The sequence below is a fragment of the Euphorbia lathyris genome, chromosome 8, assembly GCF_963576675.1.
Source record: "Euphorbia lathyris chromosome 8, ddEupLath1.1, whole genome shotgun sequence".
Taxonomy (NCBI): Eukaryota; Viridiplantae; Streptophyta; class Magnoliopsida; order Malpighiales; family Euphorbiaceae; genus Euphorbia; species Euphorbia lathyris.
Window position 1 is genome coordinate 9,362,861 of NC_088917.1, and position 69,468 is coordinate 9,432,328.

The window sequence follows — 69,468 nt, forward strand, 5'->3', positions numbered from 1 at the left end:
GGCGTTGGCATCGCCGTTGTGGTGACTGATTTCTTTACAATTGACGCAAAGGAAGGTGCAGGAGTTGAGGGATCCTTACTGACTGTAGTTTTTAGTTTGCTGCAAGACCTACGATCAAATAAATGGGCAATTGCGAAGGCATCTGATTCGGTTGCAACGGTGGAAGCAGAAGCCATGGTGAATCTGAAGAGATCGGCGAAACAAGAACGACAGTGCTAGGTCGCGGACGGAGGTCGCCGGCAGTCGGCGGTCGGCGGCGCGCGGTCGGCAGCGCAAGTACCTGGTGCTGGCGGTGGAGATTAGGTCATGGCCCCTCTTTACTGAACTTGAGAGAAAAACCCTAACTCGTGCTTTTTTCATATAATTATTATTAAATTGATACATAATATAATAATTATTTATAAAAATAACTTTTCAACAATTGAAATTTCAATAGTTATTGAGTTATTGTATATTATTGTATTATAATTAAAATTAGTTTGGAATTTTATAAAAAAAAAATTAACACTTTACCAACCCAGAGGCCGGCTGCCCTCAACTTGATTTTATAGAAAAACAAGTGAGCAGCTAAATACCGCACTCAAATTACTATCACCGCCTTCATTTGGACTTTTTTGCCCTTTTCATAATTTTGATCAAAAACTAAAAATTCTCTCTCCAAAATCATAAACCCGAAAAACAATAATTGAAATTATGAAAATAATTGATGTGTAACAACCTGAACCACGAAAATGGACGATTACGAGTCAGAAACATTAAAATTTATGTTTTTTTATCAAAGAACTCATGAAAATAATACATATTTTTCATGACGATTTTGTATTTTTTGTCACAAAAAATTGGGGAATTTTGCATTTTTCGTCATAAAAAATTAAACGATTTAGTATTTTTCGTCACTAAAAATTTTACGATTTTGCACATTCAAAATTTGGCCTAAACGGATGCGGCATCCGTTCGGCCCATGGTGGGGGCGGACGTGGCACTCCGCCCCACCAATGGTGAGAACGGATGGCGCATCCGCCCGGCCCATGGTGGGGGCGGATGCGCCATCCGTTCTTGCCATGGGTCGGTCGGAGTGCCGCGTCCGCCCCCACCATGGGCCGAACGGATGCCGCATCCGTTTAGGCCAAATTTTAAATTTTTCTCTCAAATTTTTTTTCTCAAATTTTGAATCAAAAATTATGCAAAGGGTAAAATTGTAAAAAGATGGCGGCAGTAAGGAATTTAAGGGCGGTAAATAGCAATACCCAAAAACAATTGAGTATTCCATCACCGATGGCTGAACTAATTATATTGAAAGACTTAAGCACTACCGACCTTTTTGGTCTTCTGATGTGAGACAAAAAAAAAAAACCTATAAAAGAAAATTATATTTCTTAAAAGAAAAATTCTAACTAATTAATGCCTAAAATAAAAGAATATGCACCAATAATTCAAGGGATGCAACTTAAAATCTATAAAAGTAATTAATATCTATAAAAGTAAGTCTATCAATGTGAAGTATATCAAAATCAATTACAAGTTTATGGAATCTATCTAACTCATTCAAAATCTATTAAAATTTGTAAGTGTTCACTTTATAAAGATAATTATCCATATAGGTATTATAGGAAGACAGTTCGGATAAGTTGTATCCTACTCGTTCCGCACTTCTTTGATTCCAGGCAAATATGACGGGATATAGTCTGAGTTGAATGTAGAGATCTTCCCATTAGTCCATATGTCAAAGAAAAAGTGGTAGCTCTGTTGGTTGAATCCGATGTCTTCCGGCGCTACGAAAGTTCGTCTAGGATAGTGGCACGTGTATAGATATTATTTCTCATGTTATCAGATGTCCTCCATTTAGACTCTAGAAGCTCTTTTAGGACTTCGTTCGCCTTGGAAATGTATACAACGCCTTTAACTATTCATTCCTAATGGGATAAATGAAAATGATATTGCTTTTTGGTGTGTGATCCGTGATCTCCCAATGGTAGATCGTTACATAAGATGACGTCGTAACTTTGGGTAGGCGTGCATTCATCTCCCCGGTAGACGTTATTTTGACCGTATTCTTGATCCGCTTTAAGTCTAACACATGTAAGCACAACATTTCAGGCTAAGTAAGATAGGAGGAACATCTGCCGATATCATATACAAAAAAAACTTCACGGAGTTGTTTTGGTTATTAATTTATTAGGTCCAAGTAAAAACTCTTAGCTCAATTTTACCCATTTCTCTGCAAGTACCAATGAAAATTACTGCTGGAATTCCTTAAGATAAGAATAAATTGATCTTATCCATAGCTTGTGAGCTAGAATTCGTTGCCTGCAAATAGGGGTGAGCATGGTCCGGTTCGGTTCAAAAACCGAACCAAACCGAATAGGACCGAACCAAATAAGGGTAATTTTTATGAACCAAACCGAACCGAATATTAATTTGGTTCGGTTCAGACCGAACCAAACTAATTCGGATTGGTTCGGTTTGGTTCATGTCAAAACCGAATAAGAATCTTGTAAATTCTATTTGTCACTTTATAATAGAAGTCTCAAATGTTGCTGATTATTATTTATTTAATTTTGCGATTAATATTAATAAAAGTCCAACAGGTATATAATTGAATTGAAAAGTTTAATTAATAATGTTGGTGTTTGATATATATCAGCTTTCAATATATTGTGATTATTATTTGTTTAATTTTCTTTTATTTGTATAAGGTACTCCCAATTTGATTTTATGAGTAAACTCATTAAATAAACATCATTCCAAGAAAGCTCCCTGTAAACTTCAGAAAAGAGAGAATGAAATGTCTAAATAAGGTGGACATAATAGTGAATAAATACTAAATAAGGTGCATAATAATAGTGAATAAATATTGCATTTAAAAGCACTGCTCAAATTACCAATAAGTAGGATTAATTGTTGTGTTTTTTAATATGATATTAACCAGCTATTTTATCAATACAAAATTAGAAGTAGAAGCAGAGGAAAAAAAAAGGCTGTGTAACGTAGCTATGTAAGAAAACTTAAGGAAAAAAATAGAATATAAGTTTGGTTCGGTTTTGTTCGGTTTTAAACCGAACCAAACCAAACCAAACCGAAAACCGAAAGACTTGAAAAAGAAAAACCGAACCAAACCGAATTATTATTTGGTTCGGTTTGGTTTGGGTTTTCTGGTTCGGTTTTTTCGGTTTTCGGTTTTTGGTTCGGTTTTGCTCACCCCTACCTGCAAATAATGGTCACGATGGAAGAGGGTGATTGAGAATGATACAAGTTTATTGGGGATTGGGGAAAATATAGTAGTGGATAGGACGGAGTGGAAAGAGAGAATTTATGTCACTGACACAGTTTGATTTCACGATTTCGTATGACGGTTCATGTTAGCCGACCCCAAATCATTTCGGACTGGGCTTTGTTGTTGTTGTATGAAGAGAAGGGTACGGATGAATGAACTGAATTTCATTCTGAAAATGTAAAGAAAGTTACTAGAGTATACATAATCTGTTTCCCATTCATATAGAGTTACTAGGTCCAAATCACTCAGATTTAAACCAAATGGATAATATCTAATTTAACATTGAGATATCTCCACTTAAAAAAGACTAAGATTGAGAACAAACAAAAGCCAAAACGGATGTCAAAATGCAGAAAAAACAGTGAGATATCTCTGCTAAAAAAAGAAAACTAAGATTGAGAACAAACAAAAGCCCAAGCTGGAAAAAAAACTATTCAAATACACACACTCTTTGCTACAAGATTATTTTCACAAGAATTCATTTTTTCCATTAATTTCTCCTTGAAAACTTCTTCTTGAAAAGCCATTCATACTTCCTAGTGTCCAGAGCACATCCAAAAGCTACCCCTATCACTAATCCACTGCCAAACCCTATCAACACAATCTCCCAACTAAATTCAAATGGAGATTTTGCATCTTCATCTTCTAAAGGCGGTAATGGTGAAGTCCTAGTATCACCACATCTTTTTGACAATGGATGCCCACAAAGCCCTGAATTGGCTAAAAATGAATCGTTTTGGAATGTCCCGAATTGGTTTCCTCGAGGTATAGGTCCTGTGAGGTTATTGTAAGAGATATTGAAGACTGAAAGTTGTAATGGGATATCCCCTGAGAGTTCATTTAGAGAAAGATCCAAAGCTTCAAGGTCTTTCAAATTTCCCAAAGACGATGGTATATGACCTGTGAGAATGTTGTTGGAGAGGTTGAGCGATTGAAGTGCCCTTAAAGTCCCAATCATTTTTGGAATTTCACCTTCAAACTTATTACTCGAGAGATCAACAACAACAACAACAAAGCCTTAGTCCCGAAATGATTCGGGGTCGGCTAACATGAACCATCATATAAAACCGTGAAAATCAAGTCGTGTCAGCGACACAGATTCGCTCCCTCCACTCCGTCCTATCCACTACCATATTTTCCTCAATTCCCAATAAACTCATATCACTCTCGATCACCCTCCTCCAAGTTTGCTTAGGTCTTCCCCTACCCCTCACCACTACATCCCTTTGCCACTCTTCGGTTCTCCTAACCGGCGCATCAAGCGCTCTACGTCTCACATGGCCAAACCACCTTAGTCGGTTTTCTCTCATTTTATTCTCAATAGATGTGACCCCTACTTTTGTCCTAATTATTTCATTACGCACCCGGTCCTTTCTCGTGTGACCACACATCCATCTCAACATACGCATCTCCGCCACCGACATCTTATGGATGTGGCAGTGTTTCACTGCCCAACACTCCGTACCATATAACAATGCTGGTCTAATTGCCGTCCGGTAGAATTTTCCCTTCAATCTATTAGGCATGCCGGGATCACAAAGGAAACCCGTAGCACTCTTCCACTTCGACCAACCAGCTTTAATCCTATGAGCAACATCTCCATCTACTGCTCCATCCGTTTGGATAATAGATCCTAAATACCGGAAGCAATCCGAGGCCTGAACAACTCTCCCATCTAGGATGATTGTCCCTGCCTCCCTACTCCTACGGCCGCTAAACTTACACTCCAAATATTCTGTCTTACTTCGACTCAACTTAAAGCCTCTAGATTCTAGAGTTTGCCTCCATAGTTCCAACTTCATCTCCACTCCTTTCGTCTCCTCAACCAACACAATATCATCTGCAAACAGCATGCACCATGGTATACCATCTTGAAGTGAACTTGTTAGTTCATCCATAACGATGGCAAAAAGAAATGGGCTTAGTGCGGAACCTTGATGCACTCCAATCGTAATAGGAAACTCTTCAGTCTTCCCAACACTAGTACGTACACTCGTGCATACTCCCTCATACATGTCCTTTATGATGTCAATATATTTCCGCGAAATGCCTTTCCTTATCAAGGCCCACCAAAGTACTTCCCTTGGTACCTTATCATATGCTTTCTCCAAGTCAATGAAAACCATATGCAAGTCTTTCTTCTTATTTCGATAGTGCTCCATTAATTGTCTCATTAGATGGATGGCTTCCATGGTTGATCTTCCCGGCATAAAGCCAAACTGGTTTTCCGAGATCTTCACCGTCCTCCTTAGCCTTTGTTCAATCACTCGCTCCCAAAGTTTCATAGTGTGACTCATTAATTTGATTCCCCGATAGTTGGCACAATCTTGGACATCGCCTTTGTTCTTATACAAAGGGATTAAGGTACTTTTCCTCCATTCTGATGGCATCTTATTGTTTCTCCAAATTTTGTTGAAGACCGTCGTCAACCATTCGATTCCTCTTTCTCCCAAACATCTCCAAATCTCAATAGGGATGCCATCAGGTCCTACTGCTTTCTTCAACTTCATCTTACTTAATGCCATTTTGACTTCACCCTTTTGAATTCTCCGCAGGCATTCATGATTTATCATATCGTGATGGATACTTATATCTCCAACATCTTGTTGGCGATCTCCATTAAATAAGTCATCAAAATAGGACCTCCATCGTTCCTTGATATCCTTATCTCCAACTAGGACTTTCTGGTCCACATCCTTCACACATTTAACTTTTCCGAGATCTCGCGTTTTCCTATCTCTCATCCGAGCAATTCTATATATGTCTCTTTCCCCTTCTTTCGTATCCAATCTTGTATACAGATCCCGATTCACCTTTGCTCTAGCATCTCGTATGACCTTCTTTACTTCCCTTTTAGCCTCTTTGTATTTTTCGTAGTTCTCGTCACTCCTACATTTCCCCAATAGTTTATAGGATTCTCTCTTACTCGAGAGATCAACAACCATAAAGAATTCCAGAATTCGATTGTAGGCTCTCTCCCTGCCTTTATTCACAATTCTAATGAAGTACGGATATCGAGTAGTCCATATGTAGTTAGTCGTGTTAAATATTGTGCTTGCTTCCATGTATGCTAAGTGGTCATAATCAACACTTTTCATGGCAAACCAATTACGAAAGTATTCCAGTGGCAACTTTCCTGTAAAATTGTTATCAGAAAGGTCGATAATCTGCAATCGGTTAAATTCAAATTTGCTTAGAGGTTGTCCTATTACACCATGCAACTTATTAGATCTCAAAGACAAAATCCTCAGACGTGGAAGAATACCCAACCAAGAAGGGAACACATCATTCATCTCATTTTCCTCAAAATTGAGGATTTCTAGCTTTGAACAATTGGCTAATGATCTAGGCACCTTCCCTTCAATTTTATTTTGACTGAAATCCATCAGCTTTAATGCACAACCACTTGTAAAATTGTCAGGAATTTTTCCTGAGAGAGTATTGTTTCTCAGGTTTAGAACTAATGAAGAACTTCCTAAGTTACCAAAACAGGAAGGCAAGTTACCACTTAAGTTGTTGTCCGACAAGTCTAAAGCCGAAAGAGAGGTTAAATTGCAGAACAATGGTGAGACATGTCCGCTAAATTTGTTTTGTGAAACATCATAATTAGCAATGGAAGGTGGTGGTATCGGAAGGGGTCCTTCTAATTCATTGCAGGTAAGATTCAACCCAATCAAATTAGTCCGTGCGAGAGTATCACCGTCTGAGCGGGGACGCTCAAAGCCTTTCAGAAAATTATCGGCCAAATTCATTAAACTAAGTCTTTCCAAAGTGAAGATCCAGTTGGGTACATATCCCTTAATGTTGTTACTAGGGAGCATTAAAACTTCAAGTTGATGTTGCCCACGCAAGAAGGCTGGGAACTCTATGAGATTGCATCCACCCAATGATAGGATTTGAAATTTAGGGAGAGTAACATTGACATATGTGTTGCTGACAAGGGACAAATGATTCATTGATAATTGGATAATAGAAAGATATTTGGATCGAAGGAATGAATCATATCTCAAAGACCCACTAAGATTGTTGAAATGCAGATCGACAATTTGAATATTTGGAAGTTGGAAAATCGAGTCTGGAACTGGACCTTGCAATTCATTTTTTGAAAGTAAAAGCTTTGTTAATTGGGTAGAATTAGCTAGCCAAGATGGAATTTGACCAGTTAGTTGATTAGAAGTAAGCCATAACTGAGCAAGTTGGGTCATGTTCCGAGACGAAGAAGGGATAGGTCCATACGAGTTGGTTTCCTCCAATTTCAAAACTTGAAGATTGGTTAGTTTACCAAGCCAGTGTAAAGTTCCAGAGCTAAAATTATTGTAAGAAAGTGACAAATATGTGAGTTGAAGCAAATTGCCCAAGGAGGAAGGGATGTTCCCAGAGAAGTAGTTCTCAGAAAGGTCCAAGACGTTGAGTTTAGTAAGGTTACCAATTGAAACAGGTAGCTTACCTGAGAAATAAGTGCTTAACATTTTAATTTAAGCAATTAAGTGGTTTATCAAACAAGGCCGATACTACATTAATATATTTTAACTTGTCACAGATACATATATATATAGATTGAACGAGAGGAGACCCATACCTACAAGACTCATACCATGCTTACATTATTACACTCCCCTCAAGCTGGAGCATGGATTTTAATCATGCCCAGTTACTATAAATACAAATAACAGTCTTAAACACAATACAACTCAAAAACAGTACAAATTAGTTAGTCAAATATACTATTATGATTAACAGATTTTTCTTATAAGTTTGACTATTAAATAGCTTTGACTAACAACTTTTTTATAGTTTTTAATGGGAGGGAATAAACTGTTAATGAGAACAAAATTTGCCGACCTTATAATATGTTTTTGTAGAACGAGCACTGATGATCACTCAAGTTTGGAGCCAGTTTCAAAAATACCACTGAACTTCATTCTGTTTGAATAGTCATTGATCTTTCCTTAATATTTTAATAAAGTGATTCCGGCCAATTCAGATAGAAACAATCAATAGAATAATGACATGATAACTACGTTAGAAATGACCAACTTTTACAATGATGTGACAGCCACATGATAGCAAAAAAAATTATATTTTTTATTTACTTGATTCAACAGCTTGAAACTGCCTCGAGGAAGCCAAAAAAATGTTTTTTTTGCTGTCACGTAGTACACACTGTTGCCACATGGCTGTCAACGTTGTCACGTCACTATTTCAGTGACTTTTTATGTCTAAATTGGTTGGAATGACTTTATTAAAGTTAAAAAAAAAAGTTCAATGACGTTATTGAAACAAAATACAGTTTAGTGACCTTTTTGAAACTAACCCCGAATTTCAGTGACCATCCGCCTTAACATGTTATTTTAAGGACCTTATAATATGTTTTTGTAATGTACTGACTAGTATAATAAGTAAAATGTTAAGAACTAATACTCAGTAAGCATAAAGTATGTTTTCTGAGCAAGAAGTATCAATACAAGAATGTTCAAACTGATCAAACCCATATTTACAATACTCGGATATAAGGATCACCATAGACATGAAGTTCAGATATGAAAGCTAAGTCATTGAAGATAAACAAAAGTAAACTATATACACTATTTAATTATTCAGAAGCAAGAACTCATTTTTCCTGTCAATTTCTCTAGCTTTTAAGCCAACTTGAAAACTTCTTGACAAGCCGTTCATACTTCTTAGTGTCCCTAGTGCAACCAAAAGATACTCCTATCGCTAATCCGCTGCCAAATCCTATCAGCACAATCTCCCAATTAATTTCAAAACGAGATTCTGTATCATCTTCTGAAGATGGTAATGGTAAGGTCTTTGAATTCCCACATTTTCTTGACAAGGGTTGCCCACAAAGCCCTGGATTGGCTGAAAACGAGTCGTTCTCAAATGTGTTGAATTGGTTTCCTTGTGGTACTAGTCCTGTGAGGCTATTGTGAGAGACATTGAAGACTACAAGGAAAGTAAGGAGTGCAAGTTGTGTTGGGATATCTCCCGAGAGCTCATTTAGAGAAAGATCCAAAGCTTCAAGGTGTTTGAAATTCCCCAAGGACGATGGTATATGACCTGTGAGAAGGTTGTTAGATAGGTTGAGCGATTGAAGTTCTCTTAGAGTCCCAATGATTTCTGGAATTTCACCTTCAAACCTATTGCTAGAGAGATCAATAACCATAAAGAATACCAGGATTTGTTCATATGCTCTCTCTGTGCCTTTGTTCACTATTCTAATAGAGTACTTGTAATTAACATTATATATGAAGCCTGGAGGTATCACAAAACTTGTGACTGCTTGCATATAAGCTAGGTGGTCATTATCAACACCTTTCATGGCAACCCAATTTGAAAAGTATTCCCGTGGTAACTTGCCTGTGAAATAGTTGTGTGAAAGGTCAATGATCTGCAACTGGCCGAACTCGGATTTGCTTATAGGTTTTCCCATTGCACCATGAAACTTATTAGATCTCAAAGACAAAACTCTGAGATTAGGAAGAATACCCAACCAAGAAGGGAAGACATCATTCATCTGATTTTTCTCAAGATTAAGGATTTCTAGCTTCGAACAATTGGCCAATGATCTAGGCACCTTTCCTTCAATTTTATTTTGACTCAAATCCATCAACTTCAGTGCACAGCCACTTGCAAAATTGTCAGGAATTTTTCCCGAGAGACTGTTGTTTCTTAGGTTTAGAACTAATGAAGAACTTCCCAAGTTACCCAAACAGGGAGGCAAGTTGCCACTTAAGTTGTTGTCTGACAAATCTAAAGCCGAAAGAGATGTTAGATTGCAAAACAACGGTGCGACATGTCCGCTGAATTTGTTTTGTGAAACATCATAAATGGCAATGGAAAGTGGTGGTATCGGAAGGGATCCTTCCAATTTATTGGAGGTGAGATTCAACCCAATCAAAATGGACCGTGGGAGAGTAACACGGGCGGATTGCTCAAAGCCTTTCAGAAAATTATAGGACAATTCCAAAACAATAAGTCTTTTCAAAGTGAATATCCAGTCGGGTACATATCCATTAATGTTGTTATGAGAGAGATCTAAAGCTACAAGTTCATGTTGCACACGCAAGAAAGCTGGCAATTCTGTGAGATTGCATTCACCCAGTGCTAGGATTTGAAATTTAGGGAGACTGACATTGACATATGTGTTGGGGACAAGGGACAAATGATTCTTTGATATTTGGAGATTCAAAAGATATTTCGATTGAAGAAAGGAATCAAATCTCAAAGACCCACTAAGATTGTTGGCATACAAGCCAATAGCTTCAATATTTGGAATCTGGAAAATTGAGTCTGGGATCGGACCCTGCAACTCATTAAATGAAAGCAAAAGCTTTGTTAATTTGGTAGAATTACCCAGCCAAGATGGGATTTCACCACTTAGTTGATTGGAGTCAAGCCATAACTCATTGAGCTGGGTCATGTTTCGAAACGAAGAAGAGACGGGACCATACGAGTTGGTGTCCTCCAATTCCAAAATTTGAAGATTGGTTAGTTTATCAAGCCAGTGCAAGGTGCTTGATCTGAAATTATTAAAAGAAAGTGCCAGGAATATAAGTTGAAGCAGATTGCCCAAGGAGGAAGGGATGTTCCCTGAGAAGTAGTTCTCAGAAAGGTCCAAGGCCTTAAGCTTAGTAAGATTACCAATCGAAGATGGTATTAGCCCCACAAAACCACATCCCCTGGCAATAAAATACGTCAATGACCTCAGGTTCTCAATTGAAATAGGTAGCTGACCTGAGAAATTCGTGGCATGAAGCACCAACCTCTCAAGTGGGCTACCCAACTGGAATTCTGGTAGATATCCGGTGAGATCCGGGTTATACCTCAAGCTAAGAACACGAAGCTTACGTAAATGGAAGATACCTGAAGGAAATTCGCCTTGCAGCGAACAGTTTTCGAGAAGGAGAGATGACAAATAAGTTAAGTTTAACAAGCTTTCAGGTACAGGAGAAGAAATGTTGACATTGCGTAGGTCAAGTTCAGCTAGATGGGTAAATGTTTCAACTACATCTTTCAAACTAGGCTTCTGGAGCATCAATGGATTTTGAGAGAGATCAAGGGAAACCAGCTTGGAAAGCTTCAAAATTTCTGATGGAATTTGGCCAGAAAACTTTGCAAAACTGAGATTTAAATGTTTCAACTCTGTCAACCTTCTAATCTCACCCGGGATTGTTGAAAGATCATAGTTGTTATTTGAAAGGTTAAGACCTGTAAGATGGAGAAGCCGGAAGAGGGGACTGGAAGAGTTGATAGAACCGTAGAGGCAACTGCTCGAAAGATCAAGCCTGATCACATGACCTGTTTGATCATCACAGTCGACACCATCCCATGAGCAGCAATCATCTGTAACTTTCCAAGAGTCAAGATTGGTATAATGAGTAGAAGGATCACAGGAAAACTTGTCAAAGACAAAACTTTGCTTGAACTGTAACAAGGAAGAACGGTCATCATGACGACAAAGTGGCTGCTGCAAGCCAAACGAGTGATAAGATAGAACAGATAATGAGAGAAAAAGAAGTGAATTGAGACACAGATTAGAACAAAAAGTGGCTTCCATAATCAATTGAAGTGTTTGTTAATGTTGCAGTTGTGAAACTTCCAGTTTATAGCAAAAAATACTTGACTCCAAGTCAAATGGCCTGGTGAGAATAGGCTGTAGTGCTGGATCTTCCATTGAAAAAAAAAAGTGATAACTAAAAAAATGGGAGAGCAGATATATATTATCTGAAAGACCTCAGAAGTATAAATTATCATGTGGGTACTTATTTAATTAATAAGAAATCATACTTATTTAATACGTTTAGAAAACCATGCGGCTAGTTTTATATTTGTTAATTGAGAGTAATCAGAAGCATCCTAGGCCAAAGAGTAGGACCCATGTTTAGACAATGTCTGATGAAGTTGTTAAGAAAAAATATTAAATTATTAATTTAAAAGAATCACGAGCAGCAAATGGCTATTAAATAACATGCATTTGATAATGTATTAATTAGTTGGTAATAAAAAAAGAAAACATATGGTAGAAGATATAAATCGCAGAAACATATAGCAGAAAATATATGGCAGAAACATCTATTCAAGGTATATGAATTACGTAATGAGAACGGAGAACTACAAAAAAAAAGGGAGTTGGCCAAATAATAAAACCAATCATAAGGTGCAAATTTAGCCCTATGAATTATGCAATCTTAAGCTTAACGTTTACCAAGCGGTGAAATTTCAGTTTATTATTTTCGTCCCTTTAGTGTTAATTGATTTGTAACAAAGAATAAACTATAATTTGCATACTCTAATCTAATTGATTTTCCATTAACTTCTCCAACTTCTTGCAGACACTATCCTCTAGTATACAAGATTTGTAATCTATTTATAGAAGCTAGAACTTAGTTTTCCAATAGTTTCTCCAGCTTCTAAGCCATCTTGCAAACTTCTTCTTCACAAGCTGTTCATAGTGTCTATACCACAACTAAAAGCTACTTCTATTATCACTAATTCACTGCCAAACCCAATCAACACATTCTCCCAATTAAATTCAAATGGATAGCTTCATCTCCCAAAACATAAACCACATATCTCGATGATTCTATAAAATATGTCAATATGTAAAACAAGGCCTGACCATACTTCCACAGTTTCATCCAATAAGGAGAATACAAGATATTGTTACCTGTTAGGGGAGTAAAGCAGCAGCTCTGGGGGGAATTTTTCAGGCAAAGAGCAAATCACGACGAACAGCTGTTAGGAGAGTCAAGCAACAGCTGGAATTAGTTGAGCAAATCAAGTCGGAGGTTGATGGCAACTGCGACGAGAGGAGTTTCTAAGAACTTTGAACAGATGCGAAGAAGGGAACAAATATAAGAGAGATTCAAAAATCCCTAATTTATAAATACTCAATTCATACAATTAGTTGAAAACTGACCTGAAATTCAACGAAATTGGTAATTGGTAAAGGAGATGAGGGAGGAAGCAGGGACTTCAATTAATGAGTCACCGGAACTGCAATGTATGTCTCCCGGAGCAACAATGCGAGTCGGAAGTCACAGAGATCGAGAATTTTGTCAGCAACATCGCGAGCATGGAGGGAAATCTCTCGTACCAGTTTCCTTTTCTATCATTTTTTAAATTATTTTGGCTTAAATTAATATTTTGACCTTTCACTTACAAAATTTTATCATTTCAACCCTTAACTATCCTAATTAATAAAATTTCACTCAATTTGGATATAAACTTACCAAAATCGTTAAGCCATTGACACATGACAATATTTTATTACTTAGACTTCTAAAAAATCCAATATAGAAAAATATTTCTAGTGCCACAGGATATGATTGATTGGCTAGACGATTCCACCCCCTAACTCTTATTTAGCCCCGCTGGCGCAGCAGCTAAAGCAGGTTGAACACCCTTGATTTCCAGCTTCTCGCATTGAAGGCGAGGAAGTTCTCTGATGGCACCCTAGCAAGAAAGCGAGTTGCTTAGAACTTCTATGCAAATTCTCATGCCATGGTCTTCGAGAGTTCCTGTGCAACCGCAAGACAATCCCCAACTGATGTTGTACACCTTGGGGGCTTTGCATGAGTACGCCGACATCTTCGGTGAACCCCAACGTCTCGTCTGGCCATCTGTCTGTGTGTGAAAGCGAGTCGAAAAGTTCCATTCTGAACCCCGTCCTTTCATGCATTATGTTAGATATCAAGGAAAATCAATTCTGGCTGCTTTCTTGTTGGCTTAGTTGTTTTTTGAAAGGCCCTTTCCATAATTTGGAAATGATACTAAAGATTTGTTACATATTAAATAGGGATTCCATGATTTGGAAATGATACTAAAGATTTGTTACCTATTAAATAGGGATAAGGTACTAAAATAGGTCGAAGGTTTTTGGAGAAGTACCAATTTAGGCTCAACATTCAAAATAGCACCAATATAGGTTTAACGTTTACAACATAATATCAATTTAGGCTTAACGTTTACAATATAGCATCAATTTAGACTTCACGTACAAAATAGTACCAATATAGGCTTAACGTTTACAAAATAATACGAATTTAAACTTAACGTTTACAAAAACATATCCAATTTAAGCTAAACATCACAATTAAATTAATCATATTATATATTGTTTTCCTATTAACTTTATATGTTATCTTTTCATTTAGTTCTATATTCTTATTTATTATAATACAGTGTTCGAAATATTGTGGATATTCAATTACTTTTAATTTGAATATATTACATGAGCAATGAAATTTAGTAGTCATAGAATGGTTGATGAAAAACAAATATAAGGTTTTAATAGATAAGAATACTAATTAATTGTATTATAATAAATAAGAAAATAGAACTAAATAAAAATATAACATATAAAGTTAATAGAAAAAAAAAAAATATAATATGGTTAATTTAATTGTGACGTTTAATTTAAATTGGATATATTTTATAAACGTTAAACTTAAATTCGTATTATTTTATAAACGTTAAGTCTATATTGGTGCTATTTTATACGTGATACCTAAATTGATGCTATATTGAAACGTTAAGCCTAAATTGATATTATGTTGTAAACGTTAAGCCTATATTGGTGCTATTTTAAACGTTCAGCCTAAATTGGTACTTCACCAAAAACCTTAGGCCTATATTTATTCGCTTAATAAATTATTATTTTTAAATTTATTTAGTTATATAGGTTTTTTCTATAAAATTTTGTATTACATTTTTTATTTTTATAATTAATTTAAAACATGCTCATATTAAATATTATCAATAGTCCATCATAATTTTACCAAACATTAATTAGTAATCGCCTAGTAACAACGAAAAACTAACAATAATCTATTAACAAACCATCAATACTCAACACGTCTCATGAATATTAATACAAAATCACTTTTTCAACATCAGTAACAAAATTATCCACAAATATGTATTTCGGAACTATGATTTTCTTCATTTTAGATACCGAGTTCATAGCGCGTGACAATTTCACGCAATTTCAGCCGGGCTTCCAAAATCCAAAAGTTTCAGAGATTAAATCTCACTAAATCAAAGTTCAAGGGCCGAAATTCAAAATTTGGCTAAGTCCAACTCTAGAAATATAGTTTTGCCTCTTCAAAATCTTCTCATAACCCCTTTTGATTACTGTTCATAATCTATAGCTTCAAAAAAAAACAAACAAACAAAAAAAAAGCTAGGCTAATAAAAGTTGGGTCAATTACATGAATATTATAATTAACTACAAAATTACAACTAAGTCATGTCATCAAACTTTTTTTAATATGTCATTATTCTTTATATACTATGATTTTACACCATAATTTAAAAATTCTAGACTCCAATTCATAAATAATAAACACTAGAAAATATATTTTAGACTTCTAATTTATAAATTCTAATCTTTAAAATATATTAAAAGTACTAGTAAAGTTTGACATAATTCAAAATCATGACTTGATATAGTTGTAAATAGTTTCTAAAAGAAGAATTTTTATATAATTTTGCCATAAAAGTTCCTGAATTTCATATTGGATTAAACTCTTATCCTGATGTATCCAAAATTTGCCAATCGACTCATGTGATATTATTTGATAATATTTCTTATAGGTGACATTTAACTCATTTTGAATGGAAAACTAATTGATTTATTAAATTTTTTTTTTTTTGTTAAATAACACAATTTTATCTATAATTCCTTATTTATCTATACATTAAATTTATAAGAAAAAAAATTAAATCAATTATCACGTGTATATATTATGTGTCAAAAATTATGTAATGTGGCAAAAAAAAAAATTAACAATCGGTTAATTTTCCATCCAAAATGAATTATATCACCTATATGAGAATACTTTAAGGGAAAAATGTTACTAAATGATACTATAACGGGTAAATAGCAAAATTTTGGATATCACATGCGACAAATATGAGTTTAATCCTTTTAAATTTGATTAAAATAAAGTCATTTTTCACTAATTTTGTGTGAAAGGAAAAAAGGTTCACTAATACTACAGTATTTTAGCCTGGATCTATCGATGAATAAATTTGATCATTCAGAGTCCATGTGAACACCACTGCACCAACTACGCACGTGACATACGTGGTAACGACATGGCACACAAGCCAAAAAAAGGTAAAATTACATCAATGATCACTGAAATCTAGTCCGTTTCAAAAAGGTCGTTGAATTTGAATTTCATTTTGTTTCAATAAAGTCACCAAATTTTACTTTTTATTTCAATAAAATTATTCCAACCAATTCAGACAGAAAAAAGTCACTAAAGTGGCGTGACAACCACATTGAAAAAAAAATACTTTTGATAGTCATACGACAACCACATGTATGTCACAAGAGATAGCAAATATATATATATATTTTGGATGCCACGTGATAATTTCAAGCAGTTGAATTAAATAAATAAAAAATATAATTTTTACATTTTTTTTCCGTATCATGTGGCTACCATGACATACATAAAAATCAATCATTTTCCATGTGATTGTCATGTCACTGCTCCATTAATTTTTTCTGTCTCAATTTGGTTGGATCGTATTGAAATAAAAAACAAAGTTTAGTGATTTTATTGAAACAAAATGAAGTTCAATGGCCTTTTAACCGAACACCTAAATCTCTCCATTTTAAAATGAAAAGGCAAACACGAGGAAAATGTGCAACCAAGCACCCCCAAGTATCTTAGTGCTATCATGACATTCTAATGAGTTTTATACACAAATTGATCCCACTGACTTTATTGAATGTGAAGTTCAATTATTTTCTTATAAGGGTAAATAATTTATTAATCCCTATATTTTTACCAAACACATTATTTAGCCTCATATTTTAATAATACATTATTTAATTCTTAACTTTTATTTTATTCAACAGTTTAGACTTTTATAAAGAGATTAAACTGTTTAATAATTCAAATATTTAAGTGACCAAACTGTTGAGTAGAACAAAAGTTAAAACCAAATAATGTATTATTAAAATACGAGAACTAAACAGTGTATTAGGTAAAAATGTAGGGACTAATAAATTATTTACCCTAAAAAAAGCTTAATATATCATTTTCCCCCTGAACTTGTCCAAAAAGGTTGATTGGCCCCTGTACTTTAAAAGTGTTTCGATAGCCCCTCAATTTGCATAAAATGTCCAGCTAACCCCCCGAATTTGCATAAAATGTAATCAATTAATCACTCAATTGCAAAAGAGTAAGTTAAATACGGTAGATGTATTTCACGTGTCTTAAAAAAATAAAATGACCAAGAGAATACAAGTTCTATAGTTGAACAAGTAAGAACTTCCTTTTTAATCTATTATGTGAATTATGTTATAACATTCTAAGGCGTGTGCAACATATCTGTAGCATGCAACTTTTTTTTTTTTTTTTTTTTTGCAATCGAATGATTAATTGATTATATTTTACGAAAGTTCAGGGGACTATGTAAGTGGAGAGAGCTATCAGAACACTTTGAAAGTTGAAGAGCTAATCAAGATTTTTGGGCAAATTCATCGGGCAAATGAAGTATTAAGCCTAAAAAAATCAACTAATAGACCCCGAGAACTTAGTGACGGTGGATGCAATTTCCCTACAAAATCCTCAAAATTCACATATGAACAAGTTGTTAGCAGGATTAGAAAATTTACCATGATAAATCATCTCAGGATCGATCCCTCCCTTGACAAGTTCTAAGATGAACACATCTCCTTCTTCTAAGCCATTCTCTTTGACAAAATCAATGCATCCATATGTCATATAAAGTTTATTGTTTTTATCCAGCCTTAGTTTCACTATCCATGAATCTCCAATTTGATTTCTAATGCTCACTGCTGAACATTTGCTGGTAGTAAGCCCACTGCTCCTTGCAAATCTTGTTGGAACTTTCTGCAAAATTTTAACTCAACAAGTCAACTACAAATGCAATCTTTATATCCACTATGATAGAGAATCATACTTGTCAAATTGAGATTCAACTCAGTGAATCAAAATCCTCATTTTGTCTCGTGAATAGTAAGATTCAGTTCAAATTCATAAGATCAACCAAGAACTCAAAATATTATCAAATATTAGTCTAGAAATGCAATTTTAATGCCAAAAAAGAAATCATATGAACCAAATACTTAAAATTCAAATCCAATGTATTTGCAATCATAATAAAACTAATTCACAAATCGGATTATGTTTAATAACTTAGTGGAGATGGAGATGGAGATGGAGATGGAGTCAAGTTGATAATGATGGAATGGAGCTAGTTTGAGTTGATAACTTGATAAATAACAATCTGACTAGAGGAGAGTAAGTTTAGTAGTTAGTCTTGTTTAAGTTTTTGATGAACGGTGATAAAGATCCAGCTCAAAATAGAGTTGAATCGAATCGTATCGTATGATTCGAAAGATTTTGTTATAATTTAGATTCGCCCTATAGATTAGGCTCGAAATAAAGTTGAATCAAATCGAATCGTAAGATTCAAATCGCAAACCGTAAGATTCTAATAACAGTGTAGAAATATGGTAATGGAAATAAAAGATAATTTGGGAATTAGGAGATTGGTAAGTTGCTGAAGTTTAGGATATTTAAAAAAAAAATGAATTTCATATTGTTTCAATATATTAACTTTCCTTTTATTGCAACAAAATCATTTCCGCCATTTTAAACAGAAAAAAATCAATGGAATAGTGAAATGACAGTCATGTTGGAAATGACCTGAGTCTTACGTATGACATCATGACATGTGAGTGTCATATTATACGTAAAAGTAAGTTTTTTGTAACGTGGTTGTCACGTCACTACGTTCTTCAACAAAATTTGGAGAAACAATAAGATGCCATCAGAATGGAGGAAAAGTACCTTAATCCCTTTGTATAAGAACAAAGGCGATGTCCAAGATTGTGCCAACTATCGGGGAATCAAATTAATGAGTCACACTATGAAACTTTGGGAGCGAGTGATTGAACAAAGGCTAAGGAGGACGGTGAAGATCTCGGAAAACCAGTTTGGCTTTATGCCGGGAAGATCAACTATGGAAGCCATCCATCTAATGAGACAATTAATGGAGCACTATCGAAATAAGAAGAAAGACTTGCATATGGTTTTCATTGACTTGGAGAAAGCATATGATAAGGTACCAAGGGAAGTACTTTGGTGGGCCTTGATAAGGAAAGGCATTTCGCGGAAATATATTGACATCATAAAGGACATGTATGAGGGAGTATGCACGAGTGTACGTACTAGTGTTGGGAAGACTGAAGAGTTTCCTATTACGATTGGAGTGCATCAAGGTTCCGCACTAAGCCCATTTCTTTTTGCCATCGTTATGGATGAACTAACAAGTTCACTTCAAGATGGTATACCATGGTGCATGCTGTTTGCAGATGATATTGTGTTGGTTGAGGAGACGAAAGGAGTGGAGATGAAGTTGGAACTATGGAGGCAAACTCTAGAATCTAGAGGCTTTAAGTTGAGTCGAAGTAAGACAGAATATTTGGAGTGTAAGTTTAGCGGCCGTAGGAGTAGGGAGGCAGGGACAATCATCCTAGATGGGAGAGTTGTTCAGGCCTCGGATTGCTTCCGGTATTTAGGATCTATTATCCAAACGGATGGAGAAGTAGATGGAGATGTTGCTCATAGGATTAAAGCTGGTTGGTCGAAGTGGAAGAGTGCTACGGGTTTCCTTTGTGATCCCGGCATGCCTAATAGATTGAAGGGAAAATTCTACCGGACGGCAATTAGACCAGTATTGTTATATGGTACGGAGTGTTGGGCAGTGAAACACTGCCACATCCATAAGATGTCGGTGGCGGAGATGCGTATGTTGAGATGGATGTGTGGTCACACGAGAAAGGACCGGGTGCGTAATGAAATAATTAGGACAAAAGTAGGGGTCACATCTATTGAGAATAAAATGAGAGAAAACCGACTAAGGTGGTTTGGCCATGTGAGACGTAGAGCGCTTGATGCGCCGGTTAGGAGAACCGAAGAGTGGCAAAGGGATGTAGTGGTGAGGGGTAGGGGCAGACCTAAGCAAACTTGGAGGAGGGTGATCGAGAGTGATATGAGTTTATTGGGAATTGAGAAAAATATGGTAGTGGATAGGACGGAGTGGAGGGAGCGAATCTGTGTCGCTGACACGACTTGATTTTCACGGTTTTATATGATGGTTCATGTTAGCCGACCCCGAATCATTTCGGGACTAAGGCTTTGTTGTTGTTGTTGTTGTTGGTTGTCACGTCACTATTCCGGTGACTTTTTATGTCTGAATTGGTTGGAATATCTTTATTGAAATAAAAGTAAAGTTCAATGATTTTATTAAAACAAAATGAAGTTCAGTGACTTTTTTGAAACTGACCTTAAACTCCATTGACCATTGGTGCAATTTACACATTAGGAAACACTGTGGTTTGGGTTTGAGTTACTTACTTGGAAAAGAAGGTTTTCGTTGGTATATATCAGAGATTAATATAAGATCTTTTATTGGACCTTACCTATCAATCTTAACCTTTTAGTTCAATTAGTATAAGACATTTGGTCCTCGGACCCAACAAAACATTCACCGGGCTCATCCAGAGGCCAGACCATCCAAAGCCCATAAACAAGGCCAAAAACCACGGTAAGTCCCGATCATGAATCCAAGTCGAACACCATTGAAATGTCCGACTCGGATAGGCTAAATAAGGCCCAGGAATATTATGGACTTTCCCCTTGTCACAAGGTTTATATAAAGACTCCAGATAAAACCTTGAGGGGATCCAGACTCTCTCAACATTATAATTATCCCTTAGTGACTTGTTCGTCGAAGTTTACACAGCGACTGTAAAACGTCTGACTCCGGTGGACCTACAACTGTACAGTCTCCATAACTAAATGGAATATCTAGGCAGATAAAAGTGATTGGATAAAAATTCCCTCTGACTTTAACATTATTATAAAAAAAAATCTCTTTTTTTTTCTTGCTAACAACGAAAACCACATGTATCATTTTATTATAAAAAAGTTTCACACTCCTCGGCTTGCCAAATTGCAAAATCACAAGTGCTATATATATATATCTATATATGGTGATGAGCTTCAGATTTGGGTTAAGTAGCACTCACCATTTGAGAGTTTCTAAGGTGAGATGCTTGCAAAGTGGCATAAAAATAGGGATTCTCCATCGATGAATACAGGCCTTTGATCCCTGCAACATAACAACAAGATTTTCTGGTATAGTAATTGGTGAAAAAAAGCAAGTTTGTTTCATGAGAACTTCTTAACAAGGTCATAACTTCTTACCACACATTTTAAATATAGTTCTTTCCGCATTTTCAATAAGCTCGAAAACGAAAGAATCCCCAGGCTTAAGATTATTACCAAGCCGGAACTCATTCCAACCGTCTTCTATATAAATGGGTTCATCTGAACCTTTGCTGCATAAATGGGCTGGCCATGATCTTTTCTCTTTGTCTAGAAGAGTCACCTTGCCAGACTTTCTGTTCTCCAAGTGCAGCCTTGAGAATTTCAAGGGTACGTACTGCTCGGAAACAAAGGATATGAACAGATGTTGTTAAATAAGACAATATATTAAGCTACAATTTTGACATTGAAAGTAGGATTAGGGCGAGTTTGGCATTGATGTGACTAACAGAATCTATTGCGGGGGGGAAGTGCTATGAAAAAAAGTTGACTAGTGTGTGGTAAATACATGATAAACGTTGAAAAATAAGGCTATTTTTGAAATTAAATTGAAAGTTAGAGCTGTTTTTGTCAATAAAAATTTAATATCAGTTTTCCTCGTAAGATGTTTTCCCCAAAAGCAACAAATTCTAGTTTTTCCTAAAAGGAGATTTCCCAACTCTTAAGGAAAACAATTTTGCATCTACCAAACAATGCGTTTTGCTGAGAAAGCAATGTGAAATGCGCACTTAATACATCTCTAGCCGTTGTACTTGTCCAGAAAAGTTAACTGCCCCTCTACACTCTGAAAACGTTCTATTTACCCCTTAAACTTTGCTTAAAATGACCTATAGACTCTCTAAACAATCTTAAAGTGACCTATTGGTCTGTTGAACTTGCTTATAGTGATATGTTGATCCCTTCAACTTGTCCAAAATCTCTCCTTGCGTAGGAGGGGGTCAATAAACTTTAAGCAAGTTGGAGTAAATAAGACATTTCTAAAATATAGGAGGTAGTTGACTTTACAGGACAGTACAGGTGCTAGAAATGAAAGACACCTTGAAAGTAAGGTTGCTCCTACAAAAACTAAGTTCATCAAAAAGGTTAAGGCTCTGTTTCTTAAGGTTAAAGTACAAAAATGCATCTATCGTTTTCAGCCAAGAACGATTTTACCTTAATGTTATAAATGTTACAATTGAGGCCTAACGTTGATAAGCTGGGCAATTTTAGGTATCACTAATAGTGTTCTCTCCCCATTCATGAATCATGTTATTCCACTCCATCCGTGTGTCAGGTGTTATTTACCATTTACCAATAACAGATCAAAGGGCCGTGCACACACGTTGCATTACGTAGGTCTTATCTTGTACCAACTCTTATCACGTGTTATGCACGTGCGGGACAAGAAAAAAATTAAAAAAAACCCAAATATTCCATCCCCAAACCTATTCTTTAATTGTGAAAAACCTATCCTTTAAATATCCCCAACTTACCAACTTTAGAGACCTCAATTGTACCATTTAGCGGGTAAACTACACTTGGCTAACAACGATAGGGGCATTTTTGTACATTATCTCATCTTCTTAAGGTGTTCTCTATGAGAAAAAACAGCCATCTGATAAAGGAACTACAACCCATACATATTCCTCAAATTAAAATCATAGAGCATGAAGTACGAACCAGTTTGATGTTATCGAAGCTAATACATTCGCCACAAAGAATCTTTTCTGAATAACAGAAGAAGAACAAGCTTTTGCTTCTGATGCAGTGTCGGCTTGCTTACACTCTTTCCCTGGAAATATAAATTTATTTCGGGACAAACCATTGTGTTAGAAACACAAAACATTTTGAGTTTGTATTAAAGACAAGCTTGGGAAACACACACGAAAGAGAAGAAACTCAACAGGATAAAAACGAATGAGAAAAAAACATTTTCATGCATGATTGAATACAAACACAACAATTTTCAGAATTACGAGCCAATTTGGATTTTTTCTTTTTTTTGGTTGGACTTAGTATCAAATGAGTCAACACTAACCCAACTCACATAATCGTGTTATCCTAATCGGATTAGTGTAATTTTTCGTGTCATATTCACTAGTCACATGCAATTAATAGCGTTACAATTCAGGGGCCTTAGATGTATTTTACTCGAAAACAAATGTACAGTTTAACTCAAACATGCATAATACAACAAAAGAAATGAACTTACCAGAGTCAGAGTCGGATTCTTTTGCTACTTGAGGAATTTCCTGCAATTGATGTTTGTTTATGAATGATCATCCACAAGCAGTAACGAAATTACTAAGGAATGGGTGGATACTCACCAGCTGAGATTTTCTAAGCTCGGAAGCCTTAGTCTTGGCATGAAGATGCCTGAGTGATGAAGAACCAGCTTCTGCGTTGCTCTGAAATCTGAGCTCCCCTGTAACCTCCGGATGTTCTAGTAGTCCTTCATGGAAATCATTGATCGGAAAGAACATGTAAGTAAGGGTGACAATTCATGTAAATACGTTGTGTTTATGTTGCGTCTATTTTCAGATTAGTGTCAAATAAGTCAACACTAACCCAATCTAAAAATTTCTTGTCATAATTGTGTTAACCTTATCGGATTAGTGTAATTTTCGTATCGCATTCACGAATCACATGCAATTTTATAACCTCTGTTAATGTTGGCATTTAAAAATAGGGATACGGTACCAAAATGAGGCCAAAGTTTGCAGGGAGGTGTCAACTTAACCCCAATCTATAAAATAGCACTATTTTAACTTCAAGGATTTGTGAAATGGTATCAATTTAGCCCTAGGTAACGGAACTTGGGGTTTAAATTAATACCATCTCACTAATGTTGAGATGTTTGGTACATTTCACAAATGTTGTGGCTAAAATTGTGTTATTTTGTACCTTGGGGGTTAAATTGGCATGTTTCCAAAACCATCGAGGGCTTTTTTTGGTACCTTATCCCTTAAAAATATAAGAGGATATAGTATTACTTATATTAGTAGCTTAACTATGACCGTCTAAAAGTTTGATCGGAAATCTATTTAACAAATCCTAATCTCCTTATACAGTAGTGTTATCATTTGGTCTGTCAAGGTCCATGTGAATACTACTGTATCTTCATTTGACCAGTCCCTCGCACACATGACTCGAGCCTCTTGTATTTTTCATGTCATTTTTAATAGAAATAGTACACATTACCTGTTAACACATTAACACGAAAGCAACATAATATAAATTTCCAGCCTAGGATTTCAATAAGGCTAGGCTATTGACCAAATTCATTTGATAAGTCAGATTCATGTTAATGTGAACACTACTCAATGTAGATAAAAAAAAAAAAAAAAAAAAAAAGGGCGGCCCGGTCGCATTACGCGTCCCCGCTGAGCGAGGGTCCGGGGAGGGGCAAGGCCGCTCCTAAGACTCGAACCCGTGACCTCAGGTCACACGGCAACAACGTTTTACCGTTGCGCCAAGGCTCGCCCTCACTACTCAATGTAGATAACAAAAATATAAATATATCACCAACATTGAGCAAACCAACTCCAAGTCACAAGTTCATCTTTTGCCTACAATTTATTACAATGGCAAAAAATATCAGGAGGAACTTGAACTTTCATTTTTTTAGTTTATTAAGTTCTTAATTTTTTATTTGGACACATTAAGTCCCTGACCATTTATTTTTGCTCACATTAAGCCTCTCATAACCAAAAAAGTCAGCTTTGAACATAAAACTCAGTTAACACAGTGTTATTCATTTTACATGCCTTTTAAATTTTTATACTTCACAATATGTGTAGGAAAATGTAAAAACCTTATTTCAGTGTAACAAACAACAACAACAACAACAAAGCCTTAGTCCCGAAATGATTCGGGGTCGGCTAACATGAACCATCATATAAAACCTTGAAATCAAGTCGTGTCAGCGACACAAATTCGCTCCCTCCACTCCGTCCTATCCACTACCATATCTTCCTCAATTCCTAGTAAACTCATATCACTCTCGATCACCCTCCTCCAAGTTTGCTTAGGTCTTCCCCTACCCCTCACCACTACATCCCTTTGCCACTCTTCGGTTCTCCTAACCGGCGCATCAAGCGCTCTACGTCTCACATGGCCAAACCACCTTAGTCGGTTTTCTCTCATTTTATTTCAGTGTAACAAATGAAATAAATAATTGTATGTTCACGACTAACTAATTTAGTAATCAAAATGTGAGAAAAAACAAATAATCAAGAATTTAATGTGTGCAGATAATGATTAAACACTTAATGAACCAAAAAGTGAAAGATCAAGAGCCATCTTGCCTACAATTAAACACAACCTTAATTTCTCACAAAATCATTGATTTGACTCAAACTTTATTCCCAATTCATATTTGAGGAAAACTTACTTTGTATTTTCATAACAGGCGTCTCCCCATTTTGAATAAGCTGAATAAACAATGAATCTCCTAGCTTAAGCTTATGAGCACCACGGAAATCACCCCAACCACCTCCAAAAAAAAAGTGTCTATCTAATGTTCTGTATACTAGTGTTGCAGGCCAACTTTTTTCCTCTTCATCCTTAAGGATCATCGAACAAGATTGACAGCGTAGACCGAGTTCTCTTGTAAAGTTCCGGGGAATATACTGATTGATTCAACACAAAAATTAGGTGCTTTGAAAACAATATTCTGTAATGCAGATATATAAGTAGTGAGTAGTTACCAATCTAGATTTCTTGATGCTGTCAGGTGAGAGCTTAACTACACAATTAGGATGTTTATCAACAGAGGAGCTAGCTTTTGCTTTTAATTTAGTTTTCACTTTCTTCTTTTTTTCCAATTTCTTCCCTGCATTACATATAAACATAATCTCAACATAGCATTTTATGCCAGTTAAAAACACATATGGAAATTTTGGAAATGAGAGTTAAAAACATGGATCATATATGAATTTCATCGGGTATATTACACCTATGGCTCCTGAACTTTGCACTTATTTTCATTATGGTTTGTGAACTTCAAAACTAGACATTATGCCCATGAACTTTGCAATCTACTTATTTTCATTATGGTTCGTGAGTCACATGCAATTAATAGCATTACAATTCAGGGGCTTAGATGTATTTTACTCGAAAACAAATGTACAGTTTAACAAATGAACTTACCAGAGTCAGAGTCAGAGTCAGAGTCAGAGTCAGAGTCAGAGTCAGAGTCAGAGTCTTTTACTCCTTGAGGAATTTCCTGCAATTCATGTCTGTTTATGAATGATCATCCACAACCATTAACGAAATTACTAAGCATTGAGTCGGTACTCACCAGCTGAGATTTTCTTAGCTCGGAAGCCTTAGTATTGGCGTTACTCTGAATTTTGAGCTCCCTTCTAACCTCCGGAGGTTCTAAAATTCCCTCATGGCATCATTGATCAGAAAGAACATGTAAGTAGGAGTGACAATTCATGTAAATATGTTGATGTGTTTGTGTTGTGTCTATTATCAGGTTAGTGTCAAATGAGTCAACACTAACTCAACCCAAAAATTTCGTGTCATAATCGTGTTAATCCAACCAGATTATGTAATTTTCAGTGTGGTGTCATGCAATTTTATTACCTCTGACATTTAAAAATATGAAATAATATAGTATTACTTATATATTAGCAGGTTAACTGTGACAGCCTAAAAATTTGACGAAAATCTATTTAATAAATCCTGCCACGTAGACATAAGGAGTTAATCATGCCATTTTAACCAAATTCAGGGGGCTAATGAGACACATTGTAAGTTCACGGAGTCAATCCACATTTTGGGCTAAGTTCAGGGAGCTTCTGATGTATTAAGCTTTTTGGAAATGACAGTTAAAACAACATGGCTTACATACGAAATTAATCTCGGTGTTGACTACAACAAGATTGACATACGGAACAGGAAATTAGGCATGCAATTACAAGAACAATATATTTATGTGGTTCGGTTAACTTTGCCTACATTTACCGATGAGGATAATCAACAAGTTGGTACAAAATTATGAAATCAGATTACACAAACGCTCAAACATATGCATATTCCAAGAGCACAAACCCTAAAACTCTCGATGTAAATAAATAAACAATCGATTCTACACACAGACCTAAAAGTATTAAAGAGGAAGTTTTTAATTCATTCTATGAAAATCAAATTAAATAAAATTCTAGACATACATTTGACATCTTAAAATGGGGAAAATATAGGGTTGGAAACTAAGAATTAGACCTAGATGATCTGCATAAGATGGAATTGGGAACTGAAAGTTAAATCAACATGCCTTATAGATGAAACATGAAACTAATCTTAAAATGGGGGAAATGTAGAACAGAAAAAGGCGAACTTTACCACTAGGAGAACAGTTTTGAACATTTGGTTGTTGAATTTCAGTTTCCTCCTCTTTTACATCAGTGAATGGAAGATACTCCCTTTGACAAGTACTTCGATCAAACACCAAAACATCAAACAGCAGATCTCCTTCATGTCTAAAGACCAAGAAATCCCCAATGTGCAAGTCATGATCTTCCACAAACTGTTTCCACCCATCTTCAAATCGTCTTCCATTGATCTTCACAGGCCAAACCTTTCCCCTTTGGCTCCTCAGCTTAGCTCTGTCACATTCTTCTCCTTTAAAGTTCTTCAAGAACGAAAGTGGAATTAACTGCAAAAAAAAAAAGAGATAACTAACATAACAATCATCATTTCATTAAGCTAATAAGAGAACCAGAGATGGAAAAAGAGACTTACAAACTCATCTTCAAAACCTGGAAGCAATGGCTTGAAGAATTGTGGTTTAGTGGGGACTGCAGACATGGTGTTTTGTCAGAAGTCCTCAACCAAATTTCAGTTTAAAAATGGTGGGATTTGGGGTAGAAATTAGAATCAACCAACAGTGATCTTTTATTGTGATTTGTTGTTGCCGAGTAGGAAACAACAAGCTTCCGGTCAAATTCAATCCATGGATGACGATAGTCTGACAGAAAAATAGACATTTTTTCAGCTTTCGCCATTGGAAATGCAGACTAGAGTATACTAGGACTTGGGGTCTATAAATCCTAGTAGGGTTTTTGAAGTTTGGAAACTTTTGGCAAATATTCTGAACCTTAAAAATGAATTGGCTGTCCATCCTATGCTTTAATCAACAATTATGAACTGTTCACAGACGGCGGTCGGGTCAGGAGGAGTGATGGTGAAATATTTGATTTACTTTTTGGCCCACAAAACTTTTCAACATTTGTATAATAAACAAAAATAAATCTTTTGATTTGACTATTTGTAAAAACAATCGGGCCGATCATTTAAAATTTGCAAATACGTGTCTATGATTGTTTTTTCAGGCCCTAAAACTTCCTCAGTCCCCTTAACTTGTCCAAATTAGTCATTTTGCTCCTCAACTCATCGAATATCCTATTTACCCCCTTAACTTCATAAAAGTGGTATTTCTCACCCCCTCAACTTGTCCATTTATCCCCTCAACTCATAGAATGTTCTATTTACCCCCTTAACTCCATAAAAGTGGTATTTTTCACCCCCTTACAATCCGTTATCGAAACCTAAATTGATAAAAAAAATTAAACGTTCAACCTATATTTATGTTATTTTGTAAGTGGAACCTAAATTGATACTTCCCCAAAAATCATAAGCCTATGTTGGTACATTATCCCTACATATAATGTATTTAACTTATTTATATTAATGTTCTTGTTATTTGTATTTTTTATTCGTTCCTTCGTTTTTCAACTTTTTTTACTACTATAAAGGGATAAGAAATACAATTTTTATGGAGTTAACAGGGTAAATATGATCATAAATGGTGAGAAATACCATTTTTATAGAGTTAAGGAGGTAAATAGGATATTCGATGAGTTGAGAATGGGTAAGATGACAAATTTGGACAAGTTAAAGGGGTGAGAAATACCATTTTTATGGAGTTAAGGGGGTAAATAGGACATTCGATGAGTTTGAGGAGTAAAATGACCAATTTGGACAAGTTAAGGGGGCTGGAGAAGCATTAAGCCTTTTTTTATTTATAACATCATTTGAACTTGTCCAAAAAACTTGATTGACGTCCTAAACTTTTAAAGTATCCTGATAGTCCGCTCAACTTGTATAAAATATTTAATTAGCCCCCTCAACTTGCGTAATCGGTTGCAAAAAAAAAGTTAAATACGGAAAATATATTGCACGAGTCTTAAAAAAAACGACCTAAATCGGGGTATGCGGATCTAATATTAGAGAAGACAAATCTTATAGTTGAGCAAGTAATACCTTCTTTTTTAATCTATTTTTGAATTATGTAATAACGTTCTAAGATGCGTGGAATACATTTTCCGCATTTAACTTACTTTTTTGCAACTGAGTGATCAATTGATTACATTTTATGCAAGTTCAAGAGGTTAATTAAACATTTTATACAAATTGAATGAGCTATCGGAACATTTTGAAAGTTTAGGGGGCCAATCATCCTTTTTGGATAAGTTGAGTGGACAAATAATGTATTAAACCTTGTAAAAACAATCCAGCTGTCATTTAAAATTTGCAAATATGTGTTTTTTTTTTTCGGTTTACAATCTTAATCGTTTTTTCAAAAATTGTTGTGATGATTATTTACTCCAAAAGAAAGCGATTTGAAGCAATTAAAAATACTGGCTTTGTAAATTATCTAAATTTAAAGTCTAACTTTACAAATTAACTAACTATAAGTATTGTTTGGCTGAAAAATTGATCCATATATCATTAATTGTAAATTTTATAAAGTACAGACCTTATTTGCAAACTTTTAAATCATGAAAACTGTATTTATAAATCGGTCAATCAACTTTAAATATAGATTTAAGGTAAAAGTAAAAAAAAAATCGTGGTTTGATCAATTTGCAAAAACAGTCTAAAAAGTTTGAAAGCATGAGTATATACTTTGTAAATTTTGTAGTTAAAGGATATGTAAGTCAATTTTTCGGCTGAACAATATTTGTGGCTTAGTTATTTTACAAAGTTAGACTGTGTATTTTGGATAATCTACAAAATCAGTCTCTTTTTTTGAAAAGTAAAGTCAGTCCTTTTAATTGTTTCAAATTGCTCCATTTTGGAGGAAATAGTCAGAACAACAATTCTGGAAAAAATGACAGAGTTTATAACCCGCAAAAAGCACATAACCATGTTTACAAACTTTTAAACCAATTAGCTTTATAAATCAATCAAACCACAAAATTTATTTTATAAGTTTACCTAAATTTAATTGTTAAGTTGTTGTATTTCAATTAGCTTATTGCTCTATCTTTTTTTTTAATAACATTTTACCCTGTTTACTATCATTTAACCCCAAATAAAAACTTTATCATGTATTTATTTGTCATTTTACACAAACAGCTATTAGCAATCAACTAAGTTTTATCAGTTACTCAAATCAGCTAACCAAAAGCTAACCGACTTATGGCTATTTGACAAACATGACCTTTATTTCTCTCTCTATATATATATTTTATACTCGCTCTTTATATTTAGGGTAAATAATTTATCAGTCTCCATATTTTTATGTAACATATTGTTTATTCCACTTATTTTGAAAAACACATTATAAGGTCTTTATCTTTTGTCAATATTAACCTTTTGATCATTTTGTCTATTTTTTTAGATTTTTAACTTAACATATTTAGCTTTCGGGATACCCATAATACAATACAAAATAGCCAGGGGCTGAACTAGGGGGGTGGGCTCGAGCCCCGGCAGGCTGTCGGAGAATTGAGAAAAAAATTTTAGTAACGGTGTGATAATATTTTAGAGAGGATTATATTGACTCTATGTAGTATTATTTTAATGTTTAAAGGTAGATGAGATGGTTAATGATGTTTACTTTGTTCAACTCCCTTCAACCTCATTTTCTTTTAAAAAAAATTTATTTATCTTAATTTTATTTTTCAATAATTATAAAAACATGTTACTATTATAATAGGTGAAAAATTAAGTAGACATAGATGACAAAGGGACGAGAGAAAGAGCGAACGAGGGTTGGGGCGATGGGAGGTTCTGGTGAGGCGGCGAGGGGTGCGACAGGGGCGTCGGGGGGTGCGGTGGGCGGGCCGTCGTTGCCGATGGGAGGCCGGGCGGCGGGGATTGGTGGATCTGCCGATCAGGGGATGGGCGGGTCTGTAGATGTAGGCGATGGGGTGGTTTTTTCCCGCTACAGGCGGAGGAGCGGGGAGAGGGGTGGTGACCGATCTAGGGATCAGAGTCGGCCGGGTGGTAAGGAGGGGGAGAGGCCGGTGGTGGGGCTGGGCGATGGGGTGGTTGGCGAGAGGGAGCCGGGTCTGGCTAGGGTTAGGAATACGACGGGGGATGGGGATGTTGGGGTTCCTGATTCCGCGCGGCCCGCGGGTGAGCAGATTCGGATGGCTGGATCCGGTGCTCTCCGGGCTGGCGAGGGCGAGGTTGCGGCTCGCGTCCTGGAGCTGGCGGCTAGGGTTTCGTCAGTAAAGACGGCTGCCCCCTCCTTGATGGCTGCCCAGGCTAGTCTGACCCCGCAGGAGGATCAAAACAAGACTGCTTTACAGACAGTGCAATCGACACAGACCTGTTTATCCATATTAAACCCTACCTTGGATCCGGTGGCAGGGGATTTGAGTATTTTGTATCCAGGGCCTATTAGGGATCAGGCTTTGTCCCCATGCCCTAATGTTGCTCATAGCCAGCATAACCAGAGTTTTCAAAAAGATAGGGGAAACCCTTCTTGGAGGGATAAGGTGTTAGGGGTGGTTGAGGAGGAACCCATGATGGAGGATGACTCTATTGAGGATGATTCTGAAGATTTCTTTTCCGACTCTGATATTGAGGATGGAGAGCCAGAAAATCCGCTTTGTCCCAGAATCCGTCTTTCCTCGGAAGACAAACGGGTTATAAGATCCAAATGGAAATTGGCGCTTATTGTCACAGTACTAGGGAAAAGAATTGGATTCAATTACTTTGCCCAGAGGATCCAGGCCCAATGGGCAAAGACAGGGAAGGTCACTATCACAGACCTTGAGAATGACTATTATGTCATCAAATTTACTAGTGCGAAGGATTATGAGGCTGTTGTTAATGGTGGACCATATATTATCTCCAATCATGTCTTGGCACTGAGACCCTGGGTCCCTAATTTTGATCCCCGTGATTGCTCTGTTAACAGGATCCTGACTTGGGTCAGATTCCCTGGCCTCCCTCTTGAATACTATAGTGAGAGATTTTTGAATAAGATAGGTAGCCTTGTTGGGAAGGTACACCATATTGATAAAACTACCGCTGGGGCTGAAAGGGGCAAGTTTGCCAGGGTGTGTATTGATATTGACCTCGCTAAACCCCTTCTTTCTCAATTCTGTGTTCAGAATAAAGTCTTTCATATTGAATATGAAGGTTTACACAACATATGCTATGAATGTGGGATGTTTGGTCATACCGTTGAGGGATGTCCTAGGAAAAGAAAGGTGGTGGATGAGGTGGTTCAACCTATTATAGGAGGAGGTGAGAAGGGTCAGGGGGAGGATAAGAGCTTTGGTCCTTGGATGCTTGCCAAAAGGACAACAAGGAGGAAGCCACGTGCTAAAGCTAATACTAGTCACTCTCCGGATATCAATAGTAGGATGACTTCTCTCCAGATTGCCCCCGAGATCAAGGTCAAACCTTCGGATACCAAGAAGGGCAGAGAGTCGGGTGTGGATTTAGCTTCTGGCTCCGGGTCAAGATTTGAGATTCTGCCTATGGAGGAAGGACAGAACTCGAATCCTCCTAAGGAGCAGATTGAGTTGAGCAGGCCAAGTCTGGTATCTTCCGAGCCGGGTTCAAATCTGGATAACTCTATTAACCCTCTCTTTGTTGCCAATGTTGAGTCCAAAGGGAGGTCACAGGCCCTTCTCCCTACGAGGGATGACTTGAGTATTGAGGTTAGTAATCTGAATCCTCTTGCTGATGTTCCTATTGGAAAAACTTTAGGAGTGATGAAGTCAAATATAAAGAAACCCAAAGCAAAGCCTAAAAAGAACCCTGGTAGGTTGGATTCTTGGGATAAAAGGGGGCCTTCTGGTTCCTCCTCTAGGCTCTCAGGAGCCCCGAATAAATACCTGATCTAAGGTTTGGGCTTGTGTCAGTTGCTCTCCTTTCTTATGGACTTCTTTGTTTGGAATGTTAGAGGTGCGGCGAGCAAGGCTACCCGCATTCATGTTAATGATCTCATTAAACAGTTTAACCCGTCTTGCTTTGTTCTTTTGGAAACCAAGGTTAGTGGGCCCAAAGCTGATGAGGTTGTTAAGAAATTTAAGAACTGGAAGTGTGTTAGATCGGAGGCTACTGGCCGAGCAGGGGGGATTTGGCTCTTTTGGAAGCCAAATCAAGTCAATATTGATATAATAAGTATGGACAGTCAATTCATTCATAGTAAGGTGTGTTACCCTGGTAATAAACCTTTCTTTGTTTCCTTTGTTTATGCCGATCCTGTTTTGACTAATCGAAGAAGGCTGTGGGAGATTCTTCATTCTATTAGTTTAAATATGACAGAGGCTTGGTTGGTAGCCGGGGATTTTAATGATATTGCCCTATTGAGTGATCAGAGAGGAGGGGGTAATCATTATGTTAACCGGTGCCTTAACCATAAGCATAGTATGGATATCTGTGGTCTTTCGGACCTGGGTGCTGCTGGTCACAAGTTTACCTGGAAAAGGAATAGTGTGTTTGTCCGGTTGGATAAGGTTTATGCTAATGTTGCTGCTATTTGTAGGTTTCCTGAGGTCAATGTGCTCAACCTCCCTTTCCGTCATTCTGACCACTGCCCCATCCTCATCAAAATGGTCAAAGGGAACCGGCTAAGAAGTAATAGACCTTTTAGGTATCTGGTGGCTTGGGATTCCCACCCAGAGTTTAAGAGTTTTGTTAAAAACAATTGGTATCCTCAGTCTGATGTCCTTCTCGCTGCTGAGGAATTTAGGAGGAATGTGGTTGGCTGGAATAAAAATGTTTTTGGCCATATTATCAAGAGGAAAAACAAGCTTTTGAGAAGGATGGAAGGCGTTCAACGTTGTTTGGAGACTCGCTTTGACCACAGCCTGAATGGTCATCTTAGATCCTTCTAGAACGAGCTAGAGGCTGTCCTTAGGCAGGAAGAGCTTCTTTAGTTCTAGAAATCAAGGAAGTCTTGGATTCAAGACGGGGACCGGAATACCAGGTTTTTCCACCTTTCAACGATCATCAGGAGACAGAGGAATAGGATCGATGCTATCAAGGATACCAATGGTGAGTGGATTTTTGAGGAGGAAAACATTCGGCGCCTTGCCCTTGAGTTCTACCAAGATCTTTTCAGAGAGGAAGTGGTGGACTTGGAGAGTGCCCAATCTAGTATTTCCTTTCCTCGTTTAGGGGAGGGTGCTATTAGAGATGCTTTCCATCCTGTGGACTTTAAGGAAATTGATCTGGCTTTCTCCAGCATTGGTTCCACTAAGGCTCCTGGGTTTGATGGTATTCCTGCTAGTTTCTATCATAAACACTGGGACACTGTGAAAGAGGGCATTTATAACTTTGTGTTAGGTGTTTTTGGTGGTTCTAACGATATCAGTTTGGTTAATAAAACCCTCCTTGTTCTGATTCCTAAGGTCGAGAAGCCTTCCTCCTTTCTTCAGATGAGGCCAATCAGTCTTTGTAATGTGTTGTATAAAGCTATTACTAAGATTGTGGCTAATAGAATCCGGAAGATCCTTCCTGATATTATTAGCCAAAACCAAGGGAGCTTTGTTCCTGGAAGACAAATGATGGATAACATTGTTATTGTTCAGGAGGTTGTCCATTCTATGAAGATTAAGAAGGGCAAGAAAGGGATCGTGGCTTTTAAACTGGACCTGGAGAAAGCCTATGATAGACTGAACTGGAGCTTTCTTCTGGATAGCTTAGGTAAAGCGGGTATCCCGGATAACTGGAGGAATTTGATAGAGAGGTGCATTTCCTCTCCGGTTTTCCAGGTGATGATCAATGGGGATATGTCTGATGAGTTCTCTCCCTCTAGGGGTATTCGTCAAGGGGATCCTATGAGCCCCTTCCTGCTTGTGATTGCCATGGAAAGACTGTCTCACATGATCCAAGAGGCGGTGTGTAAGGGGACTCTCCAACCTGTTTCCATCAACAAACACTGCCCGTCTATTACCCATCTGTTCTTTGCTGACGACGTAATGCTTTTCATGGAGGGTAATGTGGAGCAAATTCAGGTGGTGATGGATATCCTTAATGGCTTTTGTGAGGCTTCTGGCCAGAAGATTAACATCCAAAAATCCCGCATGCTTTGTTCTAAGAATATGAACAATAGCTTATGCAGAAGACTGAGTGAGCTCTCTGGCATCCCCCTGACTCACTCGTTGGGGAAGTATCTTGGGGTCCCTCTTCATAGTGATAGGGTTTCCAAAGCTTCTTTTAAAGACATTTTGGACAAAACTAACGGTTTGTGTGCTAGCTGGAAAGCTAATTCTCTTTCCCTTGCAGGTCGCCTTACTTTAATCCAATCTGTTAATTGTGCTACTCCGAACCATATCATGCAGGCCTGTAAGCTTCCTGAACCTGTTCTTAATGACCTTGATAAGATTAATCGGCGGTTCCTGTGGGGGGAGTCTGGAGCTGGGAGGAAGGTTCACCTGGTCCCTTGGAAGGAGACCTGTCAGCCTAAATGCAAGGGGGGTCTTGGAATCAGGCAAGCCAAGGACAATAATAAATTCCTTTTGATGAAGCTTCTTTGGAGAATGTGGCAAAATCCCTCCTCTCTTTGGGTTCGTCTCCTTTGTGGCAAATATCGGAAGGACAGAATTTTCGGAGGTCCAAAGGAGAGGGTTGTCAACTGCTCCTTCCTCTGGAAAGGGATTAGCGCGGTGCTTGATGAGTTATGTTCGGGGGTTGGTCTGGAGGTGGGTAATGGTAGATCCACCAATTTTTGGTATGATACCTGGGTTGGTGACAAACCTCTGATTGAAGTTTGCAGAACCCCTCCGCCTAGTGATATCCGTCCCTGGAAGGTTGCTGATGTGGTGGACTCGGAAGGCGACTGGATCTGGTCTAAGTTCGCCTCTTTCTTCAACCTGGAGACCCTCCTGAACATTAGGGGAGTGAAGATTAGCAACCAAGAGGAGGACAAGGACAGACATTGCTGGGCCTTAACGAATAATGGCATTTTCTCTTGTAAATCAGCCTATGAAGCTTTTTCCCCTTATAGGGCTGAGCCCCCGGTGGAGATTTGGAAGTCCATTTGGGCCCTCAAAATCCCTTATCGTGTCAGAAGTTTCCTGTGACTGGGAGTCAAGGACAGGCTGCTTACTAATGCGGATAGACACAGAAGGCATTTGGCTGAGTCTGGAGCCTGTAGTAGATGCAGTGGCCATATGGAAACCTTGTGCCATGCTTTGAGGGATTGCCCTAAGAGTAAGAAGATTTGGGAAGGGATTCTCCCTCGCCACACCCTGCCTTCTTTCATGGCTCATGCTGATGCTGACTGGTTCTCTGATGGAGCCAATGGGAAGTTGTTGGCCAATATGGAGCACGGTGACATTTTCTTCGCCATTATCTGTCACCAAATTTGGAAATGGAGGAATGAAGAATTATTTTCTGAGAAGACTGTCCTTATTCCTGATTTACTTGGTTACTTCTCGAAAAAACTCTCTGTTATTACAAAGAGCTTTGAAGGGGAGCCCCTGGTTAGACCTGTCCCGGATAAAGTGGTCCATTTAGTTGGTTGGATTAAGCCTAGAGAAGGGTTTGTGAAGTTGAACTCAGATGGCTCTTGCCTTAGCAATGGCAGAATTGCTGCTGGGGGAGTTCTTTCGGATGCTGGTGGCACTTGGCTGGCTGGGTTTTTCCATAACTTGGGGACGGGCTCTTCCTTTTCTACGGAGCTCTGGGGTATCCTGTCGGGAGTTAAATTGGCCATTCGTATGGGTGTTAGAAGGCTTTCGGTGGAATCTGATAATTTGGAGGTGATCAACAGGATTTCTGATGACCAGGCTGTTGGTCTGAAGAACCAGAATCTTATCAAGGCTATTTTGAGGCTTCGTCCTGCCTTTGAGGTTCTTAGCTTCTCCCATATCTTTAGGGAGCAAAACCGCGTGGCGGATCGCTTGGCAGCTGCTGGGAATGGGGGGATTTTAGGTGTTTCTACCCTTTCTGTTCCCCCCTCCTTTCTGTTACCCATCCTCCTTGAGGATAGGGTTGGGGTCAGCCGTCCTAGATTGATCCCGGGTTAGGTTTTTTGTTTGTTTGTTTTCTTTTCCTTTCCTACCAAAAAAAAAACTATTATTAATTAATTTAAATGGACTTTTTATTTTTATTTTGATAACACTTTTGAATTCATTTTTAACATGTCTTTACCATTAAAAAAAAAAGTAAACATATTTAATATTCATTTTTATTATATCTTTACCATTAAAAAAAATTAAACATGTTCAATTTTCTATTAGTTCAATACTAGTTTCTAAAAAATGATAACATTTTTATAGTTTTAACGTGTTGGAGGTTAAAATTTTTTTACCCAATCTTAACGGGCTGGACTTTGAAAATTTACTGTCAACCACACGGTTAAAATTAGCCCCCCAAATTATTGTGTTAAAAATTATTAAATTTTACGTGATATATTTTTAACGTTACAAAATTTTATTATTAAATATTTAAGTCCCGGTTTAGTTTGGGTTCTGGTTCCACCACTGAAAATAGCCATATTACTCTGTTATTTTCTGTCTATCTACTTATACCAAATATTACGGTTAAAAGTCTAAAAAAAATAGACATAATAACTAAATTATTAATAATTACAAAAGATATGGACCTTATAATATGTTTTTCAATAATAGATTTTATAATATGTTTTTCAAAATGATGTGTTACCTTATATTTAAATTATAGGTAGGAACATTTACCAATTTCAGTTCAGAAACCTAATTGAATCGAAGCAAGAAAATTTTCAAAACAAATCAAAGTAAATTTTCAATAAATAAATAAATTTGATCTTAAAATATCATTTGTCAATTCAACGTTGCAGAGACATATACGAAACTACCAAAAACATTTTACTCCAAAATATTCACCAAAATCTCATCCAATCACTTCAGCATTAGAGTCGGTCTTAACAATTTATGGGTTCTAGATGAAATAAAAAATAAAGACCTTTTTAACAAAAATAATTGGACGTAGAATTTTAAAATATATTCCTATAAATAATAAAAAATGGCATTTCATTAATAATTGTACGGTACATATTATTACATTCACCAAATACATTTGTTTGTGCAAAATAAAAAAAATGTTTTACAAATTATAAATTAACCCTCAAATTATATACAAAAAGTCAATTAGACCACTTTTAAATGTAAAATATCAATTGTTTGTGCTCTTTAAAGTCTAAATAACAGTAATATATAAGTAAAAAAAAAAATTAATCCATATATATAGACTTAAAAAAAAGGCCCCTCCAACCTTGGACCCTAGGCCGGTGCACTCTCGGCCTAGGCCCAGGGCCGGCCTTGTTCGGCACTCACGTTGCTCTAGACCTGTTCAAGAGCTCGTTGGCCCTTCCAGAGCCTGTCCAAGCCAGTCTTTTATGAGTTGGGCCGGTCTGGCCCTGGCCCGTTTAAGCCCGCACATCAAATGGATTGGGTTTGAAATTTGCCTTAAAACTCCGAACCTGATCCAATCCGGCCCGCCTTTATATTATATATTATAGTTTTATATTATTATTTTGTTGAAAAAATGTATTAGTTTTAATTTTTAATATATTAAATTTTTTTAATTTAATGCATATAATACACCTGCATAATCTTTTGGATTAGAAATATAGTGTTAGTTAGTAATTTTTTTTTTTTTTGAAACCAAGTCTTAGTTAGTATTTTTAATTCATGTGTACTGTTAGTTAGTATTTTATAAAATATAAGGTTAGCAGTTAATGAAATATGAACAAATATACTTGTTATTTATGTATTAAATTATGATTGTGTATGACTTATAAATGTGATCCATATTAATTGACCTTTTTTTACTTCTTATTTAATTAATTGATTGTTATTTTTAAAATTAATCATAATTTCATTTTTTTATTTTTAATATAAAATATATTAATTGGTGGGCTGGCCAGGCTGGGTTTGGAAATTAGTTCCATTAATTTGACACAGGCTGATGCGAATATACATAGGATGGGCTGGGCGACAAATTAATTACCTGTCAAGCACGGTTAGACCCGACCGAGCCCAACCCATGAACAGGTCTATGCTGCTCCTTCAATCTCCTCCGGTACTCTCAGCTGCCTTTGACTTTGCTTTTGCAACCAGTAACAGATTCAGGATTTACTGTCTCTCGCAGGGGCGGAGCCAGAGGGGGCGGGGAGGGTCAGCCGATGGCGGCTGAAGAGCCAAAGAAGAAGAAGTTCTTCTTCATCAATCATCTGTTTATTTTTTTTTAACTAAAGGCACAAAACAACGTCGTTTTGTGCAAAAAAACAGATGGGCAAGGGCGAAATTACCCTTCCCATCTTTAATAAATCTATTAATATATTAAAAGCTGAATACTAAAATTGCTTATGTGCTGAATTTTAAAGCTTTTGCTGACATGTCTTTATAACTTTTCCTTTAATTTTCATAAATTTGCATTTATTATTCAACTAAAATTAAATTAAAATCTTATTTTCTACATGTTAAAAAAACCCAACTCTACTTATTTACACGTTCTTCCCTCATCTATAACTGCTTCTTCCCACTCAATCACTATAACAACTGCCATTTTGATTTAATTTTAATTGGTTCTATCTCCTTCTCTACCCATTTTCAACACTTTTAAGCAGTCACATGGTGCTTTTCCCTAACCCAGAACCTCTTTGATCTATTTCTTTTTTTTTTTTTTTTGGTTTTGAACCTTGGGTTTTCATCTAATCTTCTATTGATATTAGGTTTTTCAATAGATTTTGTTTCATGTACTTTCACGTTAACTATTTTCTTAATGCAAGTGCTATTTCTATACATTATTGGATTCTTTGGGATGTTCAAGAGCAAGTTCAAAAAATCATACGAGTCTTAGGAGGAGCATGATTACCGTACCGATTTAAGGTTTTCAAGGTTAACTTGAGGCGCACCGCCTGTCACCAAAAGTTGGAACCCTCGGCTAGCCATGGAGTCACTCAGTTTTCTGATTTCACTCTGATTGAGTTCAAAAGACAATTTCAGGCCCAGATTTTGCCTACCAATTCCCCAAATTCTTCTTCTTTTATTTAATCTTAATATGGCGGCAATCTACTCTCCCAAGTTCTCCATCATCTCCCTCCTAATCTTTCTATTCCTCTTTGTTAATTCATCATCTTCTCACAGGACAATTAACAAACACCTGTTGTCTATTGCTTCACATCGCAGCTTATTGGCTGCGCAGAGAAATACCCGACAGCAAATCTCAAATTGCAGTCGGATGGTGTCTAGATCTCAGTGCTTTCAGAACCCCAGTTGCCGTTGGTGCAAGAGTGAGGCTCTTGATGATATGTGCTCTCATTGGCCTTGTGTGGTTGTTCAAAGAGTCTATATCTAACAAAATCTTTGTATTTTACAGTCTTTATTAGCAGCCAGAGAGCAGATAATTTCTACTACCCCTAGAATGGACTCCAAAACAGGTATTAAGTTAGTGAATTTTGAATGGACTCTAAACTTATCAAAATAAACTTAGAAGTGTATAAAATGGATTTTCACATACATTTCTTCTCTGGGTTCTTTGAACAAAGTTTCAAGGTCAGCATGCTCCAAGGTAGAGAGCAAGAAAGATTGATCAAGGGCATTTTAATCATAAGGTATCATCTCATATGCATTTTATTAGAAATTTAGCAGGTAAACCGTATGGAATTTGGTTTGTGTCTCAAAAAACTTTCTAGCCATATCAAAGGTAGACATTAACTTGAGGATTAAGAAGTGGAAATGTTATGAGATTAGTGAAGATTTCTACTGAAATTAAGATTATTGTTTAAAAATAATGTGGCTCATGTGTTCACATCATTTAATATGTTGAATTGTTTCCTGTCAATACTGGGAAACGTCTTTTTATTTTTAATAGAATTAACTTTAAATAAATTTTAATATTTTAAATCAAACATCTACATTTGTTTCTCTTATGGCTCATAGAATTTGTTGATATTCAAGACGTTTGACACCTTATTGAAAAGGTTACTAACAGTATCCTTTTTTCCTATTATTTCTGCTCTCTTTATATAATAGTTTTTATTTCTGCTCTCTTTATATAATAGTTTTTATTTGACCCTATGAATATATAAACTGGTAAATTTATATGTTTTTAATTTTTCATGTGTTTGAGCTTTTTGCTTCTTGTGTGTTTCTCTTAAGTTGTTATTATATTTATTATTGTCATTTATATTGTATTAAGTGGATAAATTAGAAACTAGGTTCTGGATGTTAAAGCTACGTAGAATTTGTTGATAATTAAATGGCATTTGGGTGCAGGAGTGTATTATAGAAAAGAATCGCTATTTTTTATATGTTACCTATTAACTTATGCTTTTGTTGTAGCTTTTGGATAACAATTCAATTTGGCCAAATTATCTATGAAGTTGATTTTAACTCCAACTCATTGTTAATATTGGAGAAATTTGGTTTTAGAGGTTATATATTTTCTTCAGCAGCATATTTATTGCATCCGGAAAATATGATATGCATAAATGTCTCTTTATTTTCTTTAGAGTTAACTTGTGTTTCTCCATTTGTGTTGTATTAACTTAGTTGCATAAAAAGTGAAATAATAGTTAAGCTTTTTAATATGTTTTTTTTCCTCATTATCCCTATTTACTAATTTTAACATTACTTCGGGTGAATGATATTTATTAATTAGTTATATTTTAAATGTTGTTTAGTTAATTAAAATTATGGTACCAAAGGAAACATGCTTTCTAAAACATTCAAATGAGTGCAAGTATATCCTTTTGTAACAATATTTATTGGAGAATATATTAATATATTTTCTTTGATGTTTTCTTACTCGGGAAAACTCAAATTTGCATATCAAAATATTTTTGGTCTCTCAACTTTAGAACTTTTAGAACTTTATCCGTAGATCTTTTGGTGATAATCATTTTGATAGTAGTCTATTAATTTGTAGATTTTTTTGTATAAATTATAATTTTTGTATCTTCATACTTTTTGTTTAAATTATACTTCTAAAAGAATAATTTTTTATGACTTATTTTATATTAATATTTAATAAAATGTTTTTTTTGATATTTCTGAAAAACAATTAAATAAAATATTCATAATATCATATAAAATGATAGGTACATCCCGTGCATTGCACGGGTTTCATGCTAGTAAGGTTTTAAAACCTTATCTCTGTTTATTCTGCTCCCACGCGTGCATGATGGCATAGAAAGTGGTGAAATTTTTGGAAAATTTCCAAAATCGCCCCATATTTCTTTTTAAATTTCAATTGTCCTTAATTTTTTCTCTCAATCAACTTCCAACCTCCAATTTTCAAGTAAGTTTTGTATTTCTCATTTTTTATTTTATTTCTATTCTATGTTTAATTTTATAATTTCTAAAATAGGGTTTATTATTAATATGTTATTTACTTAAAAATTCTTTAGTATTACAATTAATTAAGCGTATAATTTAGGGATTTCTAATTTAGAAATTTCTAATTTAGTGTTTATTATTGGATTTCTAATTTAGGGATTTTAATTTAGGGTTTAATTTCTAATTTACTTTAATTTCGGTTGTTTGTTTTTATTTTATTTAGGAACAAGGTACATAAATTTCTGAAAACAGATGCAATTAGTGTAGAATACCGAACAAAATGTGTGTTGTATAATGATATCTAAAATTGACCTAACTTGCTAATTTATTGCTAAAATTGCTTTTGACCACCAACGTTAGAGGTAAAATTGTACCATTTTAGACGTTAGAGGTAAAATTGCTCCTGGACGTAAACGTTAGAGTGTTTTTGCCCCCATATCATTTTTTATAAATACATTGAAATAACATTTAATTTTTTTTTTTTGCCTACGGTCTAGCCCCTCCGACCTTTAGCTCCTGGCTCCGCCACTGGTCTCTCGTAATTTATGGTGTTAAATTGATTGAAATAACAAAATCGATACACAATTTCCATAGAATTTTTAACATTTTGGTGACCAGTGTGTGCTCAAAACGTTCCTATCTGCAACTCTCTTCTTTTTCTCTTTGTAGTTCTTGCACGATTTCTCTGAAGTGTCATTGGAGTTACAAGCCTCTATACCTTTGGGCTTTACTAACTTTCTTTCTTCCAAACATTCCCAAACAAAAAGAAGAAACGAACTCACCAGTGAAGCTTTACCGACTTTATTTCATACAAAGAACCGATTTTTTTGGATGTTGTTAAACCCAGCCCCAATTTCCCACCCCTAACCCCGTGAAAAGACGAAATTACCCTTTCATGGGTTTTGGGTGGAAAAAGCTATTCTTTTTTGCTCTCTCGATACACGGGCGTATGGACATCACGCCTCACCTCATGGTGGGGCGTGTGAACATCACGCCTCACCGTGTGGTCGGGCGTGATAGCCCCACGCCTCACCGTGTGGTCGGACGTAGGACTATCACGTCCGACCACACGGTGAGGCGTGGGGCTATCACGCCCGACCACACGGTGAGGCGTGATGTTCACACGCCCGTGTATCGAGAGAGCAAAAAAAATAGCTTCTGTATCCCGTAAATAGGTCGTTAAACCCGTAAATAGTCCGTTAAGCCCGTAACTACATAAATGTACTTAACAAATAAAATTTAAAAATATAAAAATTAAAATAAACATTAATAAACATAAACATTTATAAACGTAAAAGAGTAAATTTAATATCTACAATAAAAAGTGTTTAAATGTATGAATGTCTACAACAAAAAATCAGCTCGTCCGACGCCACGCATCCATAAACTCATCCATCTCCCTCTTAATGCGTGGAACATCCTCGTCAGATCGGTGGGTAGCCGATAGTTGGGTGACACGCCACAACCAGCTAACCCACTGCAAAAAAAAAATAAAAAAAAGTAACAAATAAATATTAAAAATTAAACACATATAAACTAATACTAAATAATAATATTAAATAATAATAAACTTACAAATTCGCTGTTGGCGCGAGCATGCTGTACCGGTCCAGCCTGTGGTGCATGAAGGAGATGGAGATGCGAATATCGCCTATACCAATCCATATAAGCAGGATCACAGGCAGTGGAATCGTATCCAACTGGTCGGCATCTCCTCCGATCAATGCCCCGAGCCGATGGAAATTTCCGCCAGGTGTCCTCAACTGTGACTAAGGAATGCGTGAGCCTGTACGATAATGACTTCCATGGTCGTACTGCTTTATCAGGTCTGATACGCTCACCTGGGATAGGCTGAGTATATCCGACCTGTCGCAGCGCTCGATCGGGCATATACGGCTCGACGATGTCTCTACACCGTATCCAACCGGCGTAGGACACTCGAATCCGATCATCATCGGCGACAGGACCATAAGGCAACCACGTAACCTTAAAAAAAAGTAATACTCAATAAAAAAATAATAATATACTATAAATAATACTCAAATTAATTCTAACATTTATTAAAATACCTATGTCGCCGTCATACGGTCCAGCTGCCCGTGTATGGTATTTAGTCGGGTGGTCGTCTTGCCTAGTACCCCGACCTCCCATCTCAGTGCACGGGCATGGTCAGCTGGGATCAAGTGAGCTCCTCTATACGGCCGGAAAACCGGAAAATACTCATATATCCATGCCTGCAGTAGGGTCAAACATCCGCATATACCTGAACAGTCTCCTCTGCTCGCTATCCCCAACTGCCGGTACAACATGGCTAGTGTAGCAGACCCCCATGATAGTCCAGCTGCCCCGCTGACACTGCTGTAAACCTCAGCAAGATGGGCCGGCCTAATCCTATCTCCACTCTTATCAACAAACAGAGTGGATCCAAGCATAAGCCTCATCCACGCTGTGGCCCGAGTAGCGTCATCCTTACCTTCAGCGAGAAGCCCCTGTACAGCCCCAACAAATACACCTCCACCACCCCATAAACGTCGGGTCGGCAACAGAAGCTCAGCCTGACTCACCCAAACATCATCATGCACATGGCATGAAACGAGTCAGTAGGGGGAGACTCGGACACCATCGGACCATCGATCGAGATCCGAAGAATCTGCCACACATCATGCAGCTGGATAGTCATCTCCCCGAACGACATGTGGAAGGAGTTCGTATCAGGCTGCCACCGCTCCACGAACGCAGTCAACAGTGGAGTGTCGAGGTTCCTGAACATGGCATGTGGAAGGTGAGACAAACCAGTCCTCTCGATTATCTCCCTCAGCTGTAAAATGACACATATACAATTTATACAATTACTGAATGTTTTTTATGTTTATAGTTAAAAATACAAATTACAATAAATGTTGACACACTATATTATTCTTACCTCGGCTGACGCACCAGAAAACCACTGACACAAATCTCGGCATGTTGCTGATCTGTTGTAGCATGTCAGAAGCGACCGAATCTCTCCTCCCAACATCCGTGAGGCAACATGCCCTAGAAAACTAGGAATCACGGAACCATCAACGGGACCACCATCAACCGGTGCAATAACTACCCAGCTCTCGTCCTCACTAGCTTTGGGACGTTTGCTTGTCCCTGAAAATTATAAAATTATACTAAAAAATACTAAAAAATTATACTAAATTATACTAAAATTATACTAGATTATACTAAAATTATACTAAAAAATACTAAATTATACTAAAATTATACTAAAAATATTTAAAAATACTAAAAAATACTAAATTATACTAAAAGTATACTAAAAAATTATACTAAAAAATACTAAATTATACTAGATTATACTAAAATTATACTAGATTATACTAAATTATACTAAAATCATACTAAATAATATTAAAAAATACTAAATTATACTAAAAATATACTAAAAAAATACTAAAAAATACTAAATTATACTAAAATATACTAAAATTATACTAGATTATACTAAATTATACTAAAAAATACTAAAAAATTATACTAAAAAAATACTAAATTATACTAAAATTATACTAAATAATACTAAAAAATACTAAAAAATACTAAAATACATGTACTCGCAAAACGACCTCCTACGCGCTGGGTCGGCTGTCTCCCCGGGGTCGGCTGCTCATCGCTCTCCTCAACCTCGCGATCATGTGCAACAGCGGACTGTCGCACTGCCCGGGCTGCCACATCCAGGTAGTCCTGAAAAGAATCGCTATCGGGCTCTTTGTCATCAAAATCAGTCGCCCCCTCTGATCCATGAATATCGGCCTGATCCGCAATCGGCCCACTCCTCAGCTGCTCCATTGCAGCCCCTCTCTGCCTACGACCAGATATATCTATACCACGCAATCTCGTATGCCGTGGTGTATCATCCTCGTCGTCCATATCTAGACGACGAGCAGATGACGGGATGGATTTCCCACCCCTAGTAGGCCGCTCCGTCTACAAAAAAAAGTACACTAAATTAATAAAATTGTAAATAATGTAAATTATACTAAATTTATAAAATTATGCTAAAATACTACTAAATTAATAAAATTATAATAAATTATACTAAAGTTATACTCAATTTATACTAAATTATACTAAAATTACACTAAATTACTAAAATGTTTACTAAAATTAAACTAAAATTACACTAAATTACAAAAATTTTAAAAAATATTAATTTTTATACTTAAATTTATACTAAATGTTTACTAAAATTAAACTAAAATTACACTAAATTACTAAAATTTTAAAAAATATTAATTTTTATTAAAAAAAACGTGGGCGTAAGGGAATCACGCCCGAACCATTGGTCGGGCGTATGCGCATCACGTCCGACCAGTGGTTCGGGCGTATGCGTATCACGTCCGACCAGTGGTTCGGGCGTATGAGTATCACGTCCTACCACTGGTTCGGGCATGTAGCTATCACGCCCGCACCACTGGTCGGACGTGATACTCATACGCCCGAACCACTAGTCGGACGTGATACGCATACGCCCGACTGCGATTTCGGCCGAATTTTTAAAAACCACAACAGATTCAATTCGATGCAAAAATCAACGAAATAAAGCGGTAAATCTTACCATTTTAGCTTTTCCTTTACGGTTTCTATCACCATCCATGATTCGGTTCACTAATTTGTCCGGATTTGAGCAAAAATCGTTTCGGCTTCTTGAGAGGTTTTGAGTTTTTTAAAATTTAGTGCAAAGGGTATTTCGGTCTATTCACGGGGCTAGAAGTATAAATTTAGGGCTGGGTTTAGTAAATCACATTTTTTTCTAGAGAGAGAAACCTGTCCATAGCCTAAAACATTTCCTCTGTTTTAATCCTTCATTAAATTTTTAATTGCGTTTCCATCATACTCATCTCGTTAATTTTTTTTTTGAATATTTTTAGGCTTAATACATCATTTGCCTCCTGGACTTGTCCAAAAAGGTTGATTGGCCCCCTGAACTTTCAAAGTGTCTCAATAGCCACCTGAACTTGCATAAAATGTTCAGTTAGCCCCCTGAACTTGCGTAAAATGTAATTAATTGATCAATCGATCGCAAAAAAAATAAGTTAAATGCGGAAAATGATTTGCACAAGTTTTAGAAAAAGTAAAACGACCAAAATCGGGGTATGCGGTTCTAATATTAGAGAAGACAAGTTTTATAATTGAGTAAGTAATAACTTCATTTTTAATTTATTTTTGAATTATGTAATAACATTCTAAGATGCGTGAAATACATCTTTCGCATTTAACTTATTTTTTTGCGATCGAGTGATCAATTGATTACATTTTATGCAAGTTCAGGAGGCTTACTGAACATTTTATGCAAGTTCAGAGGGCTATCGAGACACTTTGAAAGTTCAGGGGGCCAATCAAGTTTTTTGGACAAGTTCAGGAGGCAAATGATGTATTAAGCCAATATTTTTATGTCTTTTAATAGAGAAGAGAGAGAAAAAACATTGAGAGAAAAAGAAATGAAGTTGTGAAAGATGAAGGAAATGGAGGGGTAAAATAGAGAACGAGAAAAGAAAAACCATTAGAGAGAAAGTCAAAGGTAAAAAATAGGCTTAATAGGTCCAACCCCCTAAATTTGTAACTTTTTTTCACCTGACCCTCTCAACTTAGGGGACAACCTCTCAACCCCTTTAACTCTCTAAAAACATCACATGTAGCCCCTTAACGCCTATGTGTAGGGCTGTAAACGAGCCGAGCCGAGCCGAGCCGAGCTTTGGCTTGCTCAAGCTCGGCTCGGCAGTTTCTTATCGAGCTCGAGCCGAGCTTCGAGCTCGGTTCGAGCTCAAATTTCTGTTCGTGCTCGGCTCGTTTAGTAGCTCACGAGCTCACGAGATGCTCACGAGTCGAGCTCGTTTATCGAGCTCACGAGGAGATGATGAAATTAGAGGGAGGCGGCGACGGTGACGGCGTGGAGGAGATGATGAAATTAGAGGGAGGCGGCGACGGCGATGACGTGGAGGAGATGATGAAACAAGAGGGAGGTGGAGGCCGCGAAGGCGTGGATAAGGAGGCAGGATTAAACCCTATGTTATGGGATGAATGAAACTGATTCGTGAGGTCGTTCGTCTCGTGGCTGCAGAATTCGTAATGGAAGCTTTGGCTGCAGTCTGCAGAATTCGTAATGGAGAGAAAGGTTGGGGGCGGCGAGAAGAAGGGTGAAAAAACCCTAGATAGTTAGCAAAGAAGTCTTAATAAAATAAAACATGTTATGTGATGTGATTATCATTTTTTATGGGATGATGGCCATGGACCTTAAATTATTATTTTTGATGGGATGATGGGCTGCTGTTTTTATTTAATTGTTTTGGACCTAACATTATCAATAAATTATCATTTTTATTGTATATAAATCATATTTTATGTAAATATAATTTGTATTATTTATTTACGAGCTTTTATCAAGCTTCTTCACGAGCCTCTAAACGAGTTTGCTCGCGAGCTTTCGAGCCGAGCTTTGGTCTGCTCAAGTTCTGCTCATTTCCAAACAAACACGGGATAACTTATCTCGTGTTTTTTTATCTCTATCTCACCTCCTATATCCCTTCTAACAAACACCCTGTAACGTTCTTCTCCTAAGAAATCCGCCCTTCCTCTTTTCCGATTCCTTCGATTCATCTCTTTTCTGTCTCCGATCGGTCTCCGATTCAAGTTCAACTGTAAGTATTTATCTCCTTCATCTCTTTTATTCCTCCTCTACCTTCTCCTTTTTATTCTTCTCATTCTGGTTTTCCTCTTTCTTCTTTTGAGATAATTCTTTTTTTTTTGTCAATTAGGTTAGGGCTTGTGTTGCTCTTGAAACCGATTTCATGGTGGGTACGCATGAATCATGTTTTTGTGGTGAATATGTTGTACTTAAGGTTTTATGGAAACCTGCAAATCAAGGAAGAAGATGTTGTTGAAACACCTTTCCACCTGATTTTGATTTGACAAAATTACTTAAGTGTAATTAAAAATATTCTAAACACATTAAGTTTAAATGCTTTAATTTATTACACTAATGTGTTTGTTCAATGTTGAGTTAAATTGTTTATAAGACTTAAAGACTAAAAGGCCAAAGCCCAATATGGAAGTCAAAGCCCAACTCAAACAGATCAAGACCACTCGGCCCGCGTGTGCAAAACGATGCCGTTGTGTACAAAACGCAGCTCAGCGAAAGAAGGATCGAGAAGACCTTCGTTGAACAACTTCGGAACGAAGCTGCTGAGTTGTATCGACAAAAAGTACAAGACAACAGCTGAGCAAGAACAACTTCCAGACAAAGTATTTCTACTTTGGGTAAAGTTCAGAAGACACAGAAAGCTGTCTAGTTGACCTTACCATAAATGGAGAGACATTCTGCCGGACTGACTAAAAGCTGCTCAGCACTGACCGAAGACAGAAGATACTTGAATCTGATTGGCCAAGAGCACTGAGCAGGGCTGAGTGACAACGACAGGAAGCCGTTTCCCTCCAATGGTTATTTCGAAATTCGAAATGACCGATGCCTCAGACGTCTCTATAAATAGGGTCTTCAGATGCTTCATTCTACACAGATCTTCATTAAGCCATTACGCTGACCAAAATTCTACTCGAAGTTCTGTGAGATTAAGCAAAGCAAATACTTACACCAAATTTCATATCTTTCGTGTAAAAGTCTAGAGTGATTATTCAATCATCTAAGGTGTCTTAGCAATTGTTGTTTAGGACAAATCTTTATCATTTTTAGAGATTAGAAAGGATATGGCCAGTTTGATGACATTCAAAGCAAGTGATGGGCTTTGAGTTGTCCTTCTTGTACTTGCTGTCGCTGGACTCAGCTTTGTACTTATCAAACTTCTTGTAAGGCTTCTTAGAATATTTATCGTTCTTTCTGAACAGCCTCTTCATCTTTCTTGTGAACATGGCCATCTCTTCATCGTTTGTTGAGCTCCCATCAGTGGAGTCAGCTTTCATGACAAGAGACTTTTGCTTCTTGTCCTTAGACTTTTCCTTCACCTCAAAGTTCTTCATTGAAATCTCATGGGTCAGCAGTGAGCCAATGACTTCATCATATTTGTAGGTGGTTAAGTCCTGAGCTTCCTCAACAGCAGTCTTCTTTGCTTGCCAATTTTTTAGAAGACTTCTAAGAATCTTCTTGACTTGTTCTTCCTCAGTGAAGATCTTTCCAAGTCTCTTGAGCTCATTGATGATGTTTGTAAATCTTGCATTCATGTCAGAGATTCCTTCATCATCGTTCATTTCGAACAGCTCGTACAATCTCATCTGCTGGTTCACCTTTCACCTTGTTGGTTCCTTCGTAGGTGACTGATAAGTCTCCAATTCAACGTTCAAATGTCCACTTTAGTGCTAGGTTATTTAATTAATTTGGTGTTATTTTGGGTATTATTGCTTGTTTTGGTTTGGTTTGCCTCCACAGGACTCAAATGATTAAAAGGAGCAGAATTGGGCTTAATTAGAGAAACTTTAGACCAGAAAGGAATTTGGTGCTGAATTAAAGGAGCTGAAGCGAAAATGGAGTTAGTCTTGCCCAAGACTAAGGACCTCCGAATCTTCTGATGTTCAAATTGACCAGGACCTTTTCCAACTCGAAATAAAAGGCAGAAAATCAGGGATTTGAAATTTGTAAAAGAGGTTGATGATTTAGATAGATATTATTTTGTTACCCAACTTTTAGGAGAGGGTTTTCTCTATAAATAGATGAGAATTTACACCTTGGGGGATAAGTTCTTTTTAGGTTTTTTTTTCTCTTTTTGGTTTCTTAGTTAGCTTTATTTATCGTCTTTAATGGCTATCATAGTCGATTTCATGGCTATGTGTAGCTAAATACTTTATTCGGTTAAGGGATTAATCAAAGGCGAGCATTATTTTCAATTGTGAGATTGTTGTTCTTAATTTCAGTAATCTAATTTTATGTGATCTGTTTACATATTTATTGATCTATGAAATCATACCTTCAATGAAAGTTCAGGTGAAGGTTTGGCCAGACTTTTGCTTTTTCATTCATCGAACAATGTTAGGAAATAGGATTTGTAATCATCTGAAATCCTAGCTATTATCAAGCGTATGAATATGTAATTTGGTTTGAATCGGAATCGCTAAGAATTCGGTTAACTTAGGTTGGGTCCTTCTAATTCCTAATGCTTTCGACAGATTAAATTCTAAGCGCTAAGCTAGAACTGTCTGTCGAATAGGAGCTTATCTTTAGGCTCTCTAGGATTTGCTTTACAATTAAGGAAGGATTAGGTCGGGAATGAATAAGGAACGGCTATAACCAATCCAGATCATGTTAATTAAGATAATGTCTCACTGTCAATGATCGATGGGAAATAATTGTTTGGCCTGCGGAATCTTCCTTAACTGAAATTCCAACATATAATTTTACATTCAATTTCAATTTGATTCTGCAATTTTTATTTATTCATTAATCAACAATTTCAATCCCCCTTATTTATTTTTTGTTAAATTGCTTGGTTATATTTGTGATTAGATTAGTATTAATCCTTTGGGTACGACCTTTTTTTTTTTTTTGGTAGGTACGACCTTTACTTGCTCTTTTACAATTTATTTTCGGCTAAGTAAAGTTATAATTATCTTTGGTGGATTAACTCAAAAAAAAATTGCAGCAGCAGATTCAAAAATTTAATCCCAAATATACCAGCAACAAAATTTTCAAACCAGTCAAAAGCTAGAAGCCTTTTAACAAATTAACCATCACAACCAAAATTAGTCAGGCACTTCTATATAAACATCCCTCCCCCTCTTTTCTCCTCGCATTGTCCTCAATGCGGAATTTAACCAATTAGGGGCAAAGGGCAGCAAATAAAAGGAAAGTAATAGATTGAAAAGAAAATTTTGCTTACTGTCCTTTCTGATACGGCTGGAGTTGCTGGGTTCGAATTTGTAGGTGGTGGAAATTAAAGGAAATCCTAGTGAGGTGCTGTACCACTTTGTGAAGGAAAAGAAAAGAAAAGAAAGAAAGTGGGGAGTGGGAGTGGGGCGAAATTAGAAAGTGAGAGAGTGAAGGTAGGGTTTTGTGGGATGGAAAGGAGAGTGGCGGTGGTGGGTTGAGGAATTTGAAAATAGTAGGTGCAATTAATGGCTAGGTGGTGATGTTGAATTCAAAAGAAATTGGAAAGTGGGGATGAGGGTTGGCGTAATGTGGGGGTGGTGAAATTGTGGTTTTTTTTCCTTTTTTAACCCCTCACATCTTTAATTTCCATGACAAACACTCATGGGCTTTAATTAACTCCATAACTCATTCTTTTGGGCCTTTATTCCTCCATTCTTTTCTTTTTCTTGAAACCTATAAAACAAAACTCAGAAATTCAAGCCCTTTGGAGAAGATGATGTTAGTTAAATTAGTTAACCTACATGAAATAAATAAAATAAAAACAAGACTGAATAAAAATGATAGATGTTGGTCTTGGGCAAGACCAAAACTGGGCTGCCTCCCAAAAGCGCCGCTAGTTAACGTCTTTGGCTAGACGAAATCAAGCTTCAGGCTAATCCCCAGGAACTTGTATCTTCATAACTTCACCACTTTCAATCGGGATATTCTCATAAAATGGCATGAGACCATTTAATTTTTGCACTTTCCCGTTCTCTAAACGCTGAATTTCCACAGCTTCATTCCTTAGTTCCTCAAGCTCTTGTACTTTTAGCTTCCTAAGTTTTCCTGCTTCATCAATATTCATGTTACACTGCTCAATTGCCTATAAGGCTCTGTGTTTTGATTTTGGTTCCTGCAAAACGAAAGCTAAAAGATGTTGAGCGATGTGTGAAATTGTTTTAGCATTAGAACGCCCAGGTTCTGATTTCAGAGCTGCCAACTGTTGCATTACTTCCTGCACATGTTCTCCAATCTCCACTTCTTTCTCCTCTATTTTGCTGCTCACATCTAAGCTTTCTTCTATTACTACCTGCATCCTATCTTCCCTACATGCTCCAAAAACTTGATGAGTTATTGGTTCAATAGCATCTATGCCACAAACAGAAGACATTTCATTAGGAATTTTCATGGCCTTATAAACATCAAATTGAACAATTTTACCATCAAACTCCATAGTCATTGTTCCTTTGTGAACATCGATTTTTGTCCGAGCAGTTGTTAGGAATGGTCTACCTAACAGGATTTCCGATGAATCTGAAGAGTGATCTTCATCTTCCATGTCTACGACATAGAAATCAGCTGGGAAAATTAAATCATTAACCTGCACAAGAACATCTTCCAACAAACCTTCAGGATAAACTATAGATCGGTTAGCAAGTTGGATTACTACTCCTGTTTTCTCTAAAGGACCAGCATTTAAAGATGAATAAATTGATTTAGGCATGATATTAATTGACGCTCCTAGATCACACATTGCTCTCTTAATACTAGTATTCCCAATTTAACAAGAAATAGCAAACATACCTCTATCCTTACATTTTTGGGGCATTTTGTTTTGGAGTACAGCAGACACATTCTCACTCATGGTAATCTTTTCATACCCAATCTTTTTAATCTTGTTAGCACACAATTCTTTAAGGAATTTAGCATATCGAGGGATTTGTCTAATAACATTAAGCAATGGAATATTCACCTCAACCTTACGAAATACCTCAAAGATATCTTTCTCCTCTTTTTCTTTCTTTGATTTGGCTAAACGACTAGGGAAAGGGACCTTAATTACAAAAGGCATGTCTTGCTCTTCGGATGACTTACCAGTTGAACCTTCTGTAGCTAAACCTTTCGTTTCTTTTTCGAATACCTCCTCTTTGCTTGCAGATTTCTCTGACACAGTCTGTTCTGATTCAGAAAAGGACTTAGTCTTGGGCAAGACTAAAGCTTTTCCGCTGCAGAGTGAGATTGCACTCACATTCTGTCTCGGATTCGCCTCAGTTTGTGAAGGCAACTTCCCCTGTGTCTGAATTGCACTCAATGAGGTCGCAATCTGTCCCATCTGTTTTTCTAGGTTCTGTAAGTTTGCTTGAAGGCTGGTAATCACCTTGCCTTGTTCTTCCTGAAATTTCAGCAGATTAGACATTACAAACTGATCATTAGAATTTGACAACATACCTGAATTTGGATCTGTTTGAACATGTCTATATTGTTGAGGTCTTTGCTGATATTGTTGGGTTGCATTCGGTTGAAGCACACTATTTTGCTGCTTGTAGCTGAGGTATGGATCATACTTCTGTGGGGGCTGCCCTTGATATCCAAAGACGACATTGATCTGCTCCAGTGTACCTTCATGCAATGTGGGACATTCATCTGTAGCATGTCCAATAACCGAGCATATCCCACATGTTTTCACTTGAGCTACCTTCCCTACAACCAAATTTTGTACAAGAGATGTCAAAGTATTTAACTTTTCTTCAATTGAAGAAGTACCTACCTCATATGCTTTTCGTGGAGCATCTTGTTGTTTCCCAAATTGTTGGGAAGTTGCTGCCATGCTTTGGATCAATTCTTTAGCAGTAGATGGTGTTTTATCAATGAGGCTTCCCCCACTTGCAGCATCTACCATTTTTCTTTCCATTCCTAACATTCCCTCATAAAAATATAGAATAAGAGAATGTTCAGTTATCCCATGTTGGGGACAACTTGCACATAACCTTTTGAATCTCTCCCAATAATCATGGAGTGTTTCTATATCTTTTTGTCTGATACCGCTGATTTCTCTTCGGATCATTGCTGCTCGAGAAGCTGGAAAATACTTTTCCAGGAATGCTTGTGCCATACCCATCCATGTTGTGATGGATCTAGAGGGCAGATTGAGAAACCAGTCTTTAGCTGCATCCTGCAAAGAAAATGGGAAAGCTCTTAATTTCACTTGTTCCTCAGTTATTCCTTGGGGACTCATACCTGAACAAACAACATGGAATTCCTTTAGATGATTGTGTGGATTTTCACTTTCCATCCCGTGGAACTTAGGTAAATAGTGAATCAGACCCGATTTAAGTTCAAAAGCCGCATTTAGGACTGGGTATGTGACGCATAAGGGATGTTGATCAGCCTGAGGTGCATGAAGTTGTCTTAAAGTTCTGGCTGCCATCGTCTCCTCTTCAGATTGTTCACTTTCTTCACTGGAAATTTCTTCTTCTTCACTAGAACTGGAAGTTTCAGACCTGGTCATATATGGAATTAAATCAAGTTAAATTAATCCCCGGCAACGGCGCAAAATTTGGTGGGTGTCGAATCCACCAAAGATAATTATAACTTTACTTAGCCGAAAATAAATTGTAAAAGAGCAAGTAAAGGTCGTACCCAAAGGATTAATACTAATCTAATCACAAATATAACCAAGCAATTTAACAAAAAATAAATAAGGGGGATTGAAATTGTTGATTAATGAATAAATAAAAATTGCAGAATCAAATTGAAATTGAATGTAAAATTATATGTTGGAATTTCAGTTAAGGGAGATTCCGCAGGCCAAACAATTATTTCCCATCGATTATTGACAGTGAGACATTATCTTAATTAACATGATCTGGATTGGTTATAGCCGTTCCTTATTCATTCCCGACCTAATCCTTCCTTAATTGTAAAGCAAATCCTAGAGCGCCTAAAGATAAGCTCCTATTCGACAGACAGTTCTAGCTTAGCGCTTAGAATTTAATCTGTCGAAAGCATTAGGAATTAGAAGGACCCAACCTAAGTTAACCGAATTCTTAGCGATTCTGATTCAAACCAAATTACATATTCATACGCTTGATAATAGCTAGGATTTCAGATGATTACAAATCCTATTTCCTAACATTGTTCGATGAATGAAAAAGCAAAAGTCTGGCCAAACCTTCACCTGAACTTTCATTGAAGGTATGATTTCATAGATCAATAAATATGTAAACAGATCACATAAAATTAGATTACTGAAATTAAGAACAACAATCTCACAATTGAAAATAATGCTCGCCTTTGATTAATCCCTTAACCGAATAAAGTATTTAGCTACACATAGTCATGAAATCGACTATGATAGCCATTAAAGACGATAAATAAAGCTAACTAAGAAACCAAAAAGAGAAAAAAAACCTAAAAAGAACTTATCCCCCAAGGTGTAAATTCTCATCTATTTATAGAGAAAACCCTCTCCTAAAAGTTGGGTAACAAAATAATATCTATCTAAATCATCAACCTCTTTTACAAATTTCAAATCCCTGATTTTCTGCCTTTTATTTCGAGTTGGAAAAGGTCCTGGTCAATTTGAACATCAGAAGATTCGGAGGTCCTTAGTCTTGGGCAAGACTAACTCCATTTTCGCTTCAGCTCCTTTAATTCAGCACCAAATTCCTTTCTGGTCTAAAGTTTCTCTAATTAAGCCCAATTCTGCTCCTTTTAATCATTTGAGTCATGTGGAGGCAAACCAAACCAAAATAAGCAATAATACCCAAAATAACACCAAATTAATTAAATAACCTAGCACTAAAGTGGACATTTGAACGTTGAATTGGAGACTTATCAGTCACCTACGAAGGAACCAACAAGGTGAAAGGTGAACCAGCAGATGAGATTGTACGAGCTGTTCGAAATGAACGATGATGAAGGAATCTCTGACATGAATGCAAGATTTACAAACATCATCAATGAGCTCAAGAGACTTGGAAAGATCTTCACTGAGGAAGAACAAGTCAAGAAGATTCTTAGAAGTCTTCTAAAAAATTGGCAAGCAAAGAAGACTGTTGTTGAGGAAGCTCAGGACTTAACCACCTACAAATATGATGAAGTCATTGGCTCACTACTGACCCATGAGATTTCAATGAAGAACTTTGAGGTGAAGGAAAAGTCTGAGGACAAGAAGCAAAAGTCTCTTGTCATGAAAGCTGACTCCACTGATGGGAGCTCAACAAACGATGAAGAGATGGCCATGTTCACAAGAAAGATGAAGAGGCTGTTCAGAAAGAACGATAAATATTCTAAGAAGCCTTACAAGAAGTTTGATAAGTACAAAGCTGAGTCCAGCGACAGCAAGTACAAGAAGGACAGCTCAAAGCCCATCACTTGCTTTGAATGTCATCAAACTGGCCATATCAAGTTAAGCTGTCCTAATCTGAGAAAGGACAAGAAGAACGGCAAGAAGGCTATGGTAGCAACCTGGAGTGATAGTGATGAGTCTTCATCATCTTCAGAAGCTGATGCCACTGAGTCAGCAAAGATCTGTTTCATGGCAGATGAGCTTGCTGAGCCATGCACTTCTGAGCACGCTGACCAATCTATTCCATCTGACGATGAGGAACAATCAACTGAGGTAATATCACTGCCTCTGCTCAGGAATGAAATGATTAATGCCCTGAGTGATCTTTATACCCTTGTTAAGAAGACTAACAAGAAGGTTAAATCACTCAACAGGCGGTGTGATGAGATCGAGGAGATCAAGCTGAGTGATTTTCGATATCTCCTTCAGGACAACTCAACTTTTCACAGCAACGTTGAAACTGCGCATAAGTTTGTCACTGAGGTCCAATCAGATTCTAAGAAACTGAGGAAGGACATCACATCTATTCAGAACCAACTTAAGGTTCGGAATAAAAGAAATATTCCTCTGAACACTCAGTACAGACGTACTAGTCAGCAGAGATGGAATCCTCAGCGGAATGTCCAGTGTGACTTCTGCGGAAAGAGAGGACACACCACAAAGGTGTGTTGGCATGCTCAGCATTGGGGTGCTGACCAGTCAGCAAAATTTCCTAAACAGAAGGTCAGCTGTGACTTCTGTGGAAAGACTGGACACACCGTCCAAGTATGCCGTCATAAAATAAAATATGATGCTATACCTGTTGAACCTAACAAGAAAGGACCCAAAAAGAATTGGGTACCTAAAAATGACTAGCAATATTGCAGGTAAGCCTGAGGTGTGCTGAGAAGTCAAAGATGTGGTACGTTGACAGTGCATGCTCAAGGCATATGACTGGTGATGAAACTCAATTCATCACACTTGTACGTAAACGACGAGGAAGCGTAAGTTTTGGAGACAACAGAAAGGGTAAGATAGTAGGGTCATGAGCCATTGGTGGCAATCCTACTATTGAGTCAGTCTCCTTAGTCAGCGGACTCAAATATAACTTACTCAGCGTAGCTCAGCTATGTGACAATGGGAGAAAAGTTATATTTGATAACACTGGATGTAAAATTCTAGAGGGAAAAACAAATGAGTTAATTTTAACTGCCCCTCGAATAGATAATGTCTTTATGCTGAGTCTAGAAAAGAAGTTTTCAAAAACTGTATGCTTAGTGTCAAAGGAAGAAAATTCCTGGCTATGGCACAGGAGACTTGGTCATGTGAGCATGGACCTCCTGGTCAAATTAGCAAGAAAGCAATTGGTTGAGGGTTCGCCAGAACTTAAATTTGAAAAAAAAATCAATTATGCAATGCTTGTCAGTATGGAAAACAAACAAGAAAATCTTTTCATAGTAAAAACGTTGTCTCAACCCAGCGTCCTTTAGAGTTACTACACTTGGATCTCTTCGGACCAGTCCAGCCGCTGAGCTTGGGTGGTAGAAGATTTACCTTGGTCATTGTAGATGACTTTTCTAGGTACACTTGGGTCATCTTACTGAGTAGCAAAGATGAAACCTTTGAGACATTTTCAAATTTAGTAAGAAAACTTGAAAATGATAAAGACCTAAAACTAGCTCACATCCGAAGTGATAATAGTGGAGAATTAAAAAACCAACAGTTTGTTGAATTCTGTGAAGCCAGCGGCATTGACCATAATTTTTCTGCTCCTAGAACTCCTCAACAAAATGGGGTAGTCGAAAGGAAGAACAGAACCCTGGTTGAAATAGCCAGGACAATGCTGAGTGAGAATAGGCTTCCAAAGTACTTTTGGGGAGAAGCTGTTAACACATCGTGCTATATTCTTAATAGGGCTCTAGTTAGACCTATATTAAAGAAAACCCCCTATGAACTTTGGAAAGGACGAAAGCCAAATATTGGATACTTTCGTGCCTTTGGCTGTAAATGTTTTATTTTAAATACTAAAGACAGCCTTGCTAAGTTTGATTCAAAAGCTGACGAAGCTATCTTTTTGGGCTACTCAACAAACAGTAAAGCATACAGAGTTTTCAATAAACGAACTCAGGTTTTAGAAGAGTCAGTACATGTTGAGTTCGATGAAACTAACCCTGCAGGAAAAGACAATGAGCTGACTGAGGATGAACCATACTCAGTATCCGTTGTCCAAGAAACAGCCGCTGAGACAATGCCTCAAGGGCTGACCAAAGGTAAAAGTGAAACTCAAATTACTTTCACTGACCAATCTACACCTGCAGAGATTGTTGAAACACAACCAGCTCAAGACATCAATCTCCCAAAGGAGATCAGGATTCCAAGAGGACACTCAGAAAGTGCCATTCTTGATGCTGCTGAGAACACCCTGATGACAAGAAATCAACTTAGTAGATACCTCAGCAACGTAGCATTCGTCTCAGTTCAGGAACCAAAGAATTTCGTTGAAGCTGAGCACGATGAATTCTGGATGAGTGCAATGCAAGAAGAGCTTGATCAATTCAGAAGGAATAATGTATGGGAGTTAGTTCCACATCCAAGGAGTCAGAAGACCATTGGAACAAGATGGGTCTTCCGCAATAAACTGGATGAACAAGGGAACGTTGTCAGGAACAAGGCAAGACTTGTAGCTCAGGGCTATAGTCAGCAAGAAGGTATTGATTACGGTGAGACCTTTGCCCCAGTGGCAAGGCTAGAATCTATTAGAATTTTATGTGCTTATGCAAGTTATATGAACTTTAAACTGTTTCAAATGGATGTTAAAAGTGCATTTCTTAATGGAGTTATAAACGAGGAAGTCTATGTTAATTAGCCTCCAGGGTTTGAGGATCCTAAATTCCCAAACCACGTTTATAAACTCAAAAAGGCTTTGTATGGCCTCAAGCAAGCACCACGTGCTTGGTATGAGAGACTGACCAGTTTCCTGCTGACTAGAAATTATGTCAGGGGTCAAGCTGATACAACCTTATTCATTAAGAGAAAGGGTAAAGATACCCTGCTGGCTCAAATATATGTTGATGATATTATATTTGGTGCTACTAATGAGTCTATGTGCAAGGAATTTAGCAAGCAAATGCAGACTGAGTTTGAAATGTCAATGATGGGAGAACTCAACTTCTTTCTTGGACTTCAAATTAAACAAGGAAAAAATGGCATCTTCATCAGTCAAGCTAAATATTCCAAGGAGATATTGAAGAAATATGATCTTGAAAATTGCAAGCCAATATCCACTCCTATGGGCACTGACACTGTCCTATGCGCTGACAAGAATGGTAAGTCAGTAGACAGCAAATTATATCGAGGTATGATAGGCTCTCTACTTTACTTAACAGCGAGTAGACCGGACATTCAGTTCTCAGTATGCTACTGTGCTAGATATCAATCTAACCCTAAGGAATCTCATTACATAGCAGTAAAAAGAATCCTTAGATATTTGCAAAGCTCAGTGAACGCAGGTTTATGGTATCCCAACACGCATGATTTCACACTCGTTGGATACACTGACGCTGACTATGGACGAGACAAGCTTGAACGAAAAAGCACCTCTGGAGGATGCCACTTCTTAGGAAGCTGTCTTGTATCCTGGTTCAGCAAGAAGCATGCGTCAGTAGCCTTGTCTACCACTGAAGCTAAGTACATTGCTGCTAGAAGCTGTGTTGCTCAAGTCCTATGGATTAAGCAACAGCTTTCAGATTATGGTGTTCAAACAAAGACAATTGAGGTCAAATGTGACAACAAAAGTGCAATTGATCTATCAAAGAACCCAATCCAGCACAGCAGGATGAAGCATGTCAGCATCAGACATCATTTCATTAGAGACCATGTACTCAAGGGAGAGATCAAGCTGACCTATGTCCCAACGGATGAGCAGCTTGCGGATATCTTCACGAAGCCACTGGCTCGTGAGCAGTTTAGCATACTGAGAGAAGCCATTGGTATGTTTAATCCTCTTCAGTAAATTCCAGTTCTTAACATATATTCATGCTGAGTGAATTACCATGCTGAATGATTTATGCTATTACTTGCTGAGTGGATAAATGTATGCTGGGTGTTTAATGCTAAATGAATGAATATCACATACTGAGCAAATATGCACGCCGAGTAAGTTACCTCACACCGAGTAACAAACTACTCTAACTATTCGTGTTAAGAAAAACTGACTACTCAGAATATAAAACGTTTAGAATTCTAAATGCTGAGTATAAGATCCGTTGCATTCAATGCAAAGCACGCGAATAGCCACCTAGGATGACGTGAGCGTACTAAGTACAAATCTCTGCGCCGAATGTGTCATAAATGACAGAATTATTGTCGGTTGAGAATCCCCAGGTCAAACTGACAGATGGATTCGATAAGATCAACCGGTCTTGTCTATAAATAGTGGGCATTTCCCCATTTTCTGTTCTTTACGCACACAGAACCTTCTGGCAATTAAACTCCCTCTAAAAAAAACTCTCAAAACTTCCAAACTCCTCTCTGAAACTATGACTAAGGTTTCCTTGAACATCTCCAGTGCCGGTCACTCTAAGACTAGTTCCGATGAACCTTCCAGGCATTCTACTCAGCCTGGAACTACTAAGGCCACTACGCCGAGCAAAGACAAAGCTGTCCAAACCACCTCCTCTAAAGGAAAGACACAAAAGGAACGAACATACACCAAGGTGTATGAAAACGTCAGGGAATACAAAATCGACATCTCAAGATGGTTCTCAGAAGCTTTCGTAGAAACTGAGCAACCTTTCTGTGAGTGGATATCCAAGAATGGCTGGACCGAGCTGTTCTCCATACGTCATCCCACTTACCCTGATCTGGTAAGGGAATTCTACCACAACCTATGTGTTGCCACTGACAACAAGGATTGCATGGCCACCAAGGTCAAGGAAAAGACAATATTCATAAACCCTACCTACTTAGCCAGCCTTCTGAACCTTAAGAATGAAGGAGCCATTCTTAGGAAATCTGGAGATCAGGAAGAAACTGGGTACCCCACCACATTCTGCAAACCTCCTAGCCATTCTGGAGAAATCTCCAGTTCCTCAATGGGCCAGCACCAAAAGATGGCACACTACCTGCTGACCAATTATATCTTCCCGAAGATAAATTGCACCAGCTCAGCAACAAACTTTGAGCAATGCTTCATATGGCATATGCTGACCTACAAGCCCATCAACATGCCAGTATTCTTAATTGCCAGCTTCCAAAAGAGCACTAGAACTCTAAGGCTGAGCTCACTCATCACCAAAATCCTCCTGGACCACCGAGTGGACCTATCGGGGGAATCCAAGGCCAAAGGATGAGAGATTACTACCGCTGCCCTGTTTGCTCTAAAGTTTGATCCGCCAATCAAGAAAGCAAAAGCTACTGCTGACCCAAACACTGAGGGGACAGTAATCAAGAAGGGCAAAAGAACAAAGGCTCCAGCTGACCGCAAAAGGAAAGCTATTGAGACTCCTTCAAAAGATGCTGAGTCTCCAGCCAAGAAGCGGAAGTCAGCTGCTCAAAAAGGTCAGGAGAGACCTAAGTCAGCTGAGAAGAGAAGCAGGCAAGATGAGCCTAATACAGAAGAAAGAATAGATGCTGATGAGCAACCTCTGAAGAAGAAGAAGTCTTCAGAGCTGACCCCTATTGATGCTATCCCCACTGACTTCATTGTTCCTGGTGATTCTCACTTCACACAAAGTCAGGGAACTGAAGCTGAGCATCAAGAAGATGATGTGCAACTGGATGATCAGTTCATTACACAGGTTGAAGAAGAGTTAGAAGTAGACGAAGAGGAATATGATGAACAAGGAGAGGAAGACAGTGATCAAGCTGACTCTGAGGAGACAGCCAGTGAAGAGGAAAATGCTGACCCAACTAATACTGAGTTGGCTGCAGAAGAAGAACAATAACAAACTGACCAGCTCAGTGCTGATCAAGAAGAGACTTATCCTTCTCACTCAGTAGAGTCTATCCCAGCTGACCCCACACCTCGTCGTAGAAGAAGACTGGTTAAGGCAAATCCGACATCTGTCCTTACCTTTCCTGTTCAGGAACCAACTAAAGACCCGTCCAAAATCAAACTGACATTCTTCAGAAAACCAACCTCTTCCTCTCTGCCAGAACCTGTCCAAAAGCAAGCCTCTGTTTCTTCACTCCAGGAACAAGCCGACTTGAATGCTTCTAACAACCCAACAATCCAAACTGAGCAAGTTCAAAATGTTGCTGCTGTGCCAAGCACCGTGCTGACTCAGGAAACTCCTGCTTATAATAGCACTGCACCCTTTCAGCATGCCTCTGAACCAGAAATCCATCCTGCTGATCCACCACTTCCAAATCAAATCAACCAAGTGCAGATTGAAACCCTGCAACCAGTCACTGACCATGATGGACCATCCAACACTGAACTTACTCCTCCTTCATCTGGCCACACTGAAGAACAAAGGCAATCTAATGAAGGATCACTCAGCTATCTGGATGCCACCGAGTCTGGTAGACAAATCATCAACTCGGTGCAGTCATTAATCAAAGACCTTCATCAAAATGCTGAACCTACTGCTGGGTCTGCCAACAATGAGTCAACTCAGTTGTCCCAAGTCAGTCAGCTTCTCAATGAAGTTAAAGGACTGAAGGATCTGCTAAGTGTTATGATCTCAATTCAAGCGCAACAGCCCAAGCAGGACTCAATAACGAAGCTGGCTGAGCTCCAGCTGACAATGGTTCAACATCTCAACTCCCTTCAGGGACAATTCCAGACCTTGTCAGCTGAGAACACTCAATATGCGACTTATGCTGAAGTTAAGATGCTTTTTGCCCAGCTTCACACTGAGCAAAACAAGACCAACCATCAGCTGGCTTCCTACTCTCAATGCTCGGTGGAGCAAATCAGTGAAGCTGTTCGTTTGCTAAACTTGAATAAGCAAGAGATGGACACTGATCAAATGAAGCAGAATGAGATATTGACCACTACCCAAAAGACTTTCAACCATGTGCGTCACTATAATATCCAGCGTCAATATTATGACTCAGCCTTGCTGAAGACATTTCATCAAGCCTTTGCTGCGCTGACGGATACAATCACTTGGGTAGGTAAGTCACAAGCCTATATACTGAGTATGCTCAGCTCATCTACGCTCGATGTGCCTCAAGAGGTCTTGGATAATGGCGTTGCTGTCTTCGACGGCATCAATGAAAGCGCCGACAAACTGAAGGATTTATCAGCCCAACTGACCACAGCTGCCTTAACCAATGCCTTCCAAATTCCTCCTCCTCCCGATGCTGACAAAACGTGGGAGAAAGAACAACCAAGAACTCAGCATGAGGCTACTGGCAGTAGTCAGTCGAAGCATAAGAAGAAGAAATAAAATAGGCTAACCTAGTTTTTTATACTTTGTAGTTTCTATGTTTATCTCTTTGGTGTGTATGCTGACTACTCTATCTTAATACAATACTTGCATCTTCTATCTAAACTTTAGCTATTCTATATGATGTTGAGTATTATGGTTATATGCATCTTCAAATACATCAACTGTGTTTACTGTTTATATACTTGTTGAATGTATGATCAAATGTTTGACATTGTCCTGAATGTTTATTAAACACTGTCTTATAAAACTCATTGAACAATAAAAATACTCAGCGCACTCCGATAAGATAAATCTTACGCTTAAAACTGAGTTAATAGAATATGTTCCATGAGTTGGCCTATATCTGAAAACTGACCTTAGACTTACTCAATTGAACCTTAAAATGTTTAGAGTAAAACTAAGTCAGTAGCTCAGCCCTGACGGGGGAGTTTACTAAAGTATATTAGGTCAACTATCATGGGGGAGCTCAACACTGAGTTCTTCGCTGAATAGTTTTGCCAACATCAAAATGGGGGAGTTTGTTGAAACACCTTTCCACCTAATTTTGATTTGACAAAATTACTTAAGTGTAATTAAAAATATTCTAAACACATTAAGTTTAAATGCTTTGATTTATTACACTAATGTGTTTGTTCAATGTTGAGTTAAATTGTTTATAAGACTTAAAGACTAAAAGGCCAAAGCCCAATACGGAAGTCAAAGCCCAAGTCAAACAGATCAAGACCACTCAGCCCGCGTGTGCAAAATGCTGCCGTTGTGTACAAAACGCAGCTCATCGAAAGAAGGATCGAGAAGACCTTCGTTGAACAACTTTGGAACGAAGCTGCTGAGTTGTATCGACAAAAAGTACAAGACAGCAGCTGAGCAAGAACAACTTCCAGACAAAGTATTTCTACTTTGGGTAAAGTTTAGAAGACACAGAAAGCTGTCTAGTTGACCTTACCATAAATGGAGAGACATTCTGCCGGACTGACTAAAAGCTGCTCCGCACTGACCGAAGACAGAAGATACTTGAATCTGATTGGCCAGGAGCACTGAGCAGGACTGAGTGACAACGACAGGAAGCCGTTTCCCTCCAACGGTTATTTCGAAATTCGAAATGACCGATGCCTTAGACGTCTCTATAAATAGGGCCTTCAGATGCTTCATTCTACACAGATCTTCATTAAGCCATTACGCTGACCAAAATTCTACTCGAAGTTCTGTGAGAAAAAGCAAAGCAAATAATTACACCAAATTTCATATCTTTCGTGTAAAAGTCTAGAGTGATTATTCAATCATCTAAGGTATCTTAGCAATTTTTGTTTAGGACAAATCTTTATCATTTCTAGAGATTAGAAAGGAGAGGCTGAGTACTTGGTTATAGTACTCAGCAGTGGATAGAAGTGAGTAGAGGTATAGAGGAAGGTACACTTGTTATACTGAGCTTCTGATTTGTAAAGGGTTTGTGCTCTACCTTTAAAGAGCTCAGTAGAGGATTCTAAAATCCCGGAAGTGTTCCGGGGACAGGACGTAGGCGGAGAGGCCGAACCTGGATAACTCCACTGAGTAACATCTTTCTATCCCTTAAACTCCTTTAATATATTGCTTGCTTAAAAAACTGACTTAGTTAAAGAGTCACGCTGAGTTGTGCGCATTAAATATCTGAGTTCAGGAATAGACTCTAAGTGCTATCTCCTGACTCACGTAAAGAAACTGACTTAGTTACCAGTTGACTAAGCTAGTATCTTGCTATTTACTCAGCGCCGCTGTTAAAACTTTTTTCTTAAGAAAAAGAAGTCAGCCTTAATGAAAAAGTTTAAATAGTTCCTAACCCCCCCTTGGAACTATACTTGTAACGTTATAAGGGACCAACAGATGCTGCACTTAAGGTTTCATGGTGAATATGTTGTACTTAAGGTTTCATGAAAAGCTAAGAGTATATAAGGTTTGAAGGTTTAAATTAATCGACTATGGATGATGAATTTCAAGGGTTTGGAAGAATCATTGTGAAAGACTCTTCATTTTGAGTTTGGAGAAATGAAATGGAGAAGCAGATGAGGAGAATGGAGAAATCAATCGTTCTTAGGGCAAAGGGTATGCGTAAGGGCAATTTCGTCATTTCATATTTTTGCTGACATGGAAACATTTAATGAAAAAAATGACATGTGGCATTTGTGTGGTCAACAGTCAAGCGCGTTTTCTACACGGGTCAATATTTTGACCAGACATAGGGGTGTAAGGGGCCGCATGTGATGTTTTTGGAGAGTTGAGGGGGTTGAGAGGTTGTCCCCTAAGTTGAGGGGGTCAGGTGAAAAAAAGTTATAAGTTTAGGGAGTTGGGTGCCTATTAAGCCTAAAAAAAATATGATTCTATAGTAATAGTGGTCATGGATGTAACAAAGTGTAAAGTTTAATGACTTTTATATTACGTCTTGAAATTCAATATGAAAACGGTAATTTATCCCAAAGATTATGTAACGAAAAAATATATTATTTTTAGAGATACGACTAAAAATGTCTTCGAGATGCTATAACTGCAAAGTAAAATAGGTAGTTGTGATTAAAATCATAGTAGAAATAAATCAACTTCCAAATCCATGAATGTTTGAATATCAACAATATACTGAATAAAATGGTCACACTTTCTTAAAAAAAAAGGCTTAATATTCATCCAGTCCCCTTAACTTGTTCAAATTGGTCATTTTACCTCTCTAACTCATGGAATGCCCTGCTTACCGCTTTAACTCCATAAAAATGATATTTCTCACCCCCTTAACTTGTCCAAATTAGTCATTTTTGTTGAAACACCTTTCCACAGGATTTTGATTTGACAAAATTAATTAAGTGAAATTAAATATTCTACAACACACTAAGTTTAAATGCTTTGATTTATTGTTACTAATGTGTTTGTTCAATGTTGAGTTTATAATTGTTATAAGACATAAAGATCATAAGGCCCAAGCCCTATATGGAAGTCAAAGCCCAAGTCAAACAAGCCCAAGATCACTCAGCCCGCGTATTTCAAAACGCTGCCGTTGAGTATTGAAACGGAGCTCACCAATGATGGATCGAGAAGATCCATGTAGACAACTTCGGTATGAAGCTGCTGAGCTGTCTCGACAAAACGTACAAGACAGCCGCTGACCACAAAGCAACTTCCAGACCAAGTATTTCCTCTGTTGGTAAAGAACAGAAGACGCAGGAAGCTGTCTGTTTGACATTACCCGATTTGGAGGAACATACTGCCACACTGACCGAAGAACAGAAGATGCTGGAATCTGATTGGCTAAGAGAACTGCTGAACAGACTGAGTGAAAGCGACATGAAGCCGTTTCCCTCCAACGGTTATTTCGAAATTCGAAATAACCAGAAGCTCTCACAGCTCTCTATAAATAGAGCATTCAGAATCCACATTCAACAGAGAACTTTGAGCAAAAGCCGTTACGCTGACCAAACGTGTACAAAAAGTTCTCCATCAAAAGCAAAGCAAATTCTTACACCACAAGCTTATTCATTTGTGTAAAAGTCTAGAGTGATTGATCCTCAATCATCTAAGGTGTTCTAGCAATTGTTGTTTAGGACAAATCTTAATTATTTCTAGGAATAGAAAGGAGAGGCTGAGTACTCGGTTTTAAGTACTCAGCGGAGAGATTAGGATTGAGTAGAAGTATAGAGGAAGGTACTCTTGTCATACTCAATTGCTGATATTGTAAAAGGTTTGAGGCTCTTCCTTTAAAGAGCTCAGTAGAGGATTTGAAATCTCGGAAGTGTTCCGGGGACAGGACGTAGGCTTGGAAGAAGCCGAACCTGGATAAATCTGCTGAGTGAAGTATTTCTAAACCTTAACTCCTTATTTATGTTGCTTGCTTAAAACAAACTAAAACTGACCAAGTAAAAGAGGTCAAGCTGAGTTGTGCGCTGTCAACGAATTAGTTCAGGAATAGACTCCAAGTGCTATTTCCTGACCTAAGCAACGAAACTGACCTAGTCACTAGTTGACTAAGCTAGTGTCTTGTCGATTGATCAGCACCGATGTCATATAATCTTTTCTTAAGAAAAAGAAATTTGCCCGAATTTATTAAAAAGGTCAAATAGTTCCTAACCCCCCCTTGAAACTATATTTGCAACCTTACAAGGGACCAACAAGTGGTATCAAAGCTTAAAAGCTCATTACTAAAGGTCTAACAACCTT

At 37.4% G+C, this 69,468-nt stretch overlaps 2 protein-coding genes across 10 annotated transcripts; both read right to left on the reverse strand.

The window, feature by feature from the left end:
* Positions 1 to 1,520: 1,520 nt before the first annotated feature.
* Positions 1,521 to 28,558, reverse strand: LOC136202756 (receptor-like protein 7). Of its 9 annotated transcripts, none has more exons than XM_065993608.1 (14): positions 28,168 to 28,558; positions 27,769 to 28,081; positions 26,720 to 26,799; positions 26,569 to 26,644; positions 26,127 to 26,251; positions 25,811 to 26,048; positions 23,745 to 23,869; positions 23,630 to 23,669; positions 23,098 to 23,209; positions 21,538 to 21,775; positions 21,360 to 21,442; positions 13,197 to 18,153; positions 12,945 to 13,012; positions 1,521 to 2,070 (listed from the first exon to the last, which is right to left on the reverse strand). In XM_065993608.1, exons 1-10 carry the CDS (start codon positions 28,231 to 28,233, stop codon positions 21,763 to 21,765), a joined length of 1,188 nt encoding a protein of 395 aa, XP_065849680.1. In that variant the 5' UTR covers positions 28,234 to 28,558; the 3' UTR covers positions 1,521 to 2,070; positions 12,945 to 13,012; positions 13,197 to 18,153; positions 21,360 to 21,442; positions 21,538 to 21,762. The 9 variants fall into 9 exon arrangements, with proteins under 9 accessions (XP_065849680.1, XP_065849677.1, XP_065849674.1 ...); XM_065993605.1 differs by having other exon boundaries at positions 12,945 to 13,076; XM_065993609.1 differs by lacking the exon at positions 1,521 to 2,070 and adding an exon at positions 9,213 to 9,334.
* On the reverse strand, positions 2,523 to 7,758 carry LOC136203273 (receptor-like protein 32). The gene is made up of 2 exons (XM_065994395.1): positions 6,222 to 7,758; positions 2,523 to 4,282 (listed from the first exon to the last, which is right to left on the reverse strand). The coding sequence occupies exons 1-2, from the start codon at positions 7,741 to 7,743 to the stop codon at positions 3,765 to 3,767; spliced, it is 2,040 nt and encodes a 679-aa protein (XP_065850467.1). The 5' UTR covers positions 7,744 to 7,758; the 3' UTR covers positions 2,523 to 3,764.
* Positions 28,559 to 69,468: the final 40,910 nt, after the last annotated feature.

Coding starts and splice junctions, on each gene's coding strand:
- LOC136203273 (XM_065994395.1), bottom strand. CDS start 7,743: ATGTTAAGCACTTATTTCTCAGGTAAGCTACCTGTTTCAATTGGTAAC. Junction 4,283..6,221: donor CAATCGAATTCTGGAATTCT/TTATGGTTGTTG, acceptor AAGGCTTTGTTG/TTGTTGTTGTTGATCTCTCG.
- LOC136202756 (XM_065993602.1), bottom strand. CDS start 11,834: ATGGAAGCCACTTTTTGTTCTAATCTGTGTCTCAATTCACTTCTTTTT.